Genomic DNA, 72,089 nt, shown 5'->3' with positions numbered 1-72,089 from the left:
GAGCGCAGAATGCACATTGCACATTGCGCGCTGCACATCTGTGCGGCCAGCCTGGTTCCAATCAGACGAGCCAGGCATCCCAAGTGCATCGCTCCTGTCTTCGTCTTCGTGACACTCGCTCCTTCGAGATTCTTTCGATTTCTACCTTCCACCGGTTCCTCGCCGTCCTCCCTCCATTGTTCGCCCTCTTTGTTCTTGCTAAATGATATAAAATGCTGAGGAGAGAGAGGGAGAAAAACAAATAAATGCTCGGAGCCTTCAATTATTTTTAAGCGTGCCTTTTCCCGACTCCACACTGAAAAAAAATTCTCGGCGTTTTTACCAAGGTCCGTTGGTACCTTTACCATCTCACTTTTTTTTTACCAATAATTGGCAATTTTACCAAAACAGACTGGTAAGCTTACCTAAAAACCGGAATTTTTACTGTTTTTTTCAGGTAAGAATACCACTTTTATTGGTAATCAATTCCCAGTAACTTTGCCATTTTATCTCGGTAATTCTACCACAGTCGATAAAAAATATTGGCGTTTTTACCAAGGTCCAGTAAAATTTCCGAGAAAGTTCAATAATTTTACCGGGATTTCTCGTAAAATTACCAATTCCATAAATGGTAATTTTACCAAGAAAAAACTGGGATCAAATAGAACCCTGAATTTTTGGTAATTTTACCCTTTTCTTAGTAAATACACCGAGATTTTTTTTTCAGTGCAGATGTCATCGGTTTCGTGCGGCGCAAAGGTTCTTCGGATTAATGAAAATAATGAAGATGTAGAGAGAGCAAGAAGAGTCCAAACTGACTGAAAATAATTTACGCCAAAATTAAGTTAGGTGAAATTTTTCAACAGATAATGTTTCCGTTGGGATCAGAAATGCATAACAAAATGAAAATCGCCAAAAATTAAACGTAAGAGGTGTAACTGTTTTTGGCAAACGTAATTCGGTGAACTACCGTAAATAGAAGTCCTCTCGATAAAAAGTTCATTATTTTCTCGCAATGTTCTGTTCATTACTATACCCAATTCAATATCTGGTTGTATTTCACTTTGAGAACTTCGTTAAATGGCTGCATGCTCTCATCCTTTTTGCTGTTGAAGCCTTAAAGGTTTCAGAAAAGCAAATTTTTCACAAGTTTTAGCGCGTCACCTTTTAAAAGCGGCTGCTTTTTCTGTTGATAGCTTTAAATTGAGGAAAAAGAAAACAAAAAAAAGAATTCAATGCGGGTTTCCTTCAGATACATTGCATCCCCACTTTAAATGTAAATGTACTCAAGGAAGACTTAAGTTGTGGAAAATATTGAAATCGTATTTGATAATAAAGTTAGTTTTTATTAGTGGAGGTTAAAAAAAAAAAAAAGAAAGGTGTAATTGGAATATGTCAGTGCAAGTACTTGTGCAAGATCAAATTATAAAAGTAGGAATTCATCTTAATCAAAATTAGCAAAAAAGGAATCAAGACGCACATAAAATGTGAATAATTATCGGTTCATGAAAGGAGATACGGGCCTTAAATTTATTCCGCGAAATCCTACAAATTCACAGGTGAGTGAGACCACTATCGATATGTTTAATAGTATCACTGAATTGGCGTCGAAATTAGTTCGTTAATAGAAAAACAACAAAGAATATTAATCACGTCGTCTGCTTGAGGCGCCACAAAACTGCCAGGAACAATGACAAAATTCGCAACTTAGCGCCTTCACCTAATCGCATGGACACACGGCGAATAGTCTAACCGATAGTTTGAAGGCGCAACGAATGTCGCTGAATTTGATTAAATTGAACTGCCTCGCTCTCAAATTGGTATACACGAGTTTGAATGACGTCTAGCACACGATCAGTACGCATTGTACATCGATGGCTAAAGTGCGAGGGCATGTGTATCCGTTTGCGACGTTGTAGATTTCCTGTCATACTTTATTTTTTCTCTGACAAACTATTCACCGTATTTTTTTATTCTTCTCTATAACTAGAATATTCTGTATGAATTTCAGGATTTAGGGTTGGTTCGTTTCTCTTTGAAAACATGAAAAGGGACCGGAAATTTTGGAACACGAAAATGGAGGTAGGTACGATATAATCTTCGGCTCTCAACATTTTGGGTTCCTCGTAGTTCTTTTATGTACTTTTATTTTTGATAGTTTTTTTTTCATCTGTTTTTGTCGCAAATATGAATGAGTGCTCGTATAAGTGCGCTCATACAAGTAATAATAGAATTTCAAGGATGATAGTGATCTTGGGATGCAATTTTATGATCTGCTTTCCTCAGAAGAATGGATTATGATCATCGTTTGATGCAAAATCTAATAATGGTCCAACTATTAATCGCACTCAAACTTTAAAGACGTCATTTCCCGATGAGACGACCCTGCTGGTGCGCATATGTGAGTGTGATACTGCCTTCGTCATTTCCGCGTTAATTTCAACGGGGGAAAAATGTAAGCGAAATGCGTACGGAGGCCTAATTGACAGTACTATCAATCCTATCCCATAGAATTATTTTGGCATCCGTCCAATATCAAAATATTAGCACGGATATAAAATGTATAGTACCAATTAATTTATCTCATTATGAAATCAGTGAGAAACCAATGTCTCATTGTAATAATTTTCTGCAAGGTTTATGTCCCTTTTTATGTCCCTTTTATTTGTCTTAAGATTTAAAAACCTCGTTTGATGACGAATGGATTAAAAGTGTATGATACTAGATTTTGTCATGTGCACTCACCCGCTATAATTTTCCAACGTCAAAGTCAAACGCCCATGAACGTGAACTGGCTAAGCTTCTTTTCGTCAAACATTCTCCTTCAAAACCGAGTGATACAATTCGTCAACCAGACCATCCGAATAAGAGTGCATGCATGATTTTGCTTCAGATCATCATTCATTACTGTTTAGAGCCCAGCTTATCAATTACACACCACGAACCTACTTTTAATTATATTTATTGTAGAATTTTTGAGGCTTCAGAAAATTTTTCACCGATAAATATTGTAAATAGCGGTTCAATATTAAAGTACATGGAAGCTATTTTCAGCAAATGCGGCGGCTTTCAAGAAGTAGAATCCTTAAAAACGGTTCACATAGCCTCGCGGAAGATGGAAATCAGTTCAATTAAATTATGAAGGGTCGTGCTCCTTTAGAGAGCACGGCATAATTCGTGCGGATTTCCACCGTTGTTTTATTTTGGTTTTAGAAATATCTAATGAACGCCATTTTTTAAAATTTTGTTCAGAATATTCAGTTAGCTGATGGAAAATCAGTACAAATGCCAAGTAATTGTGTCCTTAATTTCCTTCAAAAAGCGTAGCAAGCACAACGTGTAACGTCCAATTTTGTAAATCGGAATACAAACACATGTTTGCGAGTTGTATACCATCGTACGTTGCGTTAAAGGGCATAACTGGCTACGATTGGCTCCGGCGGATCCAGCAAACTGGCAACATTGTCTTTTCTCCATTTAAACTAATGAAAATATATCGATTTTTGGAGGGGCTATAGGTGCTCTGACAAGAATCGATTATTTAGCATAGGTTTAAATGGAGGCAATCCGGTGTTGCCAAATTGCTGGATCCGCCTCTGGTTGGTGAATGCCAACCAATCCGCACTGCACCTATTCTGCCTTGCTGAGGGAAAGCAGGGTATGCACATTTGCAGGTTGCCAGATTTCTCGTGATGAAATATCTATCTTGGAGTAGAGTCCCTTTATACCCAGAGTTAAGACAACTCACTTTTGGTTGGCCTGAAAGTGGCCTAAAAAAAAATCCAATTCTGATTGGTTCTCGCTCATGGAGGCCGAAACGAGTGCACCAAGATGGCGGTACCTCGAATGTGAACAAGAATAATGAAAACATTATCTAATTGTGGTTTATCAAGAGTAAATTGTTATTTCCATCGGTCCAAAATGAAAATAGATTAAGAAATTATTCACAAACCAATCTCATTTTCTTTTTAATTGATCAATTTGTTGATGTTGTTGTTTTTGTGTGACAGACATCGCAGGATTCCTGATCCTTATCCCTCAATATCGTTCGTTTGGGTGCACTCGTTTCGGCCTCCATGGCCAGCCAAGGCCGGCTGCGAGTCAGCTGATAATCGAGTTGTCTTAACTCTGGGTATAAAGGGACTCTATCTTGGAGGAAATTTATGACTATATTCCCTCAAAATTTACAGATACTTCAGATTAAATTGTGAGTTTATTCCTCTGAAACACGGGAAGAAAAATAGGTAGAAATTTCCCCAAAAATTCGTGTTTGATAAGGGGAACTTCGGCAGCGCTTAAGGGCTCATACGCCGTTCTTCTTTAGTAGGGTAGTGTTTCCCCTAGTTCCCTCCCGATGTTCGGGTAGTGCCTTTAGAAGTGTTTACGCGCCTTCTAGAGAGTTCTCCCGTGGGTTTGGGCTGAGACAGGGGACCCGAGTCTTAAGTTGCCGATCTGTAACTCTTACCCTATGCCTGTCCCCTCCCTGGACGGACGGGTCAGCCTTCTTTTTCTTGCATCTTCACATATTCATCGGCGGACTCAGCAGCCCACCACCGTCCGACGCGCCGTATCTTCACCGGTCCATCTACTCGATGTGGGGTCTTCAAGTTGCCATATTCAGAGATCACTAAGAGAATGACGATGGAACTATTAAATGTTCTGTGCCTATAGATTGCAGAGTTTCAAAATGTTTACTCAATGTATATTCTTCTCCTTGTTAAATAATGTAAAATTATCGCGAGGCGGGAGCTTTATCTGACTGTTGAGAACAACTACTCATTAATCGATGGATCTGCTTGATTTCCAGAACACTGGAAAATAAAAACACATCGGATCTAGCTAGAGTCAAGACTCTTAAAAACGTCGACAAGAAAAAATACTCTTGATTCAATGATTCAATCAGATTTAAGCTTAAATCAAGAACCAAGCCTCTTAATTTAAGTGGATTTACTTTTGATTTAAGCTTAAATCTGATTGAATCAAGAGTCCATTTTCTTGTCAATGTTTTCAAGAGTCTGGACTAGATCCAATGCGTTTTTTTCCAGTGTAGCGTGACGTGTTTTGCGATACATCGATTGATCTGCCATTTAAACCTATGGAAAAGGATAGATAAACAGGGTGTTTGAAATGAACACCGTAATAATCTATTCTTTACCATAGCGTCAAATGTGGACTTGACGATAATCGATCATGCATGCCTCGCCATTGGTTTGATTTCAGATTTTAAATATTTTCAGAAATATCTGAATTTATATCACCTTAGAGTGGATCTGTTGCGGAAGATGTTGGTATACATTCACGCTCTAGGTTTTCAAATTTTAGGATTGAACTTTGGGAAAAATTACCAAGAACGCTAATAGGGCGCCTGGTAATGGTTTCCTCAGTGGATTTATATTTAAAACAACAGTTATCTCTGCTGTCCTTGTGGGATTCTAACTGTTGTGGCAATGATCCCATAATAACAACGGGAATTTGTGTTATTCTGGAATAGAAAATCGATGATGAAATTAATCAACAAGCAGATTTTTTTGCTAAAGCTGAGAGAAATCTGTTTCTGCAGACCCATGCGTCAGTTCCATAAAAATTGATTGTATTTGATACATCAAACAGGTGAGATTGTATCGATATCGATTGGTTCAACACGTAAACATACCTCAAAGTCAATGGAGTAAACTGAGGGAACAGCTTTTTTGTGATAGAGGTTTGATTCATTTGAGCGCAAAATGGCATAAAAAGTGAAATTGTTAGGAATTTTCTCATTTTTACCTTTACCAACTGAAATCCTAAAATTGTTTAAGGTTTTCTTCTACTGTTTTGAAACCGACGATACAATGAACCACTATCAAATACGATCCATTCAACCCGGGACCTAAAGACCAATTTTTCATCGTTCTTCGCTCAAAAATACCATCAACAACCAGCAGCACACTGGAAAAAAAAACACATTGGATCTAGAGTCCAGACTCTTGAAAACATTGACAAGAATAATACTCTTGATTCAATCAGATTTTTGCTGAAATCAAAAGGAAATCCGCTCAAATTAAGAGGCTTGGTTCTTGATTTACACAAAAATCCGATTGAATCAAGGGTATTTTTTCTTGTCGATGTTTTTAAGAGTCTGGACTCCAGATCCAATGTATTTTTTTTTCCAGTGCACCATTTCCGCCTCTACAAAGTCAAGTGCCATTTTCCGCGACCGGTCATTTTCTGGCGTAAAACGATTGTCCGAATCTCGATAAAGGGAAAATCTGGCACCGCGGCAAGTTTTAAATCCCCGTGTACCGAGTGGGGGCGGTCGGCAACAGCAAGGGGAAAGACTGCCTGGGGTACAGGCGCGGGGCGAGGGGTGCGAGGGCGAGGGGTGGGGAGGGGCGCGGGGGGAGGGTGGGGCACGGGGAGAGCAGTCAGGCGAGAACTGACCTAGGTTCTAGGGGACCGGGGGGCCACGCAGCGCGGTGGCGGCAAGCCCCAGCCGGGCCCATGGCGGGGGGGGGGGGGGGGGCATGATCGAGAGAGTCCCGCCGAGAGTGAGGTTGTGGATCTGCACACTTTCTCGCTTGTTCTCTCCCGGTTCCCGCTCTCCCGCGCTCGGTTAATAAATCCGGAGCCGGCCGCGTGAGGCGTTGTCGCTGCGTCTCTGGCTTTCCACTTTTCGCCTCCGCCGCCGACGAGACGCTATTCTAGTCGGTGTTCATGGTGCCATTGTTTCCGGCGGTGCTCCCATTTCGCGGGTTGAAGCCAACTGCTAAAACTCGTACAATTTTCCGGAATCTCGAGAAATCCGGAAAATTTCCCGGAATGGGCCTGTTGCAAACTTTTGCTAGAGCAAAACTAAGAGTTGTTTCTTATAGATAATGCCTCAAAAATCACGATGAGCGCATCGGCAAACTCTGAAATGCACTCATAACTTCACAAACTGCGTAAGAAATTTGCGGTTTTTTGAGCTTCCCGCTTCAAAAACGATACTACGGCACAGGTGAACATTTTGTAAGAGGAGTCGTTCCATCGTCGGCAATAATCATCATAGCCGACGCCAATCCGCCAAAACACGTTTGATGGGACGAGATAACACCTGAACTGGATTAGACCAGATAACAATCGGTGTGTTAACGTTCATATTTTCCACGCCCGAATTGATTGACCTTGAACTCTCCTTGAATTACGCGCGGAACTGCGTGCAAGCGTCGGCCATGATGAATATCGCCGACGATGGAGCGACTCCTCTAACAAAATGTTCACCTATGCCGTAGTATCGTTTTTGAAGCGGGAAGCTTAAAAAAACGCAAATTTCTTACGCAGATTGTGAAGTTATGAGTGCATTTCAGACTTTGCCGATGCGCTCATCGTGATTTTTGAGGCATTATCTATAAGAAACAACTCTTATTTTTGCTCTAGCAAAAGTTTGCAACAGGCCCATTACGCTATTCCCTGAATTTCAGCCTTTTTCGGTACATTTTACTCGAATTCTAGGGTCTACTTACGAATATTTCTTAGGAATTTCGAAATTTCCCGAAATAACGCTATTCCCTGAATTTTCAGCCTTTCTCGGTACATTTTACTCGAATTCTAGGGTCTACTTACGGATATTTCTTAGCACATGAAAAAAGGGCTAAATTACCGGACGCTCTAGGGGTGGAGGGGGGTCGAGGAGAGCGTTACGCCATTTCGTTTTTACGAGCTAAAGGATGGGGACCCACGCCACGAAAGCTTTATAAGGGGGAGGGGGGTCAAAAATACCGAAAAGTGCGTTACGTAATTTAGGGACGGCCCCTTTTTAGTGAGAAATCGATGACTTCCTCGATTGCGTTTGACTCCAAGAATTTTCGACTTCCCTTAAAAGCTGATTGACTGAGGGCAAACTCGACAGGAGAGACACGCAGTGAGGCGCAACATCAACGTGTGTTTTTTGTCAGGACAGAGCGAAAGTGACGAAGCGACTGCGAGCAACTATTCGTGCCCCCAAGCCGGGCAATATTGCCGTCATTGTTGTTGAAGGCGAACTTGACTGAATGAGAGGCAAGCATAGTGAAGAGTGTAATAAACGAGTGTTCCCTGGCTTTCTTCGGTTGATTCGTTTTTTCATTAATCCTGATGTTGTTCAGAGAGAAAATCAGATTCATCGTCTGTCTCTAGAATGAATGTGAGTATGCTCAGTTAAAAGGAGGCTCACAATATTGAGACGATAAGGGGGGGGGGGGGGGGCTAATCCAGGGTCGGATTAAGGGGGTGGCCACATGGGCCGCGGCCCATGGCGGCAAATCTAAGGGGCGGCAAAAATTTGCAATTTTCAAAGTGTAGGTATAAAAGAAATCGGATTTATAAAAACAAAATTACAAACGAGAGAAGGCGACCAAATCTCTCATTTCCTGAGAGTGAAGTAATTTCTAATTTTGTCGTCTCTTAGTGATACAGGAGACAGAACCTTCAATAAATCGAGTTAAGAGAGAGACCAACACGCAATTTGGCCTGGAACGGCGCGACTTATAGAGAAATGAGAACGAGGATTTGAGATGAAAATGAGAAGCCCTCGGCGCGGCGATCGGCATCTAACACATATTAGCGCCTACAAGACTGCACGAATACTTCACGCATTGCATCAAACACACTGCGGTCATTGCGGTCAGCGTGAAACGGATAGCGCCTACAAGAATGCATGAATACTTCACGCATTGCGCCAAACTCAGTGCGGTCAGCGTGAAACGCATAGCGCCTACAAGACTGCGTGAATACTTCACGCATTGCGTCCAACACGGTGCGGTCTGCGCGGCGCGGCGGCGGAAGTTAAAATCATTGAACCACATTTATGTTTGTTCATTCATAATTTTTTCGTTCATTTCTTATGAATGGAAGGCCTTGTCCACACAGAGATAGGTTTACGGAACTTAACTTTTGCGCAAAGTTTCGTGAACTTTTGCTAGTAGTGTTTACAGGGCTTTCCCAAAAAATGTGTTCAACACGAGTAAATGCGTCTTGTGCACCCCTCCCCCGCTGGCACGTTCATTTGATGGTTCTTATCGAGTTTCAAAACGAATTAGAAGGGGCGGCAAAATATAGACGGCCTATGGGCGGCAAGTAGGTGAATCCGGCCCTGGGCTAAGCTCTTAAAAACTATCATGAAAGAGCCTTTTGGACTCCTTGCGTGAATATGAGAGGTCAATATCGGTTATCATTATAAAAATCTAAATTCAAATTTGAAATACAAAGAAATTTAGAGCTTGAGAAAAATTGAAATGTAAGGTTTTTTGTATCGTATGCGACAACACTGTAGTGTGATAAAGCATTTCCATAATCAATCAACATTTTTGGCACTAAAACGATCTTAAATCATTAAAATGAGCTTAACGACTTTCATGCTGAAGTTATGTAACTTTTTCGTACCTTTCTCTCTTGTTCCCCGATTCAACAATTCATGATTCCATTCCATAACAGCACTGCTCTTCCTAGAATTTTTCAATATGTCATAATACAAATCATCACCGCTGAATTGAATTGATTTAAACCGAACAGAACCGATCACCTCGAGCAGCTAATTGTAATATGAAAAGGAAAAAAAAATGAAATAATAAATGCTGCAATTGTGTTGTGCCAACACTCTTTGGAGTCAAAATCTCTTGATTATGTCTCAACAAATTTATAAATGATTGACCTGCTCAAGGAGCACCTACTAAAAGTCTCATTTCGTTCGTGATGAGGACGTCATCCCATCGTTGGATTGTTCAAACGTGTGACAACTACATTTGCCTTCATTTAAAAGAGTATGCACTACGGACTCCCACGCGCAGTATTAGTGGTATTCATGCAGGTGCTATAGCCCAATTCGTCGCTCTTCTGACGAAAGGGCGTAACTACACATCGAGATTTGCCCGGAAAAGCATTGAGTTGTATGGACGATAGGGTTCATTGCAGAGTGTGGTTACGTCCTTAAGCCAGGAGGGCGACAAATTGATCAACACCCATATCTAGATTTCCCGATATGATGGATATACTTATCAAATTCCTCATATTTTACGAGAAAAATGCTGCCTTTTGAAACTTTTTAGATTGACAATGACTACGCTGATTCCTTAACGCGATAGTTTCCGCGTATGATTGGAAAGCGTCGTTTTTCGAGCAAGTTAATGATCGGTATTAGTTAGTTCGGCATTTGATCGTCCATTAAGGCCTTAAGAGAACGATTACAGCATGATGATAGCTTTAAAATGACATGCGGGGATCCAGACATTCGAACGGAAGGTGTCTGGGAGGGGGAGGGGGGCTCCCCGAAAATTGTTGAAATTTTAAAGCAATATGTAATATGCAGTTCGAGTCAATTTTGTCATGAATAATTACCAAATATAAGCGCCCTTCCTTCTCCTCTCCTCCGTTCCTTCCTTCCCTTTTTCTTTCTTTTTGAGCTCGCCCACTCGGGAGAGCTCTTTGCGATCGATTTCTTTTAGCATTGGTAGTGTCCGTGGCGACAAATGGATGGTTCTCGTTGCCGTCGGAGGAACGGCCAAAATCCCATTGATTTCAAGGTCTAAAAGTTGAATTTTCGCGGGTTACAGTTTTCCTCCGTCGAACATTTCCGTTCCCTCATTCAACTGAGGATTAATTGTTCCTCGTTTGCTACACTAGAGAGCAGCACTTTCCAGTGGCCGAGTATATCATAGCATGTTGCTATGGTTTTATAGCAAATTACCTAACTGTATGTTATCATCCTCTTATCTTTTCAATGCAGTTTTTGTGTGCAGTTGTACTTGCAATTGTTATTATTTCTTAAAATAAAAAACATGGTGACCTCGACGTGATTTAATAATTTGTTCAATTAATTTTAAGTTACTAAGACTAAGATTGAGATTTGCGCATAATTAATGGATAATCCTTAAGATTTCCGTTATTGGTACCATAGAAGGTTAATTAACCTCAAAATAATTGCATGCTTGAGAGCTCGGTTGAGACTCGCATTGGGATCCTTTCAGAGTTTGTTTAAACCTCATATTAAGAATGCTTTAGGATTCGTTTGAGCCCCTCGCATTAAGAATGCTTGGGAGTTCGTTTGAGCCTCGCATTAAGAATGCTTGAGAGTTCGTTTGAGCCTCGCATTGAGTTTCTTTAGAGTTCGTTTTAACCTTAAAATACAGATGCATGAAGTGCTCTTTCGAGCTCCGTGCTATTTATAGTGCGCGAGGTGCTCCATTGAGCCACCGCATACATACAAAGGCGTGATGTGCTCCATTGAGCCACTCGCATACAAAGACTTGAAGTGGTCTTTCGAGCTCCACGCTAAAATTCAAGTGAGTTCCTTTTCCGCTCTTAGTGTATACCATAAGTATTGTGTAAGAATTATGGCAGAAACGTTCCTCCGAACCGTGCTCAATTATAGTTTCTTTGAACTCTGTGCCGATAAAAATTCAGAATTTCAGACTGCCAGCTTAACAAAGTATAACCTTAATTCAAGTTGGCGACTTGATTTAAAAAAAAAAAAAAAATTAAAATTAAATCATATGGTTTCATTACATTGTTGACAAGTTAAGAAAAAGCTTATCAACGATGAAAGCCAGAAACAAAAATGCGATGGCAAAAATAGCCATTGCAACATTTGCCGCAAAATCACATTCATAAAAGATAATTCCATTTCTCTCTCTTTATTTCTCTTTATTTATTGAAATGTGAAAAATTTGACTTATGAAATTACGTCATAACATTTTGCATCGGCATGTGACCTCTGATAATTGGGTAAAGATTCATTTAATACGTATACAATTTTAGAAAAAAGCATTAATAGTTGTTAATAGTTTCCCAAAGGCGAGCTCTCCAACACAGTAGTGTTGGAACCAGCAGCTTGTTCTTCTTCCTTCTCTCAGGCAAACAGTGAGGCGTGCGCCCCACAACGGATCGAGTCAATGCAAGACGTCGGACAAGATTTGGAAACTTTAAACGCTTATAACTCCGTTTGTACAAAACTTTGAGATTCTAACAGTGCTTTCATTGGTTTCCTAGTGAAATTGTCTTCCGATAGCATCTCTTGAAATTTGAAATGTGACGAAATAAACGTCAAAATTTGCGGTATTAGTCAAAAAAATCATGCCCGACCTCTCCCATGGATTCGACCAATATGCGCCCCCTATAGCTCCGCCTATGTAAAACACTGGGGTGAAAAAACCCATTGGATTTAGAGTCCAAACTCTTGAAAACATTGGCAAGAAAAAATACTCTTGATTCAATCGGATTTTTGCTTGAATCAAAAGGAAATCCGCTTAAATTAAGAGGCTTGGTTCTTGATTTAAGCTTAAATCTGATTGAATCAAGAGTATTTTTTCTTGTCGATGTTTTTAAGAGTCTGGACTCTGGATCCAATGTGGTTTTTTTTCCAGTGAATGAAATTGAGGAATAGCTGCGAGCGAGCATGGGGATGAAAAAACTACAAAACCACTTGACCGCATTAATAAAACCCTCTCAACAGGTCTGTCAGCAGAAGATGCTTATCCTCCTGCATAAGAAATTAAACAAAGACGCTAACCGTGTCCACGATTATTCTTCTCCGTCTAATCGTGCGGGCGGGCGGCAGTAACAGACAGTTTCCACGAGTCGTGTATTATTTGGGAAGTGGGCACGGATAAACCAAAGCAAATGGGGACCGGGACCAGACAGTCGGAGGAGCGATTTCCAAGGGCACGTGAGCCAAGACCGGCGGATAGCGTAATGATAGTTGGAAAAGAAATAAAACGTCAAATATTTGCAAGCAATAAAAGTGGAACAGACACTCGTCATGCGTCGTCGGATCGTGTTAACTTACATTGTCAAGGACTCCGGTTCACGTCCAAGGAGGAGGTGACCAGGGTTGCCGAAAAGTTTCGTGCTTTTCTTCTCGATTTTTGACAAACCTCCAACCAGAGAAGCGGCCGGTCAGCTTCTTCGTGGCAGCGGACTGATTATTGAAATTGATAGACAAAGCGATAGACAAAGAAGACATAGAGAGTAAGAAGCGATCCTATAGGTGGAAACGGGTGGCTCTCATAGACTAAGGGAGAAAATGATGGACTAATTATCGGGTCTCTCGTGGGTTGCCGTTAGTTAGTCTATTACTTACTGCCTTTGTCCATTGCAACCACCCGCTTCCACCAATAGGATTCCTCCGTATCCCTCTCGTCTTCTTTGTCTATAGTTTTGTCTATCAATTTCAATAATCGGCCTCCAGTGTTGGTCCGGCTCGAAAATTCTTGGGGTGCTGATACGTTTTCGTGACCCCTCCTCTCGAAAGGGTCCCCTCTATGAGTAACAAAAAGTCCTCTTTTATGAGATTTTCAAGTTTTTGGGGGTCTCAACTGAAGTCCTGACAGGGCCCCCCTGAGCCACCTGTCAGAATTTTAGGGGTGTTGAAGCATCCTAGCACCCCTGGCCAGACCGCCCCTGATGTTCGTGAGTTTGGGGTCTCTAAAATATATTGTATTTAAGGACGTCATAACCTTAAGTAAACCCTCAATATTTTACATCAGTTCAAGAAATCTTCTAATAATTAAAATGTTAGATTACGGCATGAAAATACTGCGCGCAATGAGGGTAAATGGCATCAGAAGCAGTGACCCTATACCAGCTCGCAGTCTTCATATTAGCAGAGCGTCCACAACAGTAGCTCAAAGCTTTACTGTAAATTGCTTTGGCAACACTGTGTTCATCAGATTACTTGCTATAGACGTGATTGATAGGGATAGACTCATCAGCGATGTGTTTTGTCTAGCAATCGAGGGGCTTTCGCTGAAGATGAAAGAGCGGTTTTTTATTCAGGCCAGACTCTTAAATTGCACGTGTATTTCAAAAATGGCACGCTAGAGACCTATTCGGTTGGTTTCATTGAGAGGTCAATAGTGAATTTTTTTCCTCATTCATAAGAGGAACTTGATCGATAGCCATTCTTAACTTCCTTAAGCTTTGAGGGCAAATTCACTAGACCAGAAACTCGGGGTTTTCCCTTTTATGCACTAAACTTTCCTCTGTGATTTCCGACACTGTATATTATTTTTAGACACAACTCTTCTCCTTACTCATACGATTTTATTTGTGTGCAAATTAAGAGTTTGATTGGTGGTCATTCCTTGCTTCCTCAAGCTTTGTTGTCATATTCACAAGGGTAGAGAATTTTTGTTTTTCCTTTTACATAATAGAATTTCCTCTTTGGTTTTCTAGCGTTATACATCATTTTTAACCATAACTCTTCTTTCTGTTTACACGATTTAATTTGAGTGCAAATTTATGAGTGCAACTTAAAAAAAAAATGACTTTGTTAGTGTGGTTTTGATTAATCCAGGCCCGATGCGGCGTGGCATAATATACCTCCTCAAGATGGCGAGGATTAAAGATAACCCTACGTCCTGAGTGCCTCCTCGAAAAGCAAATATTACTTTTTTTTATTGACTTTAATAAGAGAGAGTGCAATTATAAAGCAATAAATCGTTAGTTGGGAGGCAAATTTTATTTTTAAGGTATGGTTGCAAAAATAATTTTCATGTGTGTATAAGCCAAATCTTAAACTTTTATCGACGTAAATAAATGTAATGATTAAAAGGGTGCTGCTCAAATAAGCACGATCAGCCTCTATTTAGACTTCTTTTTGCAATTTAAAACTCATTTCTGACTCGATTTAGAAACAACGTATTTGGCATTAGTTTCCTCATGTGCATAAGCGTTTTTACGGATGAGCCAGAAATAATTGTAGCTCCTAATTGCAAAATGAAGTCCAATTATGCAACTATAATAATCTAATCTTTATAGAAAAAGATTTTATCTGTGCTGTACTAAAAGAATTCTAAAACTATAAAATGAGAGGCTTATTTTGATAAATAACCTACGTTAGAAGCTGACTTATAACAGTGAAGTGTTCGTTTTTAATCCCGAGCAAAATCACTGATTGTAAGATCTCCAATACAGTCACCCACAATATGATCCTCTGAACTGTTCATGACGTCATCAGATGAACAAATTCCTCATCACAGGTAGTGAGGAAGGTGGGTAGCATATTTCAATCTGCTGTAGTCAGTGTGGGTTCAAACTCTACTCATCGTTCAGATATTATCGATTTGGAGCCTGTAGAAGTCAATTTTTTGGAGGATCGTTGGCAATTTTTAACTTAAAATTCACCATATTTTGTACTGGTGACCTAAATACTGAACCAATACAAATTTTGACCCGGAGGTTAGATTTACCTCTTAATATTTCAGCCAACTACTAAATATTTTTCAAAATATTGACCCAAAATAATTGCCCTCAGAAAAGGTCGTAGCTTCGAGGTGATCAATTTCAGGATTCATTTTCATATGTAATAAAGTCTTTCTGTAGGTATGGTTTTTGAGGCGGTATATCCGGAAGATACTGCGGCCCTACAGGGATATTACTAAAATAAAGTCTTATTTTGAGCTAAAGGGTCGCCTCCTAATACTGTACTGGTTACGCAAGGACTTAAGGAAGAAGAATTGGTGGGAAGCCGTGTCCTTCGAAAAAATTCACGGCAGAGGATTACTTTTTTGAGGAGGAGATGCGCTTAATCGATAATGCTCACACTTTCAGATAAAAGGTATCTTGAGGATTTCGCGTACTTTGCAATTCAACCGTTCATTGCAGATATCGGTGACCCACCTTTCGATTGTTCTTTATCAGTCAATAACCTCCAAGTTCAATGCGATTTCGATGACTGACGGGCAAGGTGAAGTGGGGAGGGTTTTCCGCGCCTTGGAGGTCAAGTTGAATGTATTAGCTGCCTGTCAAGTCAATCCTTGAGAGAATTTGAAAATATAATTTTCATATGTTGGAGTGCAGTTTGCGGTATTACGCTATTAAGAAGGAAATAAAATTTAAAAATGAACATTCAAGCTCAGTTTATTTATGCCCCTTTTAACTGTAATATACAGGGGGTCCTATGGTAAAAGGACGTCAGATTTTAGGAGCATATTCTAAGGGTCAACGTAATAAGATTTCATTCCTTTTTAAAGTTCTTGGTTTTTGTTTTTTAAATCATTATCATACAAGAAAAGTGTCCCCAGTTGGAGCTACGGCCTCCTCAAAATTTTCGGACGAATCATTGTTTTTCTTCTGAATTTTGAGGACAGTCGTAGTCCAAAACTCATGATAAATTGGTAAGTGTTGGGAATATTTATCCCTGAATTCATCCATGGCTTCGAAAATACGGCAATCTCAAGATGAAAGGGGATTTCAGGGGGCCTTGGGTCTCTCGGGGTATACAACTTAGTTTTTCCTTATTCATTTCTATCATCCCTTTTTAACGAATCCAGTCCTAAAAGACATTGGGGCGGGGTAGGTTTTATATACATATACAAGTTTTGGTTTATATTTGTCGTCAGAACCAAAAACAAACTGCAATTTTCATAAAAAGTTGGGGAAGCCACAGCTACGATTAGAAATACTCATGGAAGAAAACTTAATGGAAGAGAGAATAGTCATATTTTAACCCACAGGAGAGATTCCTGAAGTAGAGTGGTTTACACTTGGGGCACTCCAGTGGCGATTTAGCAAGTTGGCAATCATGTTGTCCCTCCATTTAAATCCATTAAAAATACCGATTTTTAGGTGAGGCAAGAACCGCCAATGGGACACTGGACAGTCCTTATGCCTGGTTTCAGTATGTCAAACTCTCATCCGACACTATTTCGCGAATTATGCTCAACAAGTTGCTCATCAATTATCATTCCCGCAGGGATGAGGAAGGGGCTGTTGTGAAAAAAACCAGTAAGACCACCGTATTTCTCGCAAAATTTCACATTTACATCTCCATCGTTAAATCGGAAATCTCAACTCGCCGCACAGTGGATCGAGTCAACAGGAGAGGCCGGACAAAATTTGAAAACTTTAAACGCTTATAACTACGTTATAAAAAACTTTGAGGTTCCAATATGGTTTCATCGGTTTCCTCGTAAAATTGTCTTTTAAAAGCACCTCTTGAAAAATGTGACGAAGTAAACATCAAAATTTGCAGTTTTAGTAAAAAATTCCATGTCAGACCTCTCTAATGGAGATGTTGCACGTGTGAGGAATTTGCGATTTGACTATTGATTCTTACGTAAAAGTTTGCGAGAAACACGATGGTGCCACTGGTTTTCTCTGAAATCAACTCCCAAGCTCAAAAATAGCTCTCAAGTTGAGGCCAAAATGGAGGGGATATCCCACGCTATCCTGAGTGTCCACCTCTACATCAAGACGAACTTTCCATGCAAAGATAGGGAGCAAATACACTAGCAGTGATGCCGTGTTTTCAGTTTTAGAGTCCCCAAATAAAGTGGCAGCCCTGTCAATGTATTTGCTCCCTATCTTTGCATGGAGAGTTTGTCTTGATGTAGAGGTGGACTCTCAGGACAGCGTGGGATATCCCCTCCATTTTGGCCTCAACTTGAGAGCTTTTTTTGAGCTTGGGAGTTGATTTCAGAGCAAACCAGTGGCACCATCGTGTTTCTCGCGAACTTTTACGTAAGAATCAACATTCAAATCGCAAATTTCTCACACATGCAACATCTCCATTGTCTTCCAAAAGCACCCCTTGAAAAATGTGACGAAGTAAACATCAAAATTTGCAGTCTCAGTAAAAAATTCCATGTCAGACCTCTCTAATTGACTTGCTCCACTGTGCGCCGGTCGGAATTCCGTCCTCATGCCACTATTGCACGCTTCGGTGCATGAGCAATGACTAAAAAAAAGGGAGCTTTCCAGCCGGAAGCTCGGTAAAATTGCGAGGTTTTCGCCGCGGACGCCACGGCGAGCGAGTGAATAATTAAGGGGAGCATCGGCCCCCGAAATTGGGCCCGGCAGACAGAGCCTAGCTCAACTGGAGCGCGACGGGGGAAGCCGGAAGCGGGCTGTCTGCACTCTGCGCCGCGGAGTCGGGCGTGAGTCGCAGCGCGGTCGGTCGCGTCTCAATCCTGCGTACTTGAGCTGAAATTTCAGTCTGCCACTATCGATTGGCGCCGGCAAATCGCCCGAGCCCAGCCCGCCGAGCTTCAGTCACTGGTCAGACCGGCCTGGGCGCCCCGGTACCCACTCCTCTCCCGGGTCTTACGAGTTGATAGACGTCCCGTCATCAGTTACCGTCCCGAAAATCAAATTCTTGAGACCGGAAGAATTTCACGGAATTCAATATTTTGAATTTGTGTTTCGATCATTCGTTCATGAATGACATGATTCAAATATGTCGCATTGAATCAGTGCCCCGCCTTCAGTTACAACTCTGAGTCGTCTCCAAAATGGAGTTCTTAACACCGTAAGAGTTTCATGGAATTCGATGTTTTGACTTTATGTTTCATTCATGCGTTCATGCCTGCATTCATCCATTCATCCACTCATTCAATCATGAATGACGCGATTAAAATATGTCATAATCCTGTCATAATCTGTGTCATAATATGTTGCAATTCTGAGTCGTCTCCAAAATGGAGTTCTTAACACCGTAAGAATTTCACAGAATTCGATATTTTGAATATATGTTTCATTCATGCATTCATGCTTGCATTCATCTATTCATTCATTCATTCACTCATTCACTCATTCGATCATTAATGACACGATTAAAATATGTCATCATCCTGACACAATCTGTGTCATAATCAGTTGTGTTCCTGAGACGTCCGGAAAATAGAACTCTCATTTCCGTCAGAATTCAATGAACTTCAGTATTTTGAATTATTATCAATCATCAAAGAGTGTCAACATTTTTAAAGTTTCCTCTTTATGTTGAAGGAGAGAATTGAAATTGAAATATGTAAAAGCAATGCGCATTGATCAGTATCCCGTCATTAGTTACGATTTTAACGGATTTCAAAATTATGAATTTGTTTCAATGGCTCAAAATTGTCTAGTAGGAAGGGATGTTACTTTGTTCACCACGAATCTGACATTTTAAATGTTTCCCTATTTGTTGAATGGCAAGGTGAAAACTTGTCATAACGCTTCTCATTAAATCAGTGCGATGCCAACACTCAAAAAAGATCAGGAAAGAATCGGTTTACTTATGCGTGAGGAGCGATATGGCTCGAAACTAAGACAATCTTCTGTTTCGATCACCCTCGTATAGCTTTCTTCACGTAGAGTTACGTTAATCCTTTTTATACACGAAGGAGTATTTACGGAATTGCGGATTATTTTTTCGTCTTCTCTGGGCCTCTCGGCAAATGAAAATTTACGCAGGTATTTTCGCAAGATTGTTGGATACCATCGCAAAGAAAACTCCCAAGAATGAGACAGAGGACAGCGATGCGCCTTCATTTGGTTGGATAGGCCATATAACTCACTCAAGAGTTAAAATAGTTGCATGCTCACAAAGTTCACTTTATCTGGAAAGGACCAACTCTCTTCTACTCTCTTTGCATAATCTCTCGCAAATTTCCGCGACTCTGAGGATGTTACTTACTGGACTTTCCTGCTGTAAGAACAGAACTGGGGTCGTGAGCGCAGAGTACTGTCCTTATAACGGAGACTTACTTAGCTGTATACTCTCTGCGTATGAAAAGAAGATATTATAGGATGAATGGAGATGTTGCATGCGTGAGGAATTTGCGATTTGACTGTTGATTCCCATGCAAAAGTTCGCGAGAAACACGATGGTGCCTCTGGTTTTTCTGAAATCAACTCCCAAGCTCAAAAAAAGCTCTCAAGTTGAGGCCAAAATGGAGGGGATATCCCACGCTATCCTGAGAGTCCACCTCTACATCAAGACAAACTCTCCATGCAAAGATAGGGAGCAAATACATTGACAGGGCTGCCACTTCATTTGGGGACTCAAAAACTGAAAACACGACATCACTGCTAATGTATTTGCTCCCTATCTTTGCATGGAGAGTTCGTCTTGATGTAGAGGTGGATAGCGTGAGATATCCCCTCCATTTTGGCCTCAACTTGAGAGCTTCTTTTGAGCTTGGGAGTTGATTTCAGAGAAAGCCAGTTGCACCATCGTGTTTCTCGCGAACTTTTACAGATGAATCGATAGTCAAATCGCAAATTCCTCACACATGCAACATCTCCATTTCGTGGTATGTTTCCCGCAAACTCTGACCTCTTATTCCCTGCGTCGCGTTACAACGGCCACCAATCACCCACAAAATGTAGGTATTCCCCGATGTATTCGTGCATGTTCATGTCAAGGAGTGCCGAATCCCATACTCGAGAAAGCGGAGCTCCGCGAATCACCCTGTGAACGCTCCAACGCGATGGAAGAGCGGGGAGCGGGGGTCGCGGGATGGAGGGCGGGGGACGGGGGGCGCGAGGTGCGAGCTGGGCACCGGGGAAACTGCATCGCGAATTGCAACAATCGCGGGATGCGATGTTGCATCTACGCGGCGAGACGGTATGAACTGGTGTGAATGCCCTCAGGTGAACACAAGCGTTGTCATGGCGACCCGCAACGCAGCCGACGCGCCGAGCCGCGCCGACCGCCGCCGCCGCCGCAGACTTTCTTCAGACGAAAAGTGCATGTTGTTCCGAGAGTTGACTATTGAGTGTCAATTATTCCACACCCGCGCACTCCTCCCTCCACTCCTGTCCCTGACCAGGTTCCAGCCCTCGTCCCTGGGCATGGGACCTTAAAACGCGGGGTCACTCCCTGCTTTCACCCTTTCGGAACGCTCATATCTGAGATACTTTCAAAATCCACCCGTACATACACTCGTATACATACCTGGTATGCTGATCCGATCAAATAAGGAAAGTAACGAAACCTAACCTCACCTAACCTCACCTAACCTAACCTAACCTCACCTAACCTAACCTAACCTAACCTAACCTAACCTAACCTAACCTAACCTCACCTAACCTAACCTAACCTAAACTATCCTAACCAAACCTGACCTAAAAATTGATATTTCAACCCTTTCTGGCGACTTTCATTGCGTATGTAAACCTGGTTCAAGTTGATCCTCTTTGCTGATCCCCTTAAGACTAATGGTGATCACAATCAACGCACCAGGTATTAACGTTCATGGATCTATTCAGGGACTTCAAGTTCAGGTCAAATGGATCTCTGACAAATTTTTCCAATCGTGTATCCTAAAATTTGAGGTCCAGCTTCCAAAGTTTAGGTCACACATCTAAAGTATCTCGGTACCTCCGTTGACTCCATAAGTTTCAACCGATGACGAAAGTCCTTCAGATGTGTGACCCAAACTTCGGAAGCTGGACCTCAAACTTTCGGATGCACGATCTGAAAACTGCAGGTATCCCAATGACCTGAATTTTGGGTCTTATGCACGAAGTTTTTTTCTCCGTGGGGTGGAAACGTAATCTTTGTGATGACTTGTGGCAGAATCGTGCGCGGAAGTCTCGAAATTTCAAATGTTTAAATGTGCAATTTTTTTTTTTCAATGTTTTCCCATCGCAATTTATATTTTTACTGTACTGTTTCTCTGCAAATTTGAGTAACCTTACCGAATTGATGCCCCACAATATTATCATCAAGTCTAATGGCAAATGACTTGCTCAATCTTTACAGGTTCCCCTGGCTCCTTCCACTTTTCAAAGGGCGTTGTCTAATTTGACGTACCCAATCATGGACTCTGCTTGACTATTTTCAGTTGCTCAAGCGGTGTCTATGATAAATGAAACATGTCGGCTCTCTCTATTGGTTGTACTTTCTGTCATTAAATAAAAAATACATTTGTAACATCATTGTATACTATGTCTCCCCCCAGGATTTCCACGATAGAGCCACGTTAAAATTGTATCTCTCTTTCTTTCAGATGATATTTTCGTCTAATACCGATTCATTGCAAATTTATGTTATGAAAGGGTCTATCTACCAATACGTAAAAGAGTACAGTATTGTTGCACAGGGTTGTTTTGCCTCGCATGGGTTTGGTTTACTGATCGAACTGCCATTGCGTGCTTCTTGGCATTGTTAATGAAACGTCGAATACCGCTGGATAACCATGTATAGTGCTAGCTATATCAAATTTGCTGGGAAGCGCATACAGTTGAACATCAGGCAAGTAGGCACTACTTAGGTACCTTTTTCAGGCTCTAAGGCTTTTTTTAACGCTAAGTTTTTCAAATGTGGTCAGAGATTTTGCCCCCCGAAAAATATAGCGATTATAGTCATATATCGCCTCAGGTCATCTTGGGATTAATCTCGGTATCATAAAGGCAGATAACTCACTGAACTAATTTTTGACAAATGATGGTGATACCCAAATTAACTTTCAACCCTTTTCCACCGTATAGGGTTTTTTTCATGTATATGTAGGCATTCATTATTTCTTAAATTTTTTTTTAACGGCAGCAACGACCGTGTGTGAAACCCAAATACAAAAAGGGCCCACAAGCATACAGACATGCCTCGAGACCGGTGTGTTCTTCAATCGAGTGGTAAAAATTGCACACAATCTATGGTGAAATTTTTAACAATTACAAGCTTATTCTAAAAGTATGACTATGTACTGTAGAACAATGAAGAGAAGTGCCGAGAGGACACACGCTACATGGTGGTGGGGAGGGGGGGGGGGGTACATGAAGGTTTGATCCAAGTTGCCATAGGTCGTTGACGAGACAACTGTGTGCTCCTGTAAGTGCCTGCACGCATCATGCACAGCGCTGCCTAGCGTGATGTACACGCACTATGGCGCATGTCACAGTGATCTAAAATTGCCCCAAGGCCATCGGTCGTGTAAATCAACACTGATGCCGGTTTCCAGAAAAAATTACCCTGGCATAAAGGCTCGGAGAACGCCCCTTCTTACCACTTTGCAAAAAATCACACTTGCTCCTCTTCAGTAATTCGATCGCATTTGTATTCCGCACAGGGGGTTTTATTAAGCTCAAATTTCCATGGAGGGGCGTCTAACGATGCAATTAATCACCTTTATCAAGGCGATAAATAATTGAAATAAATGATTACAGATTATGGCTGCGGTATAATGTAGCTACACGTCGATGCACTGAAGTGCACGAAATGAAGTGTCAAAGGCGTGAAAATCGTTTCGAAGCTTATATGTTGCATCCTCCATCATATGAGGGTTAGTTATTTGAACAACACTTTGCAACAAGAAACCACTTTCTAACTCATTTTAGAAACAAAACTTGTGCCATAAGTTTGTTCCCTTTATGTATGAATGAGTTTATAGATGAGCGAGAAATAGGGGTTACTCGCGGTTATTTGTTGCATAATGAAGTCCGGTCAAAGTCTCTAAGTCCTCGCATTTGTCGAAACATTTTTAGTTAACAAACAATTTAGAGAACTTCATCGTTAAAGTTGAAATTTTCATGATTTAAATTTGTGATTTTGAATATGGTGACATTTTAACAGAGGAAAGACGCAGGTGATGGGGGGGAGAGGGAGGAGAAATTATATAGTTATGAGGAGTATAAGAATGATCAAATTTTGTTATTCGGTTCGACCTTCCCTCCTCTTTTTCTACCGCAAACGGAGGGAGAAAGTAAAAATGAATATGCAAACATTTTGTATCCAGTTCCTCGTTCCTTAAGAAGTAGAGAAAAAACTAAAAGCGATCTTTTGGCACTTGTACTATTGAACCGATCCCAATTTCGTTGACCAAATGTAAAAATATAACTATTCGAATTTCAGGTAAAGCCCTCAGCATTGATGATGTATCACACACAAAAAAAACTCAAAGGCGGGTGACTAAAGTCGGAAATTCGAAGATCGCTCACCTCAACATTAAAAAGCCTCCTTCTTAGGTTAAAAATGTTTGATGAACGAGGGAGATGGGTGGGGGTCATTGAGGGAAAATTTTCGGAGAAATCGCAAAAACATCTTTTTGGTGGAAAATTTCGAGTTATGGGGTGGGGGGAGGGGGGAACCTGAGCCCATGATGCCCCTCCCCCTCCCCCCGCTCGGCTCCTTAAAAAACCAATACATTTCACCATAGGTACTGCGGTAGTCCTCCACTTTCAAGTACATAAGATTTTAATGTTTCAACGAGAAAAATGGGAAGTAAGTAACTCTGAATAGGCGAAAGAATAACATATCAGAAAATGTCAAATGAAAGCACGTTCATTGAACGAATCAGAGGCGGATCCAGCAATTTGGCAACACCGGATTTCCTCCATTTAAACCTATGCTAAATAATCGATTCTTGTTGGAGTACTTAGCCCTCAAAGAATCGATACATTTCTATAGGTTTAAATGGAGAAAATACAATGTTGCCAAATTTCTGGATCCGCCTCTGGAATGAATGCAACGGTTTGACAGATAGACGAAGCATATGAAAGACGCAAATTGGAAAGTGACAACCAAGGGATCTAACCGTTGAGAGCTTCTGACATGGCTGGCTGAACATTTTACATACATTGTATACAATAGTGGCTGAGTTCACCTTCCCAAACGATTTCGGACGTATGCTTGATTCGCTTCCTGCGAGTGAAAACATATCACACTCAGAGCTATAGAAAGTATTTGGGATGAAGGATCATGGGAGAAAACACATTTGGACAAAACAATTTCATAAAGTAATCATTTCAATCAAGAGGTGGGCTGATGAAACAAAAAAATTTCACAAGAAATTGTAAATATGACATTAAAGGTTTAAAAGTATTGGATGGAACGTGATGGAGTTGAAAGAAGACGAGGAGAAAGTTGCGAGAGAGGCGGATGGAAGGAGCAGATAGATGCTTGGGAGTTTATAGGCTCTTGGAGAATAAAAATTTGTCACTCTGTTGATGATATTTTCTAGAGATATGTGAAACTGCAGATGATTACGATAGTATGATTCAAAAGTAAACAAAATCTATTGTCTCTCAAAGCTGGTGGAGTAATTCGTGGCAGAGACAGACATTTATACCGGGGGGGGGGGGGGGAGTGCAGAAGTAAAGAAGTCCTAAAAATTGTGAAAGTTTTGCTCTAAGGAAAATCGAAAATAGATCCCTTGAAATCCTTCTTTCCGCATTTAGTAGTTAATAGGCTGATTCACGAGAGATATACATAGTGCCTTCGGCATAACGATCATTTCAAACCGCATGAATAAAAGTGAAAATGTTAAGAATATGGTTCTTCATGAGAGAATATAACGCATTCGACTCGAACAGAAGTGTTGAGTTGGAAAAGTTGAGGGAATCATGACGGATGATGATAGCTGATGACTAAGAGGTGGGCTGATGATGTGGGAGTCGGGAGCCGACGCGGAAGGCAGAGGCCGGACGAGGTGAAGCACCCTGTACAAGCAAAAACACAAAGCGGAGTCGACGACCTCTCGAGAGGCGCACAGAGTACCTCGCGTGAGTGACGCCACCGGCCAAAAAAAAAAATCGCAACTTTCCGCACAAAAAATGACACAATTCCACCAAAACGTCAGAATACGTACCTTCCAACAGCTGAAGTCGAGGAGAAAAAAGGTCCCGTTCTACTGCGCAGCCAGATAAAGATCCAAAAAATGCGTCCGGGAACGATGAGATAACCACAACCGACGATGCAATTTTTTTGCATTTTCGAAAAAGCACTGCACTGGGGTTGAAACGTTCACGGACGAGGCGGTGAAAAATAAGCACTTTTTGGAGGACCGAACGAGTGTCTAATTTTATCCCGGGGAGCGAAAGTGGGAAAGAGCAGCCCGGCGGGCAGTGCAACGGGGCGACTTGGGGGCGGATTTTTGGGGGCGCTGAGGGAGGGGCGGCGAGGGTGGATGGTCCCCCGAAACGAGAGGGCCTCCCTGAGCGGTGGATGAGGCTGGATCACTTGAAAATTTTGGGGTAGGACCTGGAGCATGGTCGAAATTGAGCACGTTCTGCTAGCGAAGGATGCCACTGACCTACAATATCCGACTGACAGTTGTGGTAGGTTAGTTACACAGCGGCGCGCATGGCTTGCCGCGCAGAGCCGCGTCGGCCCGAGCCGCCGCTGGGCCCCGGCTCCGCGCACTCCGCTCGCGCATTTTCTTACGCCATCTTGCCAATTTTCCCGAAAAACTCCCTTATCCTCGGGAATAAAATAAGATGAAATCTTGGCAAAAAAATTCACACCTGAAGAGAAAATAAAATCGGCGGTTTACATCATAATTATTTTTGTTTTTAAACAAAAGGAAAAAGAAGAAAAAAATCTGCGTATGCCTTAGAGCAGTGACCCATGTCTAAACGTTAAAACATGCATCTAGCTAAATTAAACGCGGCATTGTTTTCAATTACCGAGGAACGCCTTATTTTCATTGACAGAAATCGAGTTTTTTTGTGTGTGTTTTTTTTTTTTAGTTTAAAATTACTCAGATATGCAGGCATTTAATTTTAAATTCGATACAGTTTTTGCTTGCACATACTAATTTTCTCAGTCACGAGTGCCAGAAATGAGGAATGAAAATCAGTGTTAACTTTTATTACCACATACTTCAGAGTTTGTATATTAACAATGAAAAGCACAAGTCTAGGTACAACTGTTGAATACCAAATCATCGTAAAAATGAATCGGAAGATGAACATCTTTTCAAACGGACTAAAAAAGAGAAAAATACGGTTTGAGGACCAGAAAAGTAGCACAGAGAAAAGATTGCCACTGGTGAGTCCAAAGAAACCAAACCAAATCTTTAATCTTCGAATTAAGCCAGGAAGCTCCTCTGGCCGACAAAATTTCTCGGAATTTCTAAATTTGACAGGATTATACTCCATACATAGGTATATTCCTAATTCCCAGAGGTTATATTTCCCATCCAAATTGTAGATAATATATTCATCAAATAATTTTTTTCTCTTAAACAAGATACATTTCCCGTGAAAATTCCTGCTTCACATCAAGTGGAAACTCTCTCATGAGCCCAAACGAAATCGAAAAGTTCGAAATACGTAATTTTGCATTCACTCTTCCTCTCTCCTATATTGAAAAATGTTTTTCCACATCTAATTATATGAATTTTAGCATGTAAACAGGAGACTCGAAGAACACCATCAAGAAACCTCACTCATTGTAGTTTGGTGGGCATTTTAAAAAGCTGTCCTGTGCTTCCTCCGATTTTTAATTTTCGCCTCGCTTCGAGAGGTAGCATTGTCTAAGATGCGCGGATTTTTTGCAGCTCAAGTTGGCAGCGGAGTCGAAGTGCTCAAGCTCGATAATACGAATTGTAGCTCGGTCTCTCTCGCTCTCTAGGCGTGGGGGAGGGGCCCCGGCTGGCGGAGGGAGAGGGCAGTTGGGGTAGGTCGCTGAACTCGGCGTCCCCCTTTGCCCCCCCTGGCGTCCGCCGCCTGAATGGCCCCCTCCCGGCCACTGTCGCATCCCCCCTCCCCTGCCGACGCGGGGTCTCTGGTATGTAATCGTTTAGCATAGTGTCTTTGTCCGTTATTTTTGGTATTAAGTTTAGATTTTCGAACAAATTCGCCGCCGGAAACCTGGCCTTCGTCGTCTCCCGACTCTCCCGGCGAGATTTTGGCAGTTTGTTCCATTTTTGTCGCCGCAAATTGATGGAGAAACACCGCCCTGGGACTAATTGAATTTTCGGAATTTTCGTTTTAAATTTGCAGTGTTCCCTACAAATTCCCGAAGGGTATCAGAAAAAGCATTCGCGCTTGATGACTGGTGTCCCGAAAATGCAACCGTGAGAGCTGTGTGCGCCGACGAGCTTGCGAAAGTTTTCGTAGGAAGCGCTGTAGTGAGTAGCGACGCTCGTGAAAAAGTTCATTGAACTTTGCGAGCGTGTTCGATTTGAGCGTCGGGCGGTCGGCAGTACCCGTCAACGCGAGCTTTTTAACAGCAGCTTTTTCTCTCTTTTTTTTCACGGCAACTTTCCAATTCGATAAAAAACTACGGAATGGTTTCAAAACTCTGGCGCCTACCGGGGGGCCACGCAAGCCGTGACTTTTCATTCTTGGCGCCATTTTCTGTGATATACGAAAAAAAATTGTTAAAAAGTCTGTAAAGTATAGAAACGCTGAAACTCATGAGGGATATCCGCGAAATATGCATCGTGCACTATTTTCATAAAAAGCTGAGGAGAATTGGGCAGATTTACTTAACAGCTTAGAAATATTATTATTAAAAACCGAAAATACAATGAATTTTTGCGGTTTTTACAGAAACTAATACCTGTGAGAACAAAAATTGCTGAGTGTAGGATGCGCTCTGGAAACTTCTGTGACGCAATAATAATAACAACTAAAAAAGTATGAAAATTTCAGACACAGTTCCGCTGCTCAATACCTTCCACACTTTGAGACTTGGCCTATTGTGGGACGAAAATAATCTAACAATAAAAATACACAGGCCTGACTTACGTTTTGATTTCACTTCTCGGGTAGTAACGGAGTAATAAATGTAATTGAGTCATATGAAGTCCAACGAAAGTTCATTTAAGTCAAATTAAATTTTAAAGAAGAGGGCAGGCGAGATGAGGGCGTTTCAACTGTTTAAAAATATGAAAGAGAGACGAGGACGAAAGGACAGACTGCAAAAAAAGTTTCATTTCCTTACAAATTTCGTATTCTAACTTAACATCTCTGCACTGGAAAAAAAATCGCTTGGATCTAGACTCCAGACTCTTGAAAACATTGACAAGAAAAAGGACTCTTGATTCAATCGGCTTTTTGCTTGAATCAAAAGGAAATCCGTTTAAATTAAGAGACTTGGTTCTCGACTTATGCAAAAGTCCGATAGAATCAAGAGTATTTTTTCTTGTCGATGTTTTTATGAGTCTGGACTCTAGATCCAATGTGTTTTTTTTTCCAGTGTGCTAAGGAGGAAGCTTTTCCTATATCAAAAGGGAAAAATTAAGATGAAACATATTAATGAACCATTGATTTCCTATGAATAAGTCAGCTGTTATGAAGTTCGCAAAATTATTGGGCATGCTCACATGAAAGTTATTCATAATTTATTTTTGCCCCCTCCCCCTCCCCCATCACTGATCTCGCAGGAGAGTCCGCAGATAAAAACTTCAAATTACAAGTTCAGTGCAAAGTAACGCGCATCGGTGTGCGTCTTCGCCGTGACGTGTTTTGAGTTGAAGGCGTCCTCAACGACCGCAACCACATTGGAAAGTTTTTGAAAGTTGCACTTTCCTCGGAAGCACGGCGACTTTGCTCGAAAACAGTTCAACGAACTCCGCCGCCAGCGCATTGTACGTTCGATTCTTATTCCAGACAGAATTGGCAGTGCCGAGGGGAGGAATTAGTGGGTCATGCACCCCTTTGTATCCGTTTTTGCGCACATTTTATGATAACGCGGGGCTGCTCTGAAACCCTCGCTACCCTCCGGCTCAGCGCGGAAAGGTGTGAGCACTGAGCAGCTTCACGCTCTCACCTCCCGATTGCGAAAGTGTACTTTCAGAGCTTCCTCTTCTTCTCCTACCGTTCGGATAGGGACGTGTCGCTCGTACCGTTCGTTTGTCACTGCCAGGACCCTCTGACATAATACTTCGTCACCTTCCGCCCAAAGTATCCCAAGCGCCATTCGACGTTTAAAAATTTCTGCCGCCATTTAATTTTTTGTTACAGAGAAATTGTTGGTTGAATCTGTTTGAAAATTTCACTGAATTTTATCGGCAGCGCGAGGAAAATTCAGTGAACTTTTCGGATAGCTTCATTGAGCAATTTCTCTGTAAAAAATGAAGTGGCGGCTGAAATTTTTAAATGTCGCATGGCGCTTGTGATACTTCGGCCGGAAGGTGACGACTTGTGGTAAAATGAGGGGATTGGAGGACAAGGCGCAGAAGTGCAGTTTTTGCTGTTTCGAGAAATACGTGTTTGAAGCTTCGAAATTACACGGGTTCTTGTAGCGGCGAGAAAGTTCAAACTGACTTTTTGATGCTTAAAAATTTGAATTTGGAAGCGAATTTTTCACAGAATACGATCTAAGACCAGTGTTACTCAAATACTGCGCCTCTTCCTCTAAGCCCCTCAGATCTGGAAGTGGGCACATTGCGTCAAATTGTTTGAAATTTAGTTTTTGGCATATTTATGAGCGAAATTTCCACGGTTTATGTGAACGAAGGTTTTGAAAAAAAAGAGAAAATGAATAAATAGGAAAAAAAATCAGTATGCAGATAGCTGTCTTAGTTTTAGCATGTTCCTCAACCGCTTTATCAGTTTTTAACGGAGCTCCACGCACTACGAATTTTCATGGTTTTGAACACATTTAAGCAAGTGATGCAGCGTATTTTTTTGTTCTTGCGGATTTATACTCACTATTCAAATACCCTCTCCCGGATTGCTGAGCGTTATTACGAATGAAAAAGTTAGTTTTTTTTTTTTTTTTTTTTCATTTTTAATTCATCTTGTACTTCTTACCTTACGTACTTGCTTTGTGTACTCATCTGTCATTTGCTTTACATTTAACCGGCACTTAGCAGTATAAGATCGATTTTTTTCGTAAAAAATACTGAGAGTAGACGCTCCAGCTAATGGTAATTTCAGCAGTTAAAATATTAATTGCATTAATTCAAATTTTTCCTATTCCTGTTCCTTGCTTACTGTGAATTAGTAATACCTCGCCTCCCTCGCAGTTTTGTTTTCTTCTCTCCGTTGCGCCGGTCCCTCGCTGTTTACCTCCCGTCCTGCCCTCCTTTCATACCTTCCGCTCAAAAACTTCTATTTCTATTCCCCGGAAAGAGTTTTCAACTTTAAAAATTTATTTGACAGGCTTGAAAGTTACGCGACTGTCCGGACTAGTTACGAGGAAGCGAAAATCGATTTATTTGTAAACTACCCTGCGTCTATGAGCTGAGTAAATAAATACTGGATGCTCTCGCACCATCGCCGCTAAAAATAATGCTTGATTCATTGCTCGGTGGAGCCATACGACCCGCGATCGTAAATCCAGGCGCTTGCTAGAGGACTCGCACTTCATTTGATAGCTCGAGATTAAACGCGGCAACGCCGGAAATAGCTTTTCAAACGTTGTATTGGCCGTGGAATGCTCGAACAGACTGATAACCGTTAATGTGAGACGTCTGCTTCAATTCGTGGTCAACGCTCTTGGCCTCTCACCAAGAGGATCCATGCTCGAATACCGTGCTCTGAGAGAGCACACTGAAAAAAAAATCTCGGTGTATTTACTAAGAAAATGGTAAAATTACCAAGAATTCAGGGTTCTATTTGATCCAAGTTTCTTCTTGGTAAAATTACCATTTATGGAATTGGTAATTTTACTAAGAATCTCGGTAAAATTATTGAACTTTCTCGGTAATTATACTGGACCTTGGTAAAAACGCCAATATTTTTTATCGACTGTGGTAGAATTACCAAGATAAAATGGCAAAGTTGCGAGAAATCGATTACCAATAAAAGTGGTATTCTTACCTGAAAAATAGTAAAAATACCGGTTTTTAGGCAAGCTTACCAGTCGTTACCAAGCTATACCGTTAATTTTTCGTGACAGACACCAAAAACTAACATTACAAATGCTAAGGCGATGAAGCTGCTGTGTCAAAAATCTGGGAGAGGAATGCTAGGCTAGACCGTATCCGATCTTTAAGAAAGTGTGCAGAAAGACAATTAAATGATTGATCATGTCCGATAGGGTGTGGGGTAAATTTCACCACACTGTAGTAGGTATTACCCCGAGGTGATTTCACTTGCGCAGTTTCATGACTTTATTCGCTCCGGATTCACAACTTACTTCCAGATTTCCAAAAATATACCGTCATGAGTGGTGTCGCACTCTAGGTTGGTGAGAAAATTCAAATTTTATACCCTATTCTGACGTCACACATCTGCAAAAAATCTTCTATCCCCTCTAATTTCAACAGTACGTAAATATTGCTGTCTAATTCCAATTTATGGCCACTTAGGTGTTTGGAAACCTTCTGCTGTTATGACCCACCTATGACTCAGTTTTTGATGCAATTCCCACACACACATAGATTTGAAATATGGTCATATCTGCAAAAAATGGCAAAGGACAGACGGTTTATCTGCTAAACACCACCATCGAGTCTGTTGCAGTTTTAATTTTACATTGTGTAGTGCTTGTTGTAAAGAGCCACCCTGTACCGACTAAATTTAATTGTAAACTAAATTCTTCATCTAAACAGATGGGCTCTTTTAAAATGACTCAATGTAGATAAGACTGGCTTGCCAGTTGTTATCTGACTCTTTTCCTGATAATGGTGATAAAAATGGATAAATTTGTCGTTTTTTGAACCAAGGTGCATAGCAACTTTTACACTTGCAAAATTTTCACTCGCACATTTCATTTTCACTGAGAAACTGTGGGGCATTTTTGTCTGAAAATTTCACAGGTTTTTTGTCTGATGACACTTAAAAATCTGCAAAATTTTTGACCCAAATGGGACAGTCACATTTTATAAAAAATTGAATTTTTAGGTACAACTTTCCAATCTTAGTTACGTTCCTTTGCCTGCACGGAAAAAAAAATTGCTGATGCAACAATTCAATTGCTAAAAACAGTGAGTGCAATGTTTCAATGTAGATTTTACAACAAAAAAATGCTACTTTAACCACTCCTGTGGTTAAATTAGTTTACAATGTGGTTAAAGTAGCATTTTTTTGTTGTAAAATCTGCGTTGAAACATTGCACTCACTGTTTTTAGCAATTGAATTGTTGAATCAGCAATTTTTTTTCCGTGTGGTGAATGACGAATTTTGACAGTATGTCGTACCTTGCTCCTGACGCAAATTCTGAGTGGAAACGTTTTCGGCGCGTTTGTGCATTGTGGCGCCATAGCGTACGAGCGAGGCTATAATTTTTTTTTTTTTTTTGCGTCAATGCTTGAAACGGACCGGGCCAGCCCACGATTCGCAGTTCGCAGAGCTGGGCGAACTTGTAGTGTTTTAGAGGTGCAGTGCTCTCCAGGCTCGTATCATCTTTCCAAACACTATCGATATCGACTAGCGTGTCATTGACACCGTAACTGGGCGAGATTGGAAATCGGCAAAAATTCCTGCTTTCGTCACGCAATCGAATTTCTTGTGCAGGTGCTTTCGTCGATATCGCGTCTAAAAAGTGCTTTGAACTCTTACTCTCGATTGGTGTAATTCGAACGATCAACAAACTTGAAAGAGCAATTTCCGCCCAACACAAAATATTGCTGCAATATTTTCGCAATGTTCCAAGACAATATTGTCGCAATATTGTTGAAAAAACACTCTTTGAATATTTGTTCAATATTTTAAAAAACATTTTTGACAACATTTTCAGAATGTTTTTGCAAAAATATTGTTTGAATATTCTAGCAGTGTTTACAAAATATTTAATTTACAATATTGTTAAAATATGTTGATGTGTATAGTAAAAAAATGTTTCAAAAATATTTTAAAATATATGTTGCTGCAATATTTAACAAAAAATATTTTAAAATTATTTTAGAAATATTAGTTTAAAAATATTTGTTTAATATTATGTTAAAAATATTTTATAAATATTTTTGTAATATTTAAAATTATTTGCTAAAATGGCAAAAAATGGTTTGCGATTTCTGCAATTTGCTTTTTTTGCGAAAATGCCCACCCTCGTGGCAAGAACGACAAAACAATTTGCAACAGTGGTAATTTTATTGTGCGAAAATGGCAAACTATACTTTTGCGAAATTAACATCACTAGTTTATGCTATTATGGCTAAAACTTTTGCTAGATTTTCAAAATGTTTGCCAAATTAGCGTATGGTTTTGCTCTGTTTACCAATTATTTTGCGGAACTTACTAAAATCAATCGCTATTTTAGCAATCTCAATATTGCGATTTTGCCTACCTCATAAATTGCTTTTTTCACAAGATATATTGCGAATTTAGTGACATTTTTGCGATTATAACAATTCAAAAAGCTATTTGATTGTGCTGAATTAGCAAATTGTTTAAAATTGCTGAATTTGCAAAATTATTGTTAAGTTAGCGATCTCATTTTGCGATTTTCGCAATAGCAAAATACAACCGTGTGCGCGCGCCCTAGGAGCCGTTTTTGGTACTTTTGTTCTTTTCTTATAAGATAAGATAAGATATTTTATTCAAGAAGTAAAACATAAAATAAAGAACAACATTAATCTCCCGGATCGGACCTAAAATTAAATTCAACTGATAATAATAGAAAAAAGAAGGGGGGGGGGGGAGAAAAGAAAAGACAAAAAGAAGGGGAAAAAAATAAATAACATAACATAAATACATCGACATAAATTCAAACTAGAAAAATGCTCAAATAATTAAAACTGGAAAAAGACGCAATTATAAAAACAGTAATTTGGTAAAGAAAAAAATGAGAGAGAGAGAGAGAGAGAGTTAAAAAAAAAAAAAAAAAAATGAAAATTTGAAATACATGAATAGGAATATGTTGAGTACAATTAATAAAAAATTTGAAACATAAATTACAGGATGAAATAAAAAATAATAAATAAATAATAAATAAATAGTAAATTCTGGTAAAATATTATAAGAATCCGTCAATAAACAAACATATTACGGACTCAGAGGCCTGCGATAGTTAAGAGATTGAATTTACGGGCCCATCTACATCAAGCCTGGCTGGTCTGGTGGTAAAGTACTGGATTTCGGAGATCAACTCAATCCCGAGGCGTGGGTTCTAATCCCGACTAGGACGGCGCGGATTTTAAGGTAAGTAATAACTCTACGATTCACAACCTGGACGCATATGTACATTAGAAAGTAAATTAGTACCAAAGATGTCTCCTAGAGAGCGCGCACACGGATATGGAATATGTACCCTGATCGCAATATTTGTGCAATATTTTCGAAATATTTTGGCAACATTGTCGACAATGTTGCCAAAACGTCCCCGACAATGTTGTCAACAATATTGTTAGGTAGGACCCTAGCACATTGCTGCAATATTGTGGCAATATTGTGACAATATTGCAGCAATGTTTTCGGAAATATAATAACAATGTTGCTGCAATATTTTGGAAACATTTTCGTGTTGGGCGGGTTCTCTGTTTTACTGAAACACACAATCTCGTCCTAATGAGTTTGACTTAGAATCAGCCCATAAACTTGGGTCGAGGAAAATTTCCGAGCTTACATAATTTTGCGAAACGTCACGCCCGGAGGTTTCAAGCAATCATCAAAGCTGGATCCAGCATTTTGGCAACACCGAATTTCCTCTATTTAAATCTGTGCTAAATAATCGATTCTTGTCGGAGCACCTAGCCCCTCTAAGAGTTGATACATTCCCATAAGTTTAAATTGTGAAAAGACAATGTTGCCACTTTGCTGGATCCACCAATGGCAATCATGACGAAAAATCAATGTATCCGCAAATCAAAAACCTTAAAAGTTGCAAAGTTTAGCCAGAACATTGCCAAAACAACAGTATATCCTATTTCTATCGGTCGGTTAAACAGCATTAAGCGATCATTTGATGGAGCAGATGGTTTTCTAGCCTCTCAAGCATTCCAAGCCAAGACGCATTTTCATAAACTGTTGGGATCGTATACTTTGAAAAAAGAAGAGAACAGAAAAACACATTTCAGTTGGATTGATTTTCCCACACAACAGTATTTAAGTCCAGAGAGGCGTTTAACAATAAACTCCAGCACTAAAAGCTGATCTGTGCTTTTGTTGAGTTTTGTGAGTTGGAACATTTGGATTCACTACCAGTTAAAAATTAAATTTTGAATCGCAAAATGTGATGAAAGCTATGTCAATTTTTATTTTAGTATTTTCTCAATTTTCGTAGAACTTTCAAAAGTTAAATCCGCTGAAAAGGAACTTCCGATTATTCCGTAGCGCATTTCGTGAACCACCGGAAATTTTAAGGACTGTGCATCAGTCAGTCCCGACGAAACGGAACCAGAGCGACTATTTTTCCGCATAAACCTGTAAAAAGGGCTCATAATTTCGATCATTTCTTTCCGAATAGAGGGTTATCGTGAACTTTCATCGAAACGGCTTCAGTGGACTCGAGGGGGTCTCGGATATGGCATGATAGGCGTATTTACAGAGTGCCAAACGTAATGGCTTTTTGTAGCGGGACAATTTTTCCCTTTTATTCGGTGTCGAGGCGCAGACAGAAAATGAAATTGGTTTCCGTGCGATGGCGTTCAGCGCCGATAATTCGATATGCTTTGCGTCGCGCCGTGTCGTGCGGGTTGCATCGACCGGCGTGAAACGGCGTGGCGCCTCCCCGAGAACGCAACTCATTCTTGCGTGTTGCCGCTCTCTTAGGATTTTCAGCAGCAAATGCGATGGAGGATGCTATCGTGAATGTTCTCATGGAGCAATTTTCAGGTTTGGCTATTGACATCCAAATCATAGTGTTTACACTGGAAAAAAACACATTGGATCTAGAGTCCAGAGGACTCTTAAAAACATCGACAAGAAAAAATACTCTTGATTCAATCGGATTTTTGCTTAAATCAAGAACCAAGCCTCTTGAATTGAGTGGAACTCCTTTTGATTTAAGCAACAATCCGATTGAAACAAGAGTATTTTTTCTTGTCAATGTTTTCAAGAGTCTGGACTCTAGATCCAATGTGTTTTTTTCCAGTGTAGGATCTGGAAGAACCAGAGCATATCAGTATTCTATAAGTTAATGAAAAACAACCCGAAAAATAAGAGAATCTGTCAGAGAGTTGGTGTCGAATCTAGGAAATTTTTCCTATTCGCGCTCTGATTTTTAAAATTGGTGATCCGTTTTTTTTTTTTTTTAAGAAAGGGGGTAAGATGGAAAAGTTGACTTTTTCCACGAACATGGGAGAAAATTCACATTTTCTTCTTCACAATCATCAAGAGGGAAATGGAAGGAAATCTCAGGTTTTAATAAAATAATTTTTTGTAGAAATTGGAGAAATCTGGGAATAATTGAAAAATATCAGAGGATAAAAGTGTAACAATTTCGGCTCTCCAAATTCATGTTACACCGAGACTGAAAATCCACCGGACTGGCTGAGTTTGGTTACCTTTTTGATAATTTGTAGTAGTACGGTGGCTAATTACCAAAAAAGGGCAAATAGTGGCAAATCGTGATACAGTTTAGCGGCTTTCAGGGATCAAACTAGATGACATTTGAAGAGTTTTGAGTCGAAGAGGCATTTTCAAAATGGTGGCAGATCCAAGATGGCGGCCATTCAAAATGGCGGCCGGCGCGTACTTTGAGCCGCTATAGATCGAGATCCACTGAACCGATTTTATTTCTCTTTTTTTTGTTTGATAGATAATTGAAAGGTAAATACAACAAAATCACAAACTTTTTGATTTTGACAATATACAGGGTGTTTTTTCCACAAAACCCGGTTTTTGTGCATTGATAAAAAAACTTTTAACCCATATATCTTTTAAAATCGCATTAGTAAGGCCCCTATAAATACTCGCCATGTAAAAGAGCGTCTTTTGAGCTTTCCAACGATATATTACATGATGGGTCTATAATTTAAGGTTTTCGCACCACTGCGATCCGCGCGACGGCGGCACAGCGCGGGCCTGCATAAATTAATCCAGGGGCATATGTTGAAAAGAAGCCTCCCGTGGAATAGTGAATGGAGCAAGTGTGAAAAGTGGCCTAATATCTTCTTTTCGATGTGCAGAAAAATAATTTAGATGTTGTCTAGCTCAATTTTGCGTCCAACCCCTCCAATTCAAGATGGCGGCCAAAATGGGGGCTCGGGGGTTGAAGATGTTGGAATTTGTTTTAGATGCCGTGTTAGGGGTCTATCACTATGTAACTTTGGTCGTAGAGTCCGAATTTGAGGTCCAAAATTGTCTCCGGCTCAAAGGGATGCCCAAAATCCAATATGGCCGCCAAAATTTCCACGATAGGGTCAAATCTCCGAAAGTTGCGTAAAACTGCCAAGTAGTATATCTTTCATAGGGTTTTCTGGGTCGTGAATTTCACTGATGAGGTCAGAATTTCACTACAGGTTTATTGAAGCCCAGAAATTTCAAAATGGTGGCCAATATGGCTGCCGTTGCGGAGTGAAATATTTTGTTGAGGCTCGTATCCTCGAGTGAGGTGCCCCTGCATTGGATTTTTGGGTCGCAAATTCCTTAAATGAGGTCCAAATACCGAAACAGGCCGATAAAAGTTCTCTAAGAACCAAGATGGTGGCCAACATGGCTGCCGCTCAGATAATGAGAACGGTAGAGAAGTTACCTTTCTGTCATTGCGGGATTGGCTGATGGTGGAATTTTTGGTATCGATTTATCTTAAATCTCAGCTTACTATCTGATTTTATTTTAAAAAAAAAAAAAAAAAAAAAAAAAAAAAAAAAAAATTAAAATCGTGGTGAGAATCCCGCTCTCCAAAGTTGGAATCCCCCTTTGTCCGCTGAACTCCCAAGGGTGACCTATGTATTCAGAATTGTGTATTTTGTCCTTCAAGCGAGAAAAGTATCTTCTTAGGAAAAATCAGGAAATACGTTCTTGAACATGTCCTAGATGTACTACAGACAACTATCACTACCACTCCAATGTACTTGATGACTACATACAGAATCAGCGGGGTACATAACATGCACGAAAATTCATCATTATATGCATGGTAACTTCTCTACCGTTCTCACTATCTGAGCGGCAGCCATGTTGGCCACCATTTTGAAATTTCTGGGCTTCAATAAACCTGTAGTGAAATTCTGACCTCATCGGTGAAATTTACGACCCAGAAAACCCTATGAAAGATATACTACTTGGCAGTTTTACGCAACTTTCGGAGATTTGACCCTATCGTGGAAATTTTGGCGGCCATATTGGATTTTGGGCATCCCTTTGAGCCGGAGACAATTTTGGACCTCAAATTCGGACTCTACGACCAAAGTTACATAGTGATAGACCCCTACACGGCATCAAAAACAAATTCCAACATCTTCAACCCCCGAGCCCCCATTTTGGCCGCCATCTTGAATTGGAGGGGTTGGACGCAAAATTGAGCTAGACAACATCTAAATTATTTTTCTGCACATCGAAAAGAAGAGATTAGGCCACTTTTCACACTTGCTCCATTCACTATTCCACGGGAGGCTTCTTTTCAACATATGCCCCTGGATTAATTTATGCAGGCCCGCGCTGTGCCGCCGTCGCGCGGATCGCAGTGGTGCGAAAACCTTAAATTATAGACCCATCATGTAATATATCGTTGGAAAGCTCAAAAGACGCTCTTTTACATGGCGAGTATTTATACCCTGGCCTCACTAAATGGCCTTACTAATGCGATTTTAAAAGATATATGGGTTAAAAGTTTTTTTATCAATGCACAAAAACGGGTTTTGTGGAAAAAACACCCTGTATATTGTCAAAATCAAAAAGTTTGTGATTTTGTTGTATTTACCTTTCAATTATCTATCAAACAAAAAAAAGAGAAATAAAATCGGTTCAGTGGATCTCGATCTATAGCGGCTCAAAGTACGCGCCGGCCGCCATTTTGAATGGCCGCCATCTTGGATCTGCCACCATTTTGAAAATGCCTCTTCGACTCAAAACTCTTCAAATGTCATCTTGTTTGACCTCCTAAAGTGGTATAACACGATTTGCAGCATTTTGCCCTTTTTTTGGCACTAAGCCAACGTACTAGAAGGAAAAAACACTGAATAGCACAAAAATAGACATTTTCTATATTGAATCAAAAAGGAGTCGGGGGCTCAGACCCTCCTCAGCTATCTTCAAATTTCTCCGTTGATACTCCTTCCGAACAAAACAAAAAAATCTGAAATCAGTTCAGTAGAAGCGGAACTAGAGCGATATGGCGTATGCGCTACACTGCTATTTCGGAGGTCCATCGCGTGCCGCCGCCGCGCGGATTAAGATATTACGCGAACTGTTAATTACAGACCCATAGTGTAATATACCGTTGGAAAGCTAAAATCAAGCACTTTCAGAATAAACACATCTAAAATTGCTGGTACGCCCATCCTGAAAAGTTATTTAAATGTAAACGATTTTCGGGTTTCTGAAAAACCGGTTTTTGTGGAAAAAACACCCTGTATATAGTCAAAATCAAAAATTTTGTAATTTTTTTATATTTACCTTTAAATTATCTTTTAAACAAAAAAAAGAAAAATTAAATCGGTTCAGTGGATCTCGATCTATAGCGGCTCAAAGTACGCGCCCGGGCGCCATTTTGAATGGCCGCCATCTTGGATCTGCCACTAAATTCGAAATGCCTCTTCGACTCAAAACTCTTAAAATGTCATCTACTTTGACCCCTGAAAACCGCTAAACTGTATCACGATTTGCCACTAAGTTGCAACTACCCACCGTACTATAGGACTTGCACACGTATGAAGGTTGAATAACCGGGAGGAATGTTTAGGAACCTGCTTCCGGATTTCCATTTGGAGTTGAAATGTGATCCATGGTCGAAACTAGAGGGTCAAATTGGGTGAACTCACAAGGTAACGCATAATCTAACCTTGGATGAATCAGTGTTGCAGCTGATTTTCTCGAAATTAGCGCAATGCGATTGATCAAGCAAACTCCAATGTATCACTCCATAATGTGCTTCCATATTTGAGGATAGAATTTTGATCTTGGGCCCGAAAAATATATACACAGCGCCACAAAGATATCTGTCGGCGATAACCCGTGGAATTCGCGCTTGTATTACACATTTGTGGATCCAGCAAATTGGCAATATTGTCTTTTCTCCGTTTAAGCCTATGGAAATCTATCGATTCCTGGAGGGGCTAGGTGCTCCGACAAGAATCGATTATTTAGCATAGGTTTAAATGGAGGCAATCCGGTATTGCCGCATTGCTCAGTCCACCTCTGGTATTACACAAGAAAATAAAACAGCTTTGCTTCGCCACGCCATATAATTGTGAGTGGGGAGGAGGGGGAGTACATGCAGGAGAAAATGTCGCCCAGTGCGGTGTGAATGCACCGGGTTGTCCGGCTGTCCCCAAGCACGGGCGGGAACGGTTAGGCGAAATCACAATCCGCCGAATGTCCTGCAGCTTTGACAATGAGTTCGTACCGCAGCACATTCTTTTTCCTCCGCGATATCTCACCGGTTTGACATCGCCTCCTTAAATAATTTGGATCCCTTAAAATACCTCGGCCCTGCTCCTCCATCGGTGCGACATCTGTGCCTCATGCAGATTTTTTCGAAAAAAAAGAAGAAAAAAACGGAGACGAGGAACAAATCAGGAAGTAGCCGACCTACGGATAGAGCGCGGCTAGACAGAGGATGCCATTGGCGGGCGGAGGGCGGAAGAGGGGCAGATAGAAATGGGAGTGGGCAGCCGAGGGGAAAGGGAGGAAAACGGATTGGAGCGGCAACGCCATGCCAACATGGATGCCAAGAGAGCGTCGTACTGATTCCATTTCAACGGCTGGAATGTCTGTGAATGGTTCCTCGTTTCAGGAGACGATCCTAAAGCCACTTTTGGAACAGCAATGTGCTGTGTAATTCACTATTTATTTGAGGTGGTGAGATCTTCTTTTGTTTTTAGATACAAATATCCCTGATAATTTCGGTATCGACACGGTATAGATGTAATAAGTTTTCCATACTTTCAATCCAGGACCTGACGCCATTCTGTTAAGTGACATGATAAGATGTAGGTCCTAGATTGGAGAGCGGGACATTCATGAGCGGGGGGGGGGGGGGGGAGGGAGAGGGGGCACCTACCAGAAATCTACTTGGCCCCTCTCGAGAAATGTGATGCATTTTTTTTAAAATTAGAGCTCCTCGCGTCTTTCACCTTTGAAATTGCAATTGGATAAACTTCTCGGTGGGAACAGTTCAAAATTTCTCCTGAGACAACTCAATTTTTCAAAATTTTGTGGTAAAGGCCTGCCGGACTCTCCTTGGAGCTTAGAAAGTGTCGCAGAGCCTCCTAGGAGAGGGGTCTTTTAGTGCCCTCTTGGACACTCGATGATCCAAGGAAAATTCCTAGTTCCACCCGTTTGGAATATTTACTCCTAAAACATAGTTCAATCCGAAAAGATCAAGCAGGTAGCCAGCAGATGAGCGAAGACTTGAAATTAATTTCCTGGCGAGAAAATCTGCTCACCCGACGAAAAGAAGCCACGGGTAAATGGAGGTGTTCCAGACGCGTGACTGGTCTGAACAGCTCAGATTTTCCACAGTAAAATACGAGGTGTGGCAACCATCGGACTCGGCTCCACCAACGCCGGACACTCCGCCGAGATGATGGCTGAGGTGAGACTGGGAGGCTCGATTGGGGATTGGGAGCCCAAGTGGAAATACAGACTGATGGACATTCCGCTTTAATTAATGACGGGTAATTTTTCTAATTTCCATTTATCTACGTCCATGCTGAAATCTAGTGACCATACATAGAAAGGCGTTTTGAGATCATTTTCATTATCCTATTCATCCATTAATTGAATTGCATTTTGCAAGAAGGAACCAGAGGCATTGCCATGTTAGTAAGATTGTGCGACTTCATCCTATGCAATAAAACTACTGTAATCATGCAAAAATATGAAATTTACATGGTAAAGTCTTAAATTTACAGTTTTTAGAAAATAGAAAATGTTTATAGATGACCAGGTTTTTCTTCCAAGACAAAAGAAGTTGCTCAATCTTAGAAACATTGCAATGCTCTTGGTTCCTTTTTGCAAAATGCAGTCCAATGTATCCTATCAAATGCCTTTATCATCCAACTTGCTTAGATCAGATTTATCTTGTCAGATGCCTCTATGTTTTGCGATTTCGAGGACCGGCAGCTCTGTGACTTTGAATAATTATTGATCAAATTTTTGAAAATTGACGAAGTCGCAATGAAAACCAGTAACGGTTTACTTCATCAGCACATTTATGCGACGTGACGTTGACGTGAAAGAGAAACAAGCATAGCACCCTCCGTAGAGCATGCGACGAACATTGAACGTTCACCTTAAAGGCTGGATACAACTATTCGCGCTCCTCGGATGTCTGTGTTGCATACGCACGGGAGTGAAGGCGTTTTGGTGCTCTTGGCACTCAACGCTTCACCCGCGGCGGTGGGTTGAGCTGCGAGGAACCAAAATGGCAGAGCGCCTTCAATTCCTCGTTTAAAGTACGATAATACCTCTTAGGCACGAATAGTTGCTTTGAAAATCATGCTCAGCCCATCCCTATATCAAACTGAAACACAGAAGATGCTCACATCCTATACGCAATGTAAATGCAGCTGCAATTCGTGCGTTGTGGATGTCTTTATAGTATAAACGAAGGAGTAAAGGTGCACTGTCATTTTGGAATCTCACAGTGCAACCTGTGGTGAAGCGGTGAGTGGTGAGTGCCTGGAGAATCTAAACGCCTTAATTTCCGTGGTTATGCAACGCGCACATCCGTGAAGCTCGAATAGTTGCATCCAGGCGTTGTATTGGAATTCGCTTGGTGTTCGTTGCCTTAGGTACTTGTTTCTCCCACACTAAACTTAATTCCAGGGTCGATCATTGTGCCGATGACTGATTTGTATCGTAACATTGTCAAGCTTTCGAAAAATGTTTTACTTGCTCAAATGCGTTACAACGTTGCTCTTCTACATTCTGGGCTGCGACCCTCACTTCCTGATCTAAGAACACTTGAAGAAAATATTTTCGAGCGCATATCCAAACATTTTTTGTGGAAGAGTTTGAGAGAAGTTCAGGCAGAAATATACATTAACCTACGGTCAGTTGCGGACCCTATGAGACAAAACCCAAATCTTATAGAGAAAATGTCTTTACGTCAAATCTCCATTCGAATTTTACCCGTAAAGTTCTACGGATAATTTCTCAGCTGAGACTGTTTTTTTTCCCCTTTCTAAAATCATTAATTTTCCGTCCTCAATACTCCTATTTTGTTAATTGTGTTGCCAGGAGGAAAAGGTGGAAAGGGCTTTTATAAGGATTTTAAGACTAAAAAATTCATGCTGCCGAAAGTTCTAAAAAACCCCGATTCAGACGATAGCATCCCCTTTATTTTTCTTCCCGCCTAGTTATTGTTTGACACACTGAGATACGCATAATGCAGCGCATGCAAAGGTATACGCAAAGTAATCACTTCCCCTTCGATTGAAAGTGAAAATGTTTCTGGGAATTCCGGTTCCGTTCTCGGAATGTTGAGTTCCGGGAAGTTTCGATCCCCGAGCACGGAACCTGGTTTAGTGAGCTTCCTGAAAACGGTTGCCATTTTTTCCTGTTAAGAACACCGGCACTGGGTCAAAATTGCTATCTCGTAAGTCGGTGGATTATTTTTCCTCGTATTTGGAGGCAGAAAATTGAACTTGGCCGGAAACGGTGTTTCAGTTCGTTCCATTCTGTCAATGATTGTAGTACGCGCTGAATTGAATCCCAAAATAAAATCAAGTGATCTGTTGGTTTCTTTGTGATCTTTTAAGAGTTAATTTTCATGAAAAGGAACAAATATACAAACTGATCTCCATCGTTTCTCATGAAGAGCCCTATCAGCCAACTAACTAGTAGTCTCATCCTTGTTTCCCGAATCACTTGGGCCTGGCTTTTGCTGAGTTTAGCCCGAATGCAATATATTCCTTTAATTTACTGCTTTGCTTGAGAGTGGATCTGATCCAATGCACTCAATTCCACTTGAGAGGAGCAATTTGAACGTAGCCGAGATCCAGGAAGCCAACTATGAGCTCCAGCGAAGGGACATTAGGGCCTAAAGGAGGAAATGAAGAAAATTAGGCGTCAGAAGGAACGGCCAGACAGACTGGGAGACTAGGGAATAGTTGGGAGTGCGGAGCGCGGGGGGGTGAGGAGGGTATCCGACTGGGGTCGTAGAAACGGAGTGGGGGTCGGGGTTCGGGGGGACGGGGCGGCGGGGAAGGAGCAGGGGGCGCGCAGACGGCGACGAACTTAGACAGAAAATATTCAAACAAGATTACATTCTGTTTGCAGCGAGCTCAAATTTGAGATTCTTGCGCTCGAACCGCCGCGGCACCGGGCGGGGGCGTCAAATTCGGGAGCGAAACCCCCAAAACTCGGTCGAGGAGCGGGGGGCACGCCGAGGGGGCGGCGGGGGGGGGGGGGGCGCGAGAAGGCACGAAATTAAAGGAAAGCTAGGAGATGGTCGGGGATGGATCAATAGCCGGGGAGCTGGGAGCGCAGCGCTGGCGGTACATCTAATCTAAAAAAGCTATGGTTTGGCTTTCTCGAACTGGTGAGGCTGAGACCCCGCCACCGGGCCGCGAGGGGGGGGGGGGGGAGGATATTGCGATTGTGACGTCACGCGGTGTGCAGTGGCGGCGGCGCCCCTCCCCTGCCCGCCCGCCCCCGGTCCGCGCATCGCTCGCTGCTTGGAAGCGTCTAGTCCGCAATGTGAAAGACCTTGCGGTAGGTCAATGAACGCGCTACAGGGTGATGCTTCGACGCCGGGTTTCGCGTCGGCTGTTGTCTGAGTCCCCGGGTCCGGACGGCGACGCGCCACGCTAAAAAAGTTTGCACTCGGCGCTCCTCGGATCCTGCCCCGGTGCCCGGTCCCAGCGTGGCGTGGCCGTCCTCCTAGTGAATCTAGTCTCCTCGGCAGCTCCTCTGCTCTCGGTCTTCGAGTCCACTCTCCCTCGCCCGGACCCCCGGACCTGGATCCCCAAGCCCCCTCAGCCCCCCTCCCCCTCTCATTCTCTCTGCAACCGTCCTCGTGCCCCCAGATCTAGTCATCGATGAATCTACACTCTTGCCAACTTGCCTATCTTCTTCGGAAATAAACCTGGCGTAAGGCGATGGGAAACCGCAAAGATGCTTCATTTTATGAGGAGCTATTGTTTAATTTGTAATATTTACTGTCGGTTCCCTTGATGTGCGGACCACTTGCGGTATGTAGAGTACCTATATATCGACGGTGAAACTACCAAACCACGTATCCCGGTTTGCGACGTCGCAGACTTCCTGTCATACTTTATTTTTTAAATATAAAACTACTCAAAGTCAGTTCGTGAAAACTTCCGTGATTTTTCCTCTTTGTGCGGAGAAAAATCTGTGAAAATTGTGAGGAATGATATTGATTTGATCTCCTTCAAAAAAATAAAATGTGAGTGGAGATTTTTAAACACCGCAAACGAGATACGTGGTCTGGTAGTTTCACCGTCGATATGGCCACTGGGCCCCATGGAGAGGCTTAGGACCCGAAAATGGCGGTGCTTTGCATGGTTTTTGAGGATGGAAGGGGGGTCATTACCAACTTTTGACGGTTATCACCAACCGCACTTGCTGCCGACCTTACTACATCTAAGATAATTTTTCTCGAAAATTGCACACGATTAGGCTTAAAAATATGTAAAGAAGTCGCAATAGTGAATTTGGGTAAATTTCTCGTTACGATAAGCAAAGAAAACTACATTTTGAGTCATTTTGCATTACATCAACTTATAGCGTCCGCCATTTTTGGGTCCTAAGGGCTCCATTCAGTCTAAGATGGCTGAGCCAATCAGAGGTGGTAACACCAGTGGCCATACTCTCTCAATATAGGTACTTTTTTATTTCAAATCGCGATGAAAATTCTTCACTTCATGCACTAAAAAAAAAATAAAAAAAAAAAGGCCATGTAGACTTGTCGGACGTTGTTGCAGGCTCGCTCACAGACCGAAAATATCGGGTGTTGGAGCCGTAAATTGGACCGCTCCGGGATCAAAGGCCGAAGCAACGGCTGCAACATCTCGGAATTTTCGGCTTATCAGCCCGGAACTGACGGTAAGTATATATAGCAGTATAGCCCGTAAGTACTGTGTTTTAATGTAGCAATTCCGATTTCAATTAGTTTCAGTTGCATCCAAAATGTTGGTATTGGAGTTTCAAACTAACATATTTGGTTCAAATATATTATAAAAAACTCACCAAAGGTAGATTAATGATGTGCTTATTCATAGGCACCTAGAGGATACAGTAGACTCTGGATTATCCGGATTAATTGGTGCCGGGCCCGATCCGGATGAAAAAGAAATCCCGATAATAATAGTAAACACAAACACCACCAACCAACACCACAGTATTCTTATTATGTATACATCAACACGAATTTAAAAGGTTAACGCCAAACTGAACGACTCAATGGTGATTGTGAATGGAAGCCGACAACGATAAATTACAATACAACGATTAAAGCGCGCAATGCGTGAAGTATTCGTGCAGTCTTGTAGCCGCTAATGTGCGTTTTAGGCTAACTAACCGACTGCACTGCGTTTGACGTAATGCGAGAAGTATTTATGCAATCTAGTAGGCGCTAATGCGTTCCACGCCGACCTCACTGTTTGGCGCAATGCGTGAGGTATTCCTCCAGCCTTGCAGGCGCCAATATGCCTTGCGACCGCTTCTCCGCGGATCCGCTCACTTATCGGAATGCGTACGTAGTTACATGGTTGCAAAATCTATCCGGATAATCCAGAGTCCGGATAGTCCGAATCCGGATAATCCAGAGTCTACTGTAAATTATTTTTTACCTCAAAATCACATCATCATGATTTTTTCATTTTAAAATAGACCAACGTGGCCACATCAAGAAACTAATACTGCACCTATGCCGCTCACATTGCTTATTTTAGAATTGAAGGCGAACTGGTCAGGACGAGTGTGAAGCGGTGTACTGTTAGCATCCAGTAGTCCTTCGATACAATGTTTAAAGTGGATGAAGGTGGCTAAATCACTGCAAACCGCTCACATTTCCTATTTCAGTATTAAAGACGAACTGGTCAAAATGACGCGCAGCAACGCGATGATGAACTGTTAAAAATGTAGTCCACTAATACGATTTTCAATGCAAATGAACGTGGTTAATCAGGCCTCATGTAATTTTGAAACTGTGAGTATACTCATTAACTTCACTTACGCGCCTTGTCTTCGAAGCCCCTCAAATTCCTGAAACCAAAATAACAAAATTCTTCATTTAGATGGGAGAATATGAGTGCAAACTTACTCCTCTTTTTTACACTTTTATTTTTTCTACAATTGTTTCCAGTATTTGCTCACTTTTCCCCATCTCTACCTCATTTTATCAAAGATGTCAAAGTTCCCCAGGTTTTCGAAAATATATACTTCTTCGATGAGCACTAGCCATGCCACGAATCGGAGACGGTTCGTTCCTTCTTTCTGATATTATGCAATTGAAGCGACCGAAATGTGGAAATTAATTTCTCACTTGTGTGCGCTCATAGATTAAAGTATCATGTTTCGTTCATTTTGTTAGTGTATGAGCTGAACAGACCGGAATTATTGCTTCACAGCCTGTCAAACCGGTATTTTCGATAGTATGAATGCATTTTATGCCCATTTGACATGCAGCGCAAATGGTACATGCAGTTTTGTGCAACTATGCATGCGAGTGCACAATTTCATCTACCTAGGACTTTTGGAGGGTATATTGCCTATACTATGATACTCCTTCAAATTCAAGTACAAGTGCGTATTGTCAATGAAATAAAGCATTATTGAGACAATCATAATTTGAAGTTGAAAAATTGGAATTTGAAATTGTAATGATGGCATTGAACCATTACAAAAATATTTTCAGTTGAGTCTCAAATAATATTTTATCTCATAATATTTAATCAAAATTGAAATTGGTCGAGTTTTATCATCACCTTTGATACTTACCTAAGTCTTGACCTCTAAGCTGAAAACGTTTTTTTCTAGAAAGTTAATCACCTCAATACAAACGTTTTTGCAGCATTATTCTCTTCTTTTTTCTCAATCAAACTCGGTGCCATCAAACTGCTCGCTTTCGTTCGCGCCATTTTTGTAACTTAAAATCACCTCAGATGTACTCAAAAAGTGACTGGAGAACTTGATTAAGTTAGTGTGCAATCTTGGTGATTAGTAACACTTGAAATTGAACTTAAAATTAATAAGTTTGTCCTTGATTTCTTCCTTGTCGTCAAATTCAATGCAATGAAATCCACGGGATTTCACCCACACCCTCCTGCAATGTGTTATCTTCGGTGGCTCTTCGTTTGGATGACACCTATCGAAGATGTTCTGGAAAATGTCTCCATAAATCAATTGAAGGAACGAATTTTTAAAGTCCGTAATTTTACTGGTCTAGCTTTGTTCAGTTAATTGATTGGCTTTGGAATTAAATATTTTAGCGTGCCTGATTCTTACGCTGACATTCGAGATGAGGCACTCATTAATTTTGGCATACGTTTTTCCCCCCAATCATTTTTGATAAAAATCGCGTCGAAAGGATTAAAAATTGGTGTAATCTAACCAAACGTAAACACAATTTATCTGTTTAATTTTTATAATGCAGTTTTTGCATTGTGAGAAGAAGTTGGCATTATTATTACGAACCAATACCTATGTACTTTAATTCCATCAAAGCAAGTTCAAACTTATACCAAGCTCATACCAAAGCTTGAGCAATTTACAATGACTATAAAACAAAGGCTATAAAAAGTTAGTAAACTTCACCCAAGTTCACTATTTATGATGAGACTGGCGGCGTATTTTTAAGTTTTTCGCTAATTTATTTGCTTTTTGTTTTTGTTTTTTTTCTTGATAGGCTCTCTCCATTTTGAAAATTGACAGGACTGCCCTGAATAATTTTTATCGCGTTCTCAACTGGACTGCATTTTGCAATTTGGAACTATAAATTCTGGCTCTTCTGGAAAAACACTTATGTGCACAGGGAAACTAATGGCACATAGGTTGTTTTTAAACCGGGCCAGAATTTATAGTTCCAAATTGCAAAATGCAGTCCAACTTAGTGCACGCGTGTGACAGTATGGCCACTGGCCAGTAGTGGCAACGAGAGCCTTGCCATTTCAGTATTCACTCGCTCCGCATGAGCCGTTTAGTTTTTCTCAGTCAGTATCTCGCGGTCAGTTTCGCTAATTAATCGCTTTAATTCATTTTTACTTTCACTATATCTTCTCTCTTTATTAGCTTACCCTCCCTAGCTTCGTATCTGCGCTTTTCACTTTTCTTGACTAACCAATTTTCGTTGCATGTCGTCTACGTTAATTTTTCCGTGCTTTCTTGGATTCAATGTCGTGTTTCGGTTAAATATCTGCACTCGGGCTCAACACTTAAAATAGAATCCCGGCAGTTTTTCTGGGCATTTTCTGGGAGTAGTTTTCATTTAATGAAAAATATTCATAGAAAATTTGAAAGAGATATCTTGTTTTGTTATCGCTTTAAAAACTACATCGACGGTGAAACTATATCGGACCCCTCGTATCTTGGTTGCGGTGTTTAAAAATGTCCGCCCCCATTTTATTCTTTTGAAGGAGAACAAATCAGTATTTTTCCTCGAAGTTTTCACAGACTTTTCATTACACAGAGAAGGAAAATCAAGGAAGTTTTCAACCGTTGACCTTGCTCTAGTAAAAGTGAATCAGCCTAACGCCAGGCTGACTCATTTTTACTAGGGATGAGAAGTTTTTCATTTAAAAAATAAAGTATGATAGAAGTATGCAGTGTTGCAAACCAAGGTACGTGGTCTGGTAGTCCCGCCGTCAAAATGTATGTATAAGAATACAGATGCGCATTTTTCAAGGGACGCTTTACCCCGTAACTTCCCCTTTTGGACGCTCCGCCCAGGAAAGAGGGAACTTACTCCACAAAAACTCAAAATTGACTTACTGATGTTGAAGCATGGAAGAAGTGTTCTACTAGCATTTTGGAACAAGAAATGCCGAGAAATTTCGCGCTCAGCTGAAGTTGTGGCCCGTTGAATTTTGTAGTTAAAAAAAATAGTTTAATTTAAATGTATAGTTTTTCCTTTTTTGAAGGATTTCTCCAGATAAAGTTGTTTTTCAATGTGTATGTTGTGCCGATTCTGCTGCTTATCATCGGATTCATGGTTTTCAAGAAAATTATTTGCGATTCTTATCTGCCATATTAGGGCGCAGAGCTGCCGGATTCTATCGCAGCTATAAGCTCTCTTTTGGAATAACAAATTTTCGAACCAGAGACGCTCGCAACCTACTTTTTAGGACACAAGAGATAATTTCCGAAATCTCAAAATCCGATTCTTAGTTCCCTACCGGACAAAGTGTCGAACGTTTTCTCTAATTTAACAAATACGGAAGAGCCTGAAACAAAGGGAGCAGTTTTCAATTTTGTTTTTTTAATTTCTGATTCTCCTTAAATTTCAAATGTATTCTCTGTCTTTTAGCCTATTTAGTCTCTGATCTTTTCTATATTTTCCCTAAAGTTGTGAAAGCATGTTCAGCCCTAAAAGTTCTTGTTTTATTTTTTTTTTGTTTTAAGCAGTTTTCCTTTGTTTTTGCAAATATTATCAGATGATGTAGTTTGTTGTATTGTGTGTATTGAATGTGCTATGATAGCCATGAGGAAGACAGGGCCAATTGGACGGAGTTAAACAGAAAGGAACCAAGCTACATCGGGATCGAACCGAGAAGAAGAGGTTTAAAGTTTGGCTCCTGCATAAGACTCAATGTAAAAGATAAACTTCAAGTTCAATTTCTGCACAATTTGCTCCAACAAAAACTTCGAATTTTTGGCGATAGATAGTAGAGCAGTGGTTAAGTTCAAAATCACTCATAACTCAATTTTTCCCAAAATGTGGGTTGGTTCCTTTCTGCTTAACTCAGTCCAATTGGTCCTACTGTTGCCAGCCTAAACAAACTTTCTTAAATCTAAATCTAAATTTTAAACTATAGCAAATAACTGAAAATTTGGTAAGTGATACACATTTTCAATAAAAATAGAATAATCTTATATTCATCAAATTTAGTCTCTTGAGACTTGAATCATGCTCTCTCGGCGACGAACAGCTGCAGGACTTCTGGTCCCGGAACTTGTTAGATTTCGGAGAAAGGGGGGTTGAAAGTCAGGCCTGGGGTAAGGGGTAAAGCAGGGTTACGGAATCGAACTATAGTCCTGACGTTGACATTATTTATTTTATATCCGTGCCGTCACTTCGGCTTATCGATCCATCGCCGCTGCCTTCCGCAGTTCCGCCACATGACGCTCAAAATTCCCGCCACGCTCGTCACTGTCAGGCGGGTTGCCGAACCGACCCTTTTCACAACCTTGAGGAGCTCGTCCTGACGTAATTTTTCTGTTAAATTCCCACATAAACAAATTTATTATTATTGTTGACTTAGACAACCTATTATAGCTAAATTTTTAAATTAAAAGCCCATTGAAGAGCTGCTTTACTTCTATAGAGGCGACAGTATCCAACGTAAAAAAATAATAGGAACAAGTGGAAAAATTACCCAAAAATACTCCCTCGTATCAGCTGTAAGTTCGAGAGTGGCTTGAAGTCGCACTTATACACCTAACGATTTCAATTTATTTTAAAAAACTTTGATAACTTTCTTATGAAGTAACGCATCCATCTCCACAACAATTTTCTGATTGACCTACAAAAATTTTAACTATGCGGGTGGCAAAATCCGATCCTTGGTGACGCTGTCTACCCAATGTATAGCGCCTCACACCAGTCCTCGTGTTTCTTCATTCAATGAATATAGTTTCAGCAATTTTCCAGAGCAAAATCTACAGGCTTCCCTTCCAACAGATGGGGTAAGAAGTTAGTTTAACAAAACTGGGTTTTAATTTTTTCAACACTGTAAGGATTCTTCAACCAAAACTTTCTCCCAGAAAATTACTTTCATTCGCAAGGAATTAGGTTCATCAGACGAAATGTTAATGAACTTCCGACAAAAATTGTTTGTTTACGTTTCTTTTTTGCAAGCCTTCCCGCTCTGCCAGATTTAGAAGCACGGTTGCAACATCCGTCACACAAGTTGCATTCCACACTTAACATTCTAAAGGAGGCAAACTTTGACTATATGATATTAGTGTCATAATGATTGCAAAGAAATACCAAAAAAGACTATATTCTTTGATCTCGATATAGATTCAGAATTCTAATTGTTCATAAAAAGCGTGTGCCAACTTATGAGTTTTTCATTACTCGGAGGCTAGAGAACAGTTAGAGCAATGTCAAGGTTGACGTCAAGGGTACTAAAAGGACTCGAAACATGCATTGCTACCTTTTTCTGATATTTGAAGTTCAATAAATAATCATCATAATTTATCTTTTGATTGTTACTAATCAACATGGCCTTCGCTTTTCGAGAAACATTCAAGTATGGGGATAATCCAGGTTTATTCACAGAATTACCCATTTGAATGCTGGAGTGGTTTTTAAATTTGTCAGGGCCTCACTCGAGAGTGTGAAAAAACTCTTATCTTCTTAATTTTTCATTGTTAACTTACTGAATATTAAAAAATGCTCTTTTTAACACATCCTCACAAAATTTTAGCGCCAATATTTAGATGTTAATTTCATGGGAGGCAAAAGCACAAATTTTGTAGCTTCATATATGCAAATGCTAAAGGATCTGAATCCACCCCCTGGTTATCTCGCGACCATTACCCTCCCGAATGGTAAGGGAAAAATTAAATCAGCCTGCGGCGAAAAAATCAGTCAAACAGCACAACTTTGAATAACTGACATACATTAGAGCCCTTGATGATTTGCTACGCAGAATAGGATAAAGAAAACTATGTACTGTATCAACTATACATATCGACGGTGAAAGTCGGCAATCACATAACTCGTTTGCGGTGTCTGAAAATCTCCGCTTCTACGTCATTTTTTTAAAGGAGAACAAATTGATATTATTTCTTGAAGTTTTTGCAGAATTTTCTTCGCATTGAGAAGAAAAATCATGACAGTTTTAAAGAATTGCCGTTGAATAGTTTTCCATTTTAAAAATAAAGTATGACAGGAAGTCTGCGACGTCGCAAACCGAGTTATGTGATTGCCGACTTTCACCGTCAATATGTATTACTGTAACTGTAACTGTACTGTATTACTGTAACTGTAAAGGTACTGTACTGTAATTGTACTGTAAATGTAACCATACTGTAAAAACTATGTACTGTATGTTATGTATCAGTGGTGCGTTGCCTTCCCTCCCACCCTTTACCAAGCTTCGACGGGACTCACAATTTTCAATTAAAGCTTATGTTTCAACTATAATAAGTTTTCTTTTTTCGGAACACCAAAAGTGTGGGTAACTTAACATGTGTGACTCTTAATAATACCTTACATCAAATGAGATTTCACGGCGACGAATGAAGTTTGAGATTATGATTATTTTCCCTCTTTTTTTTTTTTTTTTTTTTTTGTTAATAATGGAGAAAAAATGGAAGAGACACACCTATTTATATATATTAACCGGCTTCGCAAAAATGACGGTAGATTAAAACTTGGTTCATTTGCAAGCAATTCGTTTGTGAAAACATTCTGCGCTACTTTGTTATTATCAACTAGCTAAAAATTGATACGGTTGGTGGTATAATTTCATCGACAGGAACCGCCGAGGAAAAATAAGTATCGAAGTTGTCAAATCGATTAGCATAAATTCATTTTAGACCTATATAACATGGCACAAAAAAACCTATTTTCGACACAATCTGAGAACATCGAGGTGGATTTTGCATCGCGCAAGATGCATGTAAGGTTGCTGACCTACGGCAATGAGCTCATATTTCGAGAGATCATCATTCCAATCATTTTTGAAGGGTTTATCAGCTGTTCCGGATTTTGAACTCCCTTGACCCTTCGTTTGAGCCATTGACCGCTGAGATCCTGTCGTGAATGTCCATAATGTGATACTTAAATGCTGAGAAAATTCTGGTGACGAGTTATTTTAATGTGGAAAAGAGTAGGAATGTCGAGACAAGAGATAAAACCATGTCAATCATTTCTTTAAAATATTATGTGCGTATGTCGTAGTGAAATTGTAAACCATGAATACTTAGACCAAAAATTGGAAAGCAATCAACCCATCGGCCAGTATTCTTCAAAACCAAAGTAACCAAAAGCATGTTGTTACAAAAACAAAAAAAAAAAACAAAAAAAAAAAGAGGGGGGAAAGAAAAAAAATGGGGGCAGTTTATCCTTTTAGTGACAATTTTCATTTGATAATTTGGTGCACCAACACATAAGTTTGTGATGTGAATAATTTATCTCGAAATCCAGGAATTTTGATCGCGACTCTGATGAAAAAAACGACCTATAAGTTATACCTGACGTAGTGGAGGCGTTTTTTTGGCGTGAGTTTTTTGTTGGACACAAAAGAAAACTTAATCTTTGGGTTTTTCTCCTGAAAATAAATTTTACATTATTATTTTGGAATACATGCCATACATTTGAGAGTTTGGTCGAAATTAAATAACTGGTTTATTTACCCTACCTGTAAAATTTGAAAATAATTTGACTTCTCGTACTCTCACAGATCTTAAGACTTTCAGCCAGAGGAGCGTCTTTTCTCTGCGTTTGCATCTCTCGAGCTCAAAAATGAATTTCCCGTCCCTGCCGCCATTATCCTCATACCAACGTTGAGGTGCTGTCATTAAAATGACTGTCAAACCCTTGCACTATTTTCGCTTGAACTGTATTTAAAGAGCGCTCCCTCCGTGCATAATAAACTGCCGAGCACGGTGCATGAAAAACAGACGTTACCCATAGAAAACGGAAAGCAGCGCGCGTCAGAGGTCCTGAACTCATAACAACTCATAGTTGGTCGGAAAAAATGGTAGATGCAGCCATTCAGAAGTGAGTTCTCAGGCCTACTCAATTATTTCCTGCATGGCTAGGGTTGAATCTATTTTCTATTCAGGGGTTCTCATGCACCTAGCCCGGAGCGCACCACTACGAGGGGCCAAACGGACAAAACGCAGGGCTGCTAAAATTGGATATTTCAGTATTAGTTTTCAGCTTCGTGGATCTGCTGCAGCAGCGTATTTTCCTCACCAACGTCTGAATTAACTTAGTCATCTGAGAGGTCTATATTCCATTCAACCTGTGGCTCTATAGTTTATCCTAATTGAAAGGTGTGAAAAATCGCGCATCCTCTGATGTATGCGGAAAATTTTCCCTATCCTTTAAAAGGTGAAAACATATTGGCATACCGCTCTCCTCAACCCCCCCCCCCCCTCCTAACGAGCGTTACGTAATTATAAGACGGCCCCTAAGAATGATTTCACTCTCGTGTTTTCGAAACTATTCTGCGGACTAATCGTTGAAATTGGTAGACAAAGCGATAGACGAAGAGGACAAAAAGAATATGGAGGGATCTTATTGGAGGAAGCGGGTGACTGCAATGGACACACGGGGAAGATAATAGACGAACTAACGGGAACCTACCAGAGACCCTACGATTTGTCCATCATTTTCTCCCTTAGTCTATAAAAACCACCCATTCCAACCAATAGGATCGCTCCATACGCCTCATGTCTTCTTCGTCTATAGCTTTGTCTATCGATTTTAACGATCAGCCCACCAAGAAGTAAACGTCGAGCAAGAGAAACAAAAATACTTTCAAGACTTTTTCGGTGTAAGCAAGACTCCAAAAGGCAGAGACGGCTCCAGCAATTTGGCAACACCAGATGTCCTCCATTTCAACCTATCCCTGGAAAAAAACACATTGGATCTAGAGTCCAGACTCTTGAAAACATTGACAAGAAAAAATACTCTTGATTCAATCGGATTTTTGCTTGAATCAAAACGAAATCCGCTGAAATTAAGAGGCTTGGTTCTAGATTTAAGCTATATTCTGATTGAATCAAGAGTTCTTTTTCTTGTCGATGTTTTTAAGAGTATGGACTCTAGATCGAATGTGTTTTTTTTTCCCCAGTGAATGTTAAAAAATCGATTCTTGCCGGAGCACCTGGTCCTGGCCCCTACAAGAATCGATACATTTCCATAGGTTTAAATGGGGGCAAAAACAATGTTGCCAATTTGCTGGATCCGCCAATGCCAAAAGGGCGATTGGAGCGAATTCCCAGTCCTCGAAAATGCAGCCGGTTTGGCGTTGAGCGGCGGATGCCGGATTGAAGAGGCGAAGGCGGCGGGGCTGGGCTGGCCGGGTTGTCGGGGCCGTTTTGAGATTGATAATCCCTTGACCTCGTCTCGGGGCGTCTTGGGACCTCTCGGGGGGCTGCAAGGCTCCATCGCGAGGAGACTGGTCTGCCCGAAGCGCGGGGCCCGCGAACCGAGAGCCCGAGTCGCGCTTGGTGACAATGCACTTAGCTGCATTTGCATTGTAGGAATGCAGGCATCCAACCCCTCGCACTTCATTGCAATCTCCGCCCGGGCAAGACTTCCTTTCTCCTCGGCCCTTTTCGCTCCCGACCACGGAGCCGCGGCGTTGCCAGATTGTGCGCGAGAGTCAACCCGTAAGGAACATAGATCGGAGTCAAGAAAGTTCCGCGAATTAATCGTAATGCGATTAGGGGTCGTTCCCAAATTACGTAACGCTCTAGGGGGAGAAGGGGAGGTCGAGGATAGCGTTATGTCATTTTGTTTTTACATGTTAAAGGATAGAGACCTACGTCACAAAAGCCTTACAAGGGGGGGAAGGGGGGGGGGTCAAAAATACCGAAAAAGTACGACACGCCATTTTGTTTTTAAATGTTACAGGATACGGTGCGAAATGACAAAAGCGTTACAAAGGGGGGAGAGGGGGGGATCAAAAATGCTCGGAAAGTGCGTTAAGCCATTTTGTTTTTACATGTTAAAGGACACGGACCTAAGTCACAAAAGCTGTACAAAGGGGAGAGGGGGGACCAAAAATGCCCGGAAAGTGTGTTACGTAATTTAGGGACGGCACCTTAGATCTGATCAGATCCTCAGATTTGGAACGATGCGTTTTGGGTTCGATCGATATACTTTATATGAGTGGATTATTTTGTAGAGATCGATGTTTTAGTCTCTACATAGATCATTAAGAGAAATGCGTGCCGAAAATTGTCCCCCAAGATCTTAATATCTGTGTCAAAAAAGCCATCGGAACGGGAACACTACTGTTGACTTAATTGTAAGATTTAGGACGAGCAATTTCGGCATGAAAATTCCTTAATGATTGATCAAGAGATTAAAGCTTCAATTTTTCCAGTAAAATTCTTCAAATGAAATAGCCCTTGCCCAAAAAGGATTGAGAAAAAGCTGAAGATCCACCTGAATGCAAGCTAAAAAGTTTGGAACTAATTTTTGAAAACTTGAGATTAATGGTCCTCGAAATTGGAGAATTAGATAGTGTGCTGATATTCTCGGAGGTAGGACTTCGTATGCTCCGTTAGAATTTTCAAAGTATAATGCGGATTGCATACCACTCCGGCGCGAACATAAGTATCTGCTAAACGATCGAAATGATACAAATGCGGAATGAAATCTGCTTCATAAGAGCACATTGTTCACAGGGCCGGATTTACCTATATGACGCCCATGGGCCGCCTGTATTTTGCCGCCCCTTCTCATTCGTTTTGAAACATCGGTACAAACCATCAAGTGAACGTGCCGGTGAGGGAAAGGTGCATAAGACGCGTTAACTCGCGTTGGGCACATTTTTTATGAAAACCCTGTCACCACTAGCAAAAGTTCACGGAACTTTGCGCGAAAATTAAGTTCCGTAGACCTATCCCTGTGTGAACAAGGCCTTTCAGTAATGAGAAAAGAACGAAAAAATTATGAAAGTATTAACATGAATGTGGTTTAATGATTTTAATTTCCGCCACCGCGCCAACCGCGCTGTTTTTGGCGCAATGCGTGAAGTATCCCTTCAGTCTTGTAGGCGCTATGCGTTTCACGCGCCGACCGCTGCTGACCACACTATTTTTGACGCAATGCGTGAAGTATTCATGCAGTCTTGTAGGCTCTATGAGTTTCACGCCAACCGCTGCTGACCGCACTACGTTTGACGCAATGCGTGAAGTATTCGTGGAGTCTTGTAGGCTATAATATGTGTTTCATGCTGACCGGCGCGCCGAGGGCTTCTCTTTTCCATCCATCTCAAGTCCTCGTCATCATTGCTCTCTAAGTCGCGCCGCTCCGGCCCAATTTCGTGTTTGCTTTCTTTTTCAACTTCTGTCTCTTGCATAACCGAAAGACGAACAAATTAGAAATTACTGTACTTTAACTCTCAGGAAATGAGATTTTTTCGCCTTTTCTCGTTTAATTTTTTTTCTGAGTCAGATTTTTTTCTTGATACCTACATTTGAAAAATTACAACATTTGCCGCCCCCTAAATTTGCCGCCATGGGCCGCGGCCCATGTGGCCACCCCCTAAATCCGGCCCTGATTGTTCATCGTAAAAATCAAAATCAAAAAGCACTTACGATACAGGATCCTCAAACAGAATCTACATCTAAAATACATGCGCGTTCGCGTTCTTCAGGATTCTTATTGCAGACATTTTTTTGTCTCAATGTGTCAAGTAATGGTCCTATTATTAAATTGTTAACTGAAAACTCTATTTTTCTTATTTTCTTTAGTGTTTCACTTTGTTCGAATTCGTCAATGGCGTCCAAGTTTGGAACCAGGTTGCATAGCTATCGCATATCGACGGCGTCAGTCCGCAACCACGTATCTCGTTTGCGGTGTCGGAACATTTTCGGTCCTTTATTTTTCTCCCGAGAACATATCGACATCATTTATTGAAGTTTTCGCACAATTTTCCTCGCACAGAGTAGATAGTTCACGACAGTTCTTTAATAATTGCTGTTGAGCAGTTTTCCATTTAAAAAATTAAATATGACAGGAAGACTATCGCAAACCGAGATACGCGTGGTTACGTACTTACTTTGCTGATATGGTCAGCATTTGTAAATCGTTATCCAAAGAGATAGTATGTAATCTCACAAAACAATAAACATCCTTTAAAAGTAGCAAGAAGTGAGTGGAAGAAGGTTTCAAGGTATAGAATATGAGAAGAATTTTCAGGCCTGGCTTTGAGAAAAAATTGAATTTTCGAATGATATAGTAAACTAAAAAATTAAACTCGCAGTACTTGCAAAATGCAACTACTAATCTGACAACAGTGGCTCTTGCAGTGAGTGAAGGCCAGTTTCTTGTATTCTTCTCTGTTGCTCATCTCACCATTAAATCTTCAGTTTCCCCTAAAAAAGGAATTTGCCCTTCTTCATTTTTTTAATGTAAGGTATGTGAGTGTACCCAGAGAACCAGGGGAAGGACGAGTTTTCGCGGTTGCCAGATCGAGACGGGCAGATTCTGGCCGCCAGAACTCTGTTTCAGTTACAATTAATGCTGAACTATATTATGTCAAAAGAAATCGAATGACCTGGAAGTTAACCTGAAGGTATGAATGTAGATTTTCCGATATAAACATGCGGTTTTCGAAGGAATTGGAGGGAAGAGACAATCGAGCAGAGGCGCATCCAGCAATTTGGCAACACTGGATTTTCTTAATTTAAAGCTATGCTAAATAGTCGATTCTTCTCGGAGTACCTGGTCCCTCCAAGAATCGATAAATTTCCATAGGTTTAAACGGAGAAAAGATAATTTTGCTTTGCTGGATCCGCCAATGCGATCGAGCAATCGCACATAGAGAGTATATTTACATGATCGATTTTGAAGCTCCGTGTGTATTTGATGAAGACTTATGCGTGTAGCAACATTTTGAAAATTGCTTAAAGTACCTAAACTTCTTCAATTTAACGTTTCAAAGTTTTTCACATACTTTTTTACCGTCAAAATCTAAAAAATCTATTTTTAATGAGGCGTCAAGCAATTCTGAGATAAATATTTCTCATGCGCTGAGAGCTCTGAGAATGATCATGAATTTAACAAACATCTAATAGAGAGCTTATATTTACATATCGATGGCCGAAGCACGAAACCACGTATCTCCTTTTGCGATGTTGTAGAATTAGTTTTAGTTTTTTAGTTTTTAGTTTAGTTTTTTTTGGAAAATTAGGTAACGTAAGTTCTTTAAAACTGCCTTGATTTTTTTGCCATGCAACTAGAATATTCTGTATGCATTACAAGCAATAAAGTTACGGTTTCCCTCCTTGAAAAAATAAAGTAGTTGGAAAAATTTTTGAATCATCGCACAGGAGATGCGTGGTTCTGCACTTTGGCCATCGATATTTGAATGTTCGTTGTCTAAAATCAAGGAAAATTTTCAGAAATTCGATTCTGTCATAAAATCATTGACGATCTGCACGGAGAAAAAAAACTTCGTGCGTGGCACCCAAAGTCTAGGTCATAGGGATCTCTGAGGTTTCCGGATTGAGCATCTGAACATTTTAGATCTAGCTGTCGAGATTCGGATCACACATCTGAAACTTCAGCTCTTACATCTGAAGTACTTCAGATGTTCAAAGTTTTTCGAATGTGAAAACCGAAGTACTTCAGATGTAAGAACTGAGGTTTCGGATGTTGATCCGAACCTCAGCAGCTGAACCTTAAGTGTCCGGATGCTCAATCTGAAAACTTCAGAGATCCACATGACCTAAACTTTATGGGTCCAACGCACGAAGTTTTTTCTCCGTGTGCTGTCGCAGGTATTTCAGCATTTTATAAGTTCTCGCTCACTTTTTTTACATCCTGAATGTTAAATCAACCTCACTTTTTTTTCGGTGCATGTGCTAATATAGCAAACTTGCACAGGTTCGGGCTTTCGGAATGATTCTTTCATGAAGTTTTCCGCCGATTTTAATGATTTGATTACTCGACAGCGCTATCTATCGTCCGTTTTGGAAGGGCCGGAAAAATGAACGACGAGGAAGCCACGCAAAATCGCTGGCAGCCATTTTGAAATCCACCTTGATTCTGATTTGTGCCGGGAGGATTAGGGAGGATTACGCGTTATCCTCACAATAGCATGACATCCCGGAATGATTTTTTTTGCTCCTCCTCCTTGGGTAATATTTACCGAGATTTTATTTCCGCAGATAAAAACCATTGTTCGGATTTCCAGGAGGCGAATAACACCGCCTGAAAAATGGTCCTTTCTCATGATGATGGTAATACTATAACGTCTACCCTCGTGAAATTACAATACGAAAAGATAAGTGGATGATGATTCAACAATGGACTATGCAGATTCGGGGTCTTTAGAATTAAGGATGGAGGTTTGGGAGCGCTCGCTCTCCGAAGGGGATGAGATGGGCTCTAGGTGATTTATTTATTAACATGTTGCAATGCCGCTAACCACCACCCTGCTTTTAATCCCCATTTACCTTCCTCCGTTTCCAGTTTCAAACTGGTCACACAAGGAATGGACAATGGTAACACGCATCGTTTGTCTCCTCCTTATGCTCAGTCTTTTTACCCTTTCCTGTCTTTTCAATCCGAATTTCACTTAAAGCTTGAATATTGACGTACAAGTCTTGGCCAAGTGTCTATTTCCTTAGCAACAGCCAAAAATTTATATTGGGCTACATGGAGACAATTGACAGACAAGACAATTGAAGACAATTTGGATTACATTTTGCAAGAAGGAGCCAAGAGCACTCCAATGTTTTATTTCGAGGTTGCACACCTACATTCTTTGAAATACAATCACTGGAATCATTCAACAAATTAAATTTACGAAGGTACGTAATTTTTGTCTTGAATTCATAGTTTATCAGGACATGATAAACTAAACTTGTTTAGATGATTAGTTTATAAATTGCAAGGTAAAAAAAGTTGCCCAATCTTAGCAACACTGGAATGCTCTTGGTTCCTTTTTGCAAAATGTAATCCATTTGTTTGGTTGTTACGTTTTTCTGCTCGGTTTACCTTTCGTTGGAAAAAAAGGAAAAAGTTTCTCTCATGAAATTTTGAAACTGCAATTTTAACGTGAAATCAGGGAAATAAATGTAATCTCCTAAGGGTTCTTTACAATTTTCTTTATAAGAAGAGAAGTGAACAAGGAGATAAGTAGGAACAAATCTCATGAAATACATACTGAATTTTTACGACTAACAATTCATAGTGCTTTCACTTAGATTAAAAAAAGACCTGTTCACTACAGTTTGTTTTTGCGTGAGGATAAACTACATCAAACTGATTCAGCAGAGGAGACTCATCGAATGGTAATCACGACCAAAGTTCACTGATTTTTCAGAAGTAAGAACGATAGTGTTTTCGTTTATGAAAGTTCAGCATGAAAGAATTCTTTCGGAAAACTTTCTATACTTGCCTAAAAGAGAGTGCTATTGGGGTGATCAAAACTCATGCAATGAGGTATCATCCTCACAGAATCGTCAGTTTCATGAACGTCAGTATTTTTTCATCAATTCTAGTGGGTTAGGTATGATCAATATCACGAGTGAATAGTCAATTACATGACTCTTAGTTGTATCATTCAAACTGTGCGTATTAGCTTACCTATTTATATTTTTTTTTCTAACGGCAAAACAAAACATTACTGGCTATACTTGATATTTTCAGATCAAATCCTCTTTAAAAAATAAAATTCTAGAAATCTGGAACGTCCCAGTGAGACACGTGTAGGTATCTGAAATTTCTTTTTCTTCCATGGATGAACACAAATGAAAAAGATAAATTTCAAAATTTCAAATTTTTTCCAAAATGTTCAAAATCTGTTAAATCTATAATAAAATTTGTACATGATTCCACCTAAATCCGTCCATTTATTTACTATCTATGAAAAGCAACATAATATTTAAAACATGAATGAAGTAAAGCTAAAATTGAAAAGCACTATAAAACGGCAAAATGCTTTTAGCCGTCATGTGCTCATTTTTAGCTGCAAAAAAAAAAAAACAACCATATTAATAATGAAAATGAGAGGCAACTTGATTACAGTTGTGTCTATCTCTTGAGATTATCGACGTAAATCAATCTGCTGCTCATTTCTCTCTTCTTTTAATTAATTGGTTTTTTGATAGATAAAGATGAGTCTGTGATGCCTCTTTCATATTTTTTTTGTGCCTGTCTTACCCATGTTTTTAGTTTCCATTCGCGGTCCTGTTGAAGCACCTGTAAATAAATTTAGTAACCAAAATGTTTCTACGGATCTGGGTGTTTATTTGGAAATTTTAAAACCACCTAATGCGGAAAAAGAAGAAAAAAAACACAAAAAAACCATACAACCTACTTTCGAGCTGTGTAATCATTTGCGCATGCTCACTTACTGAACAACCACCAAAGTCGTTTTGTGGAGTTTATTGCTAAATAAAGGATACTTTCTGGTCTACGCTGAAACCTCCATATCCCATTTCAAGTCTGTTCCACTCAAATTTGAGGTCAAAAGATGTCGTTGACTAAGTGGACCAGATTTTGCAACAAAGAATCACTGCTTCCGGCTCATTTTAGAAACAGCATAAATGCCATTAGTTTCCCTATGCAGAGAAGCGCCTTAATAAAAGAGCCACAGATAGTGGTTCCTTATTGCAAAATGTAATCCAATTGTTTTGCGTGACTTTTAAATGGACTACATTTTGCAATTAGGAACCAATATTTCTAGCTCATTTTAGAAACAGCGTATATGCCTTTGGATTTCCTATGCATAAAGGTGCTTTTATGGAAGAGCCAGGGATAGTGGTTCCTTATTGCAAAATGTAATCCAAATGTCTTATACTAATGCCTTTTTAATATGAGTGGATTCCGATGTTACAAATGTCATGTAAGTATAATAAAGTTTCAATAAAGTCTTACAAAAATACCACTGAATTGTTTTATTTTGGGTTTATCGGAGTTTGAATGAAATAGCGGTATTAAAATCCTCTCCTTTTTAATTTACTCATTTTTATTGCAATTCCCCTTTGAATTGGAGAAGTAGAGTGTCGAGCGTTTTTTGGTCTACCCTCAGCTGTATGGCATAATTTAAGGAATTCAATGCGATCGGGAACAAGGCGGCGGAGAAACAAGAAAACTACCAAATTACGAGCATAAATTAGCGAACATTAGGCACGCTATTTCATATTTGAAAATTGCGAGCGGCAATAAATTAGATAATCACGCCAGGAAGCGAGGGAAAACTACAATAGAGACCCGCGAAGAATCAACAGGTTTAAGGGGTCAGGGTTGGATAGGTACAGCAGGAGTATAAGTGAGATCGGGGTGATACGAGCGAGGGAGGAAAGAAAATCGTCTCATAAGACGAAATCCAGATCAAGTGGCGCACAGGAGAGAGACACCCGGAGATCCCAAGCGAAGGAGGAAGAGAGATGTAGTGAGGATGCTGCGGAGGGCGGTGCGGGGGAGGGGAAATCAGCTTAATTCAATATTCTAATTACGATCGACATATCATGAGGAGTTATGACAAGACTATTATCTTTGCGGAGGTGTCTTGAATAGAAAAAACCAAAGGCTCATAGGGGGGTTGTGCAGAAGAGAGATGCCTTCGATGTATCGATCGAAACACGTTTCGATTAATACGCTGTACTCCATGGGTAAAATATCGCGGTGAGATGCGAGGGATCGCGAGATGGGGCGAAAGGGCCCGTCGGACTTTTAAGTGTTTAAAAAAAAGATGCGTTTCATATAGATGTTATGAAGGAAAGGGGTTGCGAGGGTGGACTGGGAAGCGGCCTTTGTTCGGCCTGGGAACTATCTAACGGCTGTCCTCCTACACCTATCCCTTGCCAGTAACGGTCACCTTGTCGTGGTCACTCGCACCCACGCACCCCTCTGCCTTCGTCTTCAACTTGGTCAAACATCTTACGCGACCCTCTCTCTTCTTCATCCCGCACTCAATCCGATTTATCATCACTTCGCAGTCCGATGTGCAAAAATTAACTTTGTGTGGCTCGCAATAATAATAGTCTAGGCAAGGTACGAATTCCAGCATTCTGATACATGTTTCTTAACCAAAATTTCACGTAAAACACGACGTGCACAACGAAAATTGCCGCAATCAACTCTTTACGAAGATATTTAATGATTCTTGGTGCTAGAATTGAAACCACCCGCTCATGAGAACTCAATGCTCTTTACGTGATTCACATCGCGCGCTAAACGTTATCATGAACATCTCTGGGATAAAAAAATCTGGCAACCTCAATCTTGACGCTTTGGCTCAGCTATGGCAAATTGCCTATAGTTTGAAAAACAAATGGTGGGAAATGAATATTGCTCGATTGAGAAGCGTGCTAAAACTGTTGTAGTGCGCGATTTGACTCACGTAGAGCTTTGAGTTTCTTGTGAGTGGGCAGTTCAAATTCATCGTAACCAATGTGAAATAAAAATTTTAATATCTCCATTAGGAGTTGGTTTCAGTAATTTTCGTAGCTCGAATCGTGTTCTACGTGAAATTCTGGTTAAGAAACATGTATCAGAATGCTTAAATTCGTACCTTGTCTAGTGGTCCGTTGGGCTGGAACATTTGTAATGGAACATGTATTTTCACAAACAATCGCATCTCTGGATGATCGTTTTTTGTAAACTTGCCTTCAGGTGAACTCCGCATGAAAGGGTTGCTGTATATCTTCGAGTCGAAAGACAGACCAGTATCTTTGTTCTGGTTTTTTGTTGAGAAGGAAAAAGGTATGCGGAGACAAGTACCTAAGCTTAAAGCATTTTAAAGGCTTGCGTTCAGACGATTTAATGAGTAATGAAACCTTTTCTTTTCTCAGCCATTCGAAATGAGTTCTTGCCGTTTTCTTAGCGACACACCGGAAATGGTCTCTCAATGAGCACAGTCAATTCGCAAAGAAATAACAACGCAATTTTAGAGACACAATCAGGGCCGGATTAAGGGGGTGGCCACATGGGCCGCGGCCAATGGCGGCAAATTTTGCAATTTTTTAAATGTAGGTATAAAAAAAATTGGATTTAGAAAGAAAAAAAAATACAAACGAGAAAAGGCTACAAAATCTCTCATTTCCTGAGAGTATAGTAATTTTTAATTTTGTCGTCATTCAGTGATACAAGAGACAGCACCTTTAATTTGTCGAGTTAAGAGAGAAACCAAACACACAATTTGGCCTGAAACGGCGCGACTTAGGGAGAAATGATGACGAGGACTTGAGATGAAAAGGAGAAGCCCTCGGCGCGGCAATCGGCATATAACACATATTAGCGCTTACAAGACTGCACGAATACATCACGCATTGCATCAAACACAGTGCGGTTATTGTGGTCAGCGTGAAACGGATAGCGCCTACAAGACTGCATGAATACTTCACACATTACGCCAAACACAGTGCGGTTAGCGTAAAACGCATAGCGCCTACAAGACTGCGTGAATACTTCACGCATTGCGCCAAATACGGTGCGGTCGGCGCGGCGCGGCGGCGGAAGTTAAAATCATTAAACCAAATTTTGTGTTTAATTTTTTTGTTCATTTCTTATGAATGGAAAGCCTTGTTCATCAGAGATGGGTTCACGAAACTTGACTTTCGCGCAAAGTTCCGTGACCTTTTGCTAGTAGTGTTGACAGGGCTTTCCCCAAAAATATGTTCAACACGAGTAAACGCACCTTATGTACCCCTCCCCCGCTGGCACGTTCACTTGATGGTCTTTATTGATGTTTCAAAACGAATGAGAAGACGGCGGCAAAATACAGGCGGCCCATGGGCGGCAAGTAGGAAAATCCGGCCCTAGACACAACGTGTAATCTTGCTTTGTCTTTTGTGTTAAATTACTGTTATCTTCATTCTTTCCTCACTGCCATTGTTTCATGTTTTTAAATCGGTTGCAAAATATATCGATATCGCTTTTGATAACCTCTGAAATTTTAATCAGCGGCAGCTAAAGTATTAGTGGTTTAAAAAGACATTTTTTCACAAGAATTGATTTTTTTAGAAGCTTATCAATTTTAAATCTGAGGAACGATTTATATCGGGAAAATAATGAAACTGTAGTGATGTATTGAACATACCCTCAGCTTTCTAAGATGTCAAAAATGGCACAACAAATGTAGTACGGCAAGATCAGTAACAAGTTTCGCATGCTATATTCAACTATTGAGAGTTTGAAGGAACCCCTTACCATTCAGCACCCTTCGTAAATTTTACGATGAGATCGCTCGTCGGTAAAGTGCCGTCTAATGAAGCGTTATGGATCGGTATCCAACGGTAAATATTCGCCATATTTATCAGTCTATCATCACATCTCTCTGCTCCCGTACATTTTTTCAGTGTATTCTTTTTCAAGCGAATATAGCAAACACTAAAAGAGCAAGGAAACCTATGTACAAAAATGGAGACTGTATGAAGGCTAAAATTTGCTCGAACTATGAAGGCAGCTTTTATTCAAAGTGCCTGAGGTAATAAGTGGAGGCGACTGGATCAGAATGTCAGCGCGGATCACCGCGAGAAAAGTGATATTAGTTTGCCAGTGCCACAATAAATTAACCAAGCGACCATTGCCTAACTGCTGGATGTAACTATTACTGCTCCAAAAACAGGCAAATTGCCTATCAAGATATTGAAGGCGAACTAGTCAGAATGGGCGAGGAACAACGAAAGTGGAGAAAGTTACATGAATTGACGGATGCAATGATTACACCAAATGATCATTGTCGAACTGCTGCAGAAATTATTACTGCTCCTAAGCCGCTTACATCGGCTACTTGAAGGCAAACTGGTCAGAACAAATGGTTAAAAATGTGAGTGAAGTAGGTAATATACATCTGCAAGGAATCATTACTGCTCCAAAACTGTTCAAATTTCCTAGCAGGATTTTTTAGACTAACTGGTTAAATAGTAACTGGTAAGGGGAATTATGATCGGTCAATGATGTAATAATAGTCTTATTCATAGTCTTTTCTTAAACAGTTTCTTGCATTAAGGAGGCATCATGTTGTCCACATTGTGATCAGGGCCGGATTAAGGGGATGACCACATGGGCCGCGGCCCATGGCGGCAAAATGTAGGGGGCGGCAAATTTTGCAATTGTTTTGAATGTAGGTATCAAAAAAAGAGAGAAAAAAATCGGATTCAGGAAATAAATTACAAACGAGAAAAGGCGACAAAATCTCTCATTTCCTGAGAGTAAAAGTACAGTAATTTCTAATTTTGTCGTCTTTTGGTGATACAGGAGACAACACCTTTTTAGTCGAGTTAAGAGAGAAACCAAACACGCAATTTGACCTGGAATGGAGCGGCGCGGCGCGGCGGTCGGCATAAAACGCATAGCGCCTACAAGACTGCATGAATACTTCACGCATTGCGTCAAACAGTGTGGTCAGTAGCGGTCGGCGTGAAACGCATAGCGCCTGCAAGACTGAATGAATACTTCACGCATTGCGCCAATACAGTGCGGTAGGCGCGGCGGTGGAAGTTTAAATTTTTAGGCACATTTATGTTTGTTCTTTCATAATTGTTTCGTTCGTTTTTTATAAGTGGAAGGCCTTGTCCAAACAGGGATGGGTTTACGGAACTGAAGTCTTGTTATAGTGTTGATAGGGCTTTCACAAAAAAATGTGCCCAACACGAGTAAACGCGTCTCATACACCCCTCCCCCACCGGCACGTTCTCTTGATGGTTTTTATAGATAGTATTCGACAGATCACACAGGTGAGATTATATTGATATCGATTGATTCAATATGTAACCACAGCCTCAAAAGTCAATTTAGGAATCTGAGGTAACGGGTCTTGTGTGATCGAATTTTTATTCTCTCGAGTATCAAATGACAATGAAAAGTGAAATTGTCAGGAATTTTCTCATTATCAGCTTTTCTAAATTAAATCCTAAAATGTTTGTTTGAGGTTATGTTCTATTGTTTTGAATCAAACGATACGTCGAACCACCGTCGAATACGATCTATTGATGTTTCAAAACAAATGAGAAGGGGGCGGAAAAATACAGGCGGCCCATGGGCGGCAAGTAGGTAAATCCGGCCCTGATTGTAATTTGAGGTTTAAGGAGTTCTTTAACTTTTAGCATCATAAAGAGAACTTTTTTTTACGAAGTTCTATTAAAATTCAATAGTACAACTTATAGGAAATAAATGCTTGCTTGTATGGGATTACAATAATTCGCCACCGCAAAATATATAAAATGGAAATAAAAAAATATCCGGGGTCTTGCAAATGTTAAGTTAAGATTTTTAACACCTTGACGTTTGTCAAAATTGTGAATTATTTCATTATGTATTTTGTATCTCCTGAAAAATCAAATTATTTTAATCTCTTTAAGTATCTATTTTCAAAGTTACACTACTGAATCCTACTCGAAATTCCTTAGAAGTTTCCGTTTTCTGACGGTATGATATTTACCTACTTTGACTTCCCTTATTCATAATGTAATGTGGTCATCAAGGGAGTCTATCTCTGAAGAAAAGAATGATTAAGGAACGACCGTGAATACGACCGAAAACCCAGTGGAAGTGACCGAACTTCTGCAAGCAACTATTACCACACCGTAGCCGCTCAAATTGCCTATCGAGACATCGAAGGCGAACTGAACGGAGCGCATGAGATAGATACAAGTGCGAAGTGGAGTACTAATCAAGATTGGAACAATGTAGAAACAACGAGAAAGCATTTTTAATTCGCTAATCCACTATACATGAACCAAAATTGAACGAGGCCGATTTGTAATTATAATTTTGAAAATTATTAGTTTTCTACATCTTCAAAATTTTAAAAAAATAAAAAATACAGGGTGATCCAAAAGTTCCTTTCATAATCTTTAACTTTTTACCTAATTGAGGTAAAGACTTGAAACTGGAGGATGTTCTTTAGTCAAAACGAGCTACTTTGAAGCCCCACCCCCTAAGATTTTCATTGGGCCTCTTGGGAGGGGAGGGGGTGAGAGGGCGATGAACCCCAATTTCTTTTCAAATGAGAGGGCCCCCTTATGATACGTCGTTTTTTTTACTTCAAATATCCCACGAGGGATAATCTTGCGTAATTCCGTCCCTAAAATCCCACCCCCCTCCATCCCTAATCAAGCCAGCCCCAAATAACCGTTGTTTCAGACCATCAAACTCGGGTCATTTGGTCGGGATTCGAACCCGGGATCTCCCGATCATAGAGCAAGCGCTACAACCACTACACCATAGGAGACCGACAAATCGTTGGAAAGAGCATGAATCAGCCCCAAAAAATCATGGTTAAACGAAGAAAAAAAGTTTGCCTCACTGTTTTTGCAGTGATCGTTGCTTCTAAATTGCTCCGATCAATTTGTTTCCGAAGTCCCTGTCGGCAATTCAAGAGGCTTTGCAGCAGTAAAAGCTGCTTTGTAGCATTGCAGTTCTGCCAACTTCATTCATTCGATACACAGCCTCAGCGGATTATTACTTCACACACACTGTTTTTAACTTGCTCCGATCAATTCGCCTTCAATAACTCGATGGACAATGTATAATGTAAGTGGATAGCTTTTCGAGCAGTAATAGTTATCGGCAGTTTGAAATAGTTCAGCCCCGTTCACTCAGTTTATTCATTGCATCAGCGGATTAATACTCCACACACTTTATCTCACTCGCTCTGCACAGTTTGCCTTTGAAGGTAAAATCTGTTTTTTGTAAAATTTTGAGGTAAATAAAACTGATAAGTTTCAAAATTATAATTACAGGCCGGCCACGTTCACGTGGTTCATGCCTGGCATATTAGCGGATTAATACTGCTTTCGTTACGTTGTTTCCACGTGGTTCCGATCTTAATTAATCAGTACTCCACTACCTGCATCTCATGGGCTCCGTTCAGTACGCCTTCAATACCTCGATAGGCAATTTGAGCGGCTTTGGGGCTGTAATAGTTGCTTGCATAAGTTTGGCCACTATTACTGAATTTTTGGTCGTATTCAGAGCCGTTCCTTAATCAGCTCAGGGCCGGATTTACCTACTTGCCGCCCATGGGCCGCCTGTATTTTGCCGCCGTCTTCTCATTCGTTTTGAAACATCAATAAAAACCATCAAATGAACGTGCCATCGAGGGAGAGGTGCATAAGACGCGTTCACTCGTGTTGGACACATTTTTTGCGAAAGCCCTGTCAACACTGCTAGCAAAAGTTCAAGGAGCTTTGTGCGAAAGTTAAAATTCGTAAACCCATCTCTGCGTGGACAAGGCCTTCCATTCATAAGAAATGAACGAAAAAATTATGAAAGAACAAACATAAATGTGGTTCAATGATTTTAACTTCCGCCGCCGCGCCGCGCATGACCGCACCCTGTTGGACGCAATGCGTGAAGTATTCACGCAGTCTTGTAGGCGCTATGCATTTCACGCTGACCGCACTGTTTTTAGCGCAATGCGTGAAGTATTCATGCATTCTTGTAGGCGCTATCCGTTTCACGCTGGCCGCAATGGCCGCACTGTGTTTGATGCAATGCGTGAAGTATTCGTGCAGTCTTGTAGGCGCTAATATGTGTTACATGCCGATCGCCGCGCCGAGGGCTTCTCCGTTTCATCTCAAGTCCTTTTCATCATTTCTCTCTAAGTCGCGCCGTTCCGGGTCACATTGCGTGTTTTAACTATTTGGTTTCTCTCTTAACTTGAATAATTAAAGGCGCTGTCTCTTGTATCCCTGAAAGATGACAAAATTAGAAATTATTATACTCTCAGGAAATGAGAGATAATGTCGCCTTCTCTCGTATGTAATTTTTTTTTCTAAATACGATTTTTTTATACCTACATTTAAAAAAATTGCAAAATTTGCCGCCCCCTTTAGATTTGCCGCCATGGGCCGCGGCCCATGTGGCCACCCCCTTAATCCGGCCCTGAATCAGCTCTATTCTCCAGAGA

The 72,089-nt window shown here is 40.7% G+C and overlaps 1 long non-coding RNA gene across 1 annotated transcript; it reads left to right on the top strand.

Moving 5' to 3' along the window:
* The first annotated feature begins 17,001 nt into the window (after window positions 1-17,001).
* Window positions 17,002-55,924, top strand: LOC140224732 (uncharacterized). Its single transcript, XR_011899986.1, has 3 exons — window positions 17,002-18,217; window positions 46,287-46,407; window positions 47,386-55,924. It is a non-coding gene; the product is annotated as an uncharacterized lncRNA (long non-coding RNA).
* The last annotated feature ends 16,165 nt before the right edge of the window (window positions 55,925-72,089 follow it).

Source organism: Bemisia tabaci, chromosome 6, assembly GCF_918797505.1.
Source record: "Bemisia tabaci chromosome 6, PGI_BMITA_v3".
NCBI lineage: Eukaryota > Metazoa > Arthropoda > Insecta > Hemiptera > Aleyrodidae > Bemisia > Bemisia tabaci.
The sequence above is the reverse complement of the archived record's forward strand: the minus strand, read 5'-3'. Positions and strand labels throughout refer to the sequence as shown.